The following is a 69,737-nucleotide window of genomic DNA, read 5'->3' as shown; positions in this document are numbered from 1 at the left end:
TGGAGTGTGGCAGGAAGCTGGGTGGAGCCCCAGGGCTCATTCTCCATCTGAGAGCTGGCAATTCAGGGAGCCCTGGCAGAGGAGTGGGTGGGCACTGTGAATGCTGCCTTGGGGGACCCCTCCATGGACTCTTGCATGTGGTGACATCGTCCCTCTCCTGCCTGGGCACATCCTGTCACTGACTCCCTGGGGCCCCACTTCCTGCTTGTGAGCAGAGATGGACACTAGCTGCTCAAGCCAAGGGTGTGACTCAGGCCCAAGCAGAGATGTTCTGAAAAGTTTGTGGGACCAACTGGGCGGGTGGATGAGGGGTCGGTCCTTCCCCCACCTCACTCATCTCCTGCGTGAGTAAGACATAACTCCCTGCATCTCAGGCAGGCTGCCCCTCTTTCTCAGCGCCTTCTAGAATTCCACCTGGAACCCGTGGTGTCTTCCCACAATCTACACTGTGGCACTCAGACAGCATTTCCTTCTAGAATGTTTTCCCCGGTGTCCACCCAGCATTGTGTCCTCGGCCTGAGGACCCACAGAGTTTCATTCCGGCATCTTTGGGTTCCTCCACGCTGGTTTGCTGAAGTCTCACTACTGTCCCCTGAGTGGGATCCCCATCAGTCTCGCCCCTGTGACCATTAAAGTGAGAGTGAACGCCAATTTGCTTCTGCTATTCCTTTTATTTACTAGATATATGGTTCTTTTTGCACTTGAGTAGGTCTGTGGTGACTGAAATAGAGAGAAACTGAAACTGTCCTCGATGTTGTCTCCTTCCCATCCCTGTCTGGTTTGGGATCACATGATGCTCAGGAATCAAGATGTTGTAAATTATGGCCAGGGCTCCTGTGGGGCCTGGGTGGGGGCAAATACCAGCAGGGACCACAGGCAGCGCTGCTGAAGCCCCCGGCTTAGGTCTGTCCAGTCTGGTAAGGAGGGCTTTGCTAAGGAAGCAGCTGCCCAGAGCCAGACTTTGGGGGGCTGGCCTCCTGAGTCCTCCTTTCCTGCCTCTCTCTCCTGGGTGGTGGCAGCAGCAGCAGCAAACCCGGGGGCGGGGGTGTGGCTCTGAGCCGGCATGGGGCCCAGCCAGGTGCGCTTGTCCAGTACTTTCACCAAGTCCATCTCAGTCTCTCCTCCACTGCCCCAACAGACACGTCTCCCCCAACCCCCCAGCCTCGGTTCTGTCCCGTGCCAGGGTGCCGCTCGCTTTCAGACCGCGGAGAAGCGCTGAGCCAAGCCGAGCCCATGGCCAGGGGGCGGCCCAGACGTGGTCTCCGCTGTCTGGCATCTCCTGATCCGGGAGGAATTCGCCTGGAGAACAGGGCTCGGGCAGCTGGTGTGCTGTGTTCTTAGCTGTGACCGAGACGCAGCTGGTTGGCACGGGCTGGGGCCTTCCGATTGGGCCGCTGTGTTTGGAAGCTCCAAATCCTCAGCTCTCCTTGAACAACGAGGAATTCAGGACACTGATCCCACCGCGGATGAAAAGGCCACGGACTCCCAGACACTCCCCCCGCCGCTCCCCGCCAAGGGGTGTTTGGCTGAAACTGTCATTGGACCTGGAGACACAGTGGCTGGGGGGCAGGGGGCACATCTCCAGCCTGTGCGGCCAGTGCTAGCTGAGGGCAGGTTTGGGAGAGAGGCTGAGACAGGAGGGGGCGAGAGTTACCGGCCAGGCAGCCTTTGCTGGATGTTAGTCCTTCATAATCCCATTGAAGCCATCAGCCTCCTTTTGAAGGAGGTCTTCTTAATTTTGATTCTGTTGAGGAAACTGAGGCCGGGAGGGGCTGTGGCTTGCCTGAAGGCCCTGGAGTGGAAGGGAGCCGTCTAGGGTCCAGGCCAGTCTCTTGGCGAAGATTTCCTTTAACCCAGACCTGTTATGAATCCCTTCTCTCCTCCCCACCTCCCCAGGATCTCCAAGGATTGTGACAAATTGAAAATCCTATTAGTGTTAAATTAATGGGCTTTTCTTGTGGGGCAGCGGGCCGGAACGGCGGCAGAGGGCTGAGAGCATTCACTGGCAGAGGGTGTGGGCAGGGAGCAGTGGTGGGCCTCCTGTCCAGAGCCCCCCTCCCGTCTTTTATTAACCAGCTCATCTCTCCGGCTGAGCGGCCTTTTATCTGGGAAGGGGCAAAGGCGCTTTGAACCTTGGAATTAAATTCTGCTGGGGCCTGGGACAAAGGACAGAGCCCAGAGGCCACCGCCCCCTCCTCCGCTGCCCCGACCTGGAAACATCTGAGGGCCTTGGGGCCGGGGGTGGTCGTCTCAGGTCCATGACCCCGAGGGCAGGGGGCATGTGCCCAGCAGGGATGGAGGAGAACTTTGTGCCTTTCCAGGCTGTGAGAAGGCTCGGCGAGCAGGTCCTGGAGCGCTGTGGCTGCCGGGAGCTGGCATCAAGCAGGTTCTGGAGACTTCTCCACCCTCCCCACCCTGCTTCTCCAGGCCTGCAGGACCACCCTAGTCCTCATCCGTGTACTGAGTGCTGACTGTGGCCAGGCACCGTGTAGGGTCTAGGGGTACAGCTGTGAGCAAACAGAGACCATTGTCAGTCTCACGGAGTTGGCATTCTAGTGAGCTGGGATGGAAGCTTGACAAATCAACGAGTCCTATACAACGTATAAGGTTTTGAAAAGTGCCACGAAGAAGAATAAAGCAGGTTAAGGAGAAAGCCGGCCGTGAGGGTGGTCAGGAAAGGCCCCTCTGAGGAGGTGACACTTGCAGAGAGGCCTGAATGAAGTGAGAGGGGGGGCTGAGGGGACGTGGGAGGTGGGCAGCAGGTCCAGGCAGAGGGAACAGCAAGTGCGAAGGCCTGAAGAGCAGAGCGTGGCTGGGGAGTCTGAGGAGGGGCAAGGAGGCCCAGGTGGCTGGAGTGAAGGGAGCTGGGAGAGAGGACGAGGAAGAGGAGAGAGAAGGTCGTGGGGGCCCTGCCTTCCCTTCCAATCTTAGGGGTCAGGGCGGGAAGGAAGCTTCATCTTAATTCATCTTAGTTCCGGAAACAGTGCCAGGACGAGGAACGGAATCACTCACGGTTCCACAGCCAGGTCGTGTGGCAAGATGGTGATCCGAAATGGGTCTCAACATCTAGCCCGGTTCTCCGGCTACCACCCCACAGCCCAAGCGGGATTATAACAGCAAAAAGCAGTAAGTACAGTTTATTGAACACACACTCCATGACAGACTCTGCTAAGCCACTTCAATATACATTGGCTCAGAGGTTGTATATTTCACATTAACTCACCTCGAGGGAATTATTATAGTGGAACCATTACACGGATGCCGAGGCTGAGGATCAGGGAAGTGGAGGGGCTCGTCAAGGCCAGCTGGTGGATGGAGCCCAGCCTGTCTGACTTCAGAGCACCTCCTGTGTCATTCGGGCTCCTGTAACCCCCATGCGAGGTGGTGACTCAGAGCCTGTGTGGAGCATCAGTTAGGCCTGCTGCAGCACAGGCCACGTGGGTCCCCGTGGATGAGTTTATCTGTTCATCTCCCTGACATAGCCGTGAGCTCCTGGAGGGCGGGGAGAGAGTTGCCCTCATTTCTGCCCCCGTTCCCCAGCGCCAACCCCTTTGCTGGATGCTGGAACGATGTGTTGGGGTTCTGATGTGACTGGTGTCTCTCAGGGCCCAGCACACCTCATTCCTAACTCTCTGATCTCCCTTCTAACACTGAGGCCGGCTCACGCTGCTGACCTTGTCTGCTGGAGCCTGAGCAGCAGGGAAGGACGAGAAGCCCAGGGCTGCACTCTCATTTCCGTCTCTGTGACCCCCGGCGCTAAGCCTGGGGCCTGGCTCAGACTCGGTGCCCAGTGTAGGGTCAGATGAACGGATCGTGAGTTGCATGAGTCCCGGTGGAGGGGATTAGGTACAGAGTGAGAAAGGAGAGGTGGACGGGGACACACGCAGAGTGACAGGTAGAGAAGACCCCAGGCTGAAGCTGAGACTCAGGTCAAGATGGAGGGAACGCAGAGGACACCCCAGATGCTGTTGGAGGCGGAAAGGGACAGACGGACACGGAGACTTGCAGAGAGGCGGCAAGACAGAGGGAGGGAGACACAAGGCCATTGCCGGCTGGGGGTCTGGGCGTCCTGGCAGTGGGGGCTTGCAAGCCAGGCTTTTCAGTAAGCCCTGGGCACGGACAGGACAGGGGCAAGGACCGACTGGTGAGGAAGCACACCTGCGGAGCAGTGAGCGGGGCTCGTTTGTGGGGGAGGGGGTGTGCGGGAGGAGGGGAGAGGGTGTGCAGGTGAGGGGGCTGGGAAGACCAGAGAGCCGGGACTTCGGATTCCATGTCCCTACGCCTCACCTCCCTGGGCTGTGAGGGCCCAAGGTCCTCTGGTTACCTGTAGACCCAGTGCCAGGCCGAACGTAGGGTGATGGGGAGAGGGTTGGGGTCACACATGGCCTGGAGACCATTCTGATTCCTGCCTGACCATGTGCCCCGATGGACAGTATGGCCCCTAGAGTCAGAGGGATTGTGTCACCGTTGCCTGATTCCCCGTTCTGCCTCTCCTCTCTACCCTGTTATTGTTGCTCAGGTTCCAAACTCCCCATTTCTCACCTGGGCCCTGACAAACAGCCCCAACTATCCCCTGCACCCAGCCGCCTCCCCCAAGCCAGTCTCGACTCTGCAGCCAGAGGGAGCTTCCAAAAGCACAATCTGACCATGTCACCTCCCTGCCTAAAACCTTCAATGACTCCCTAGTACCCACAGGTCCTGCGTGGCTTGGCTCCGCCCACCTCTCCAGCCCCATCAAATCGATCCTCATCTCAAACCTTTGCTCTGGCCACCCCGAATCACAGTTCAACTTTGTCCTAGCCTGTCATCATCATTCCTTCTACAGATTGTCCTTGTCTCACCTCATCTGCTAGGGAATTTCTAGCTGTACTTCAGGCCTGGGTTCTGGTGTCCATCCCCCCAGGAAGGCTTCTCCTACAACCCCCCATGGCCCGCCTCGAGACCCACCCCTGCTCCTGCAGCCACCTGTCCTCCCCGGAGTGGCATTTGGCAGTCTGCACAGGAGTCATTGGGGTGCCTCTTACAGCAAAGCCCGGGGAGGGCAGGGCCATGTGTCATGTACTTGGATGTCTGCAGAGGCTAGACCGAGGCCTTGTGTGAACCGTGCTCTCAGGAGACGTCTGAATGAATGAAGACGGGGCGGGTGGGCGGGCTGGGGAAGTCGGCAGGGAACGCTGGGTCTGCCTGGGGGCTGCGGGGTCCTAGAGCTCCTGCGCACAGGGAGGGGATGACACAGGAACTCGGCCTTCCCCTGGGGAGGTTATTTTGGTCGTGGCAAATAAACCCCTTTGGAAAATGTGACCAGCTTTTGATCCCCGTGTCTTCACTCTTGACGCCCTCCTTTCAGTGTGTGAGGAAGGCAGTGGCCTCCGTTAATAAAGAATAATTATGGGGCTGGATTAGAGAGATTATCGGGAACAGGTGGAGCCCCTGCCCCACCCGTTCTGCCGGCAGCAGCGGCGGCAAGGATGAGCTCACACTTTCCCCCTCCGCAGGGAGGATGTGCCACCCGGGGCCTCCCAGCCACGGCTGCTAATCCTCTGGGGAGGGGAGAGAATTCTCCTGCCCGTCACTTGCCACCGTCCCAGGTGAGATTCCGGGGAATCAGGGGGAAGGGGTCTCCCCAACACAGCGGGAGGCGGATGCTGCCTTCCTACCAGCGCTCCAGAAATCAGGGAGGCAGAGGGCGAGAGCGGCTGGGAGGGGAAGGCCCCTGCGGGGCAGCACGCTGTGTGGGCTCTCATCCTGGCTCAGTCCCTGGTGTGAGCCTCGGTGACTCCTGCCATTGCTCCTATTTTGGCCTCAGCTTCCTCATCTGTGTGATAAGGCAGGTGGACTCCACCTGCCTTTCCCAAGCTGGCTCTGTAGAACTCCATCCCAGCGTTTAAATGCGTAGGAACCCAGGGAATAAACGTCCGTGACCCCTTCTTGAAAATGAACTTGGAAGGAAGACACTGCGGCAGAAGGACTAAGGACTGTGGGCAATTGAATCCACTTGTCTTTAATCTTAAGACTAAAACCGGGTGGGCGTCATGATTATGAAACAGAATTAAACATGTAGAAATGAATGAAATGGTGTAGAAATTATGTAAATGACAAAATTGAGAGGGAAAGAAGGTACAAAATAACGTAAATACGCAGATCTCCTCATCTTTTATAGTCAGAGGGCAAATGATATAATTTAAATATGAAAAATAAAGTAATGAATGTAATCGTATTATAGATATGAAGGTAAACATTACGAAATATAGAATAATTGGGCCTGGCCTGGTGGTGTAGTGGTTAAGTTCACACACTCTGCTTTGGCAGCCCTGGGTTCACAGGTTCGCTTCCCGGGCACGGAACTATCATTGCTTGTCAAGCCATGCCGTGGTGGAATCTCACATGTAAAATAGAGGGAGATTGGCACAGATGTCAGCTCAGCGACAATCTTCCTCACACACAAAAAAGAGAGATATAAAATAATAAATTTGGGTCATGGAGGCGAAGAAGAAATAAACTAATGCTATCACTCCTGGTAACAGTAGTCACTGTGCACAATTCAATACAACAAAAATTAACAACGAAAGATAACGAATTTTGCCACTCTCTCTTAAACATCTCTTGCATTAAAAAGGGAGTCAAGGGGCCGGCCTGGTGGTGCAGCAGTTAGATTTGCACACTCTGCTTCAGCGGCCTGAGGTTCACTGGTTTGAATCCCAGGTGCAGACCTACGCACTGCTTGTTAGGCCATGCTGTGGCAGGCATCCTACATATAAAATAGAGGAAGATGGGCACAGATGCGAGTTCAGGGCCAGTCTTCCTCAGCAAAAAGAGGAGGATTGGTGGTGGATGTTAGCTCAGGGCTAATCTTCCTCAAAAAAAAAAAAAAAAGAAGAGAGAGTCAAAACAGATTGCAGAAATCCAGAGAACTGAGATCATAATCACAATCCATACCAGAACCGTAGAATACTGCTAAAGCAGAGCTCGGAGAAAAGTTCATAACTCTAAATACTTTTAAATAAATAATAAAGATAGAAAATTCATAAATTAGCTATCCAAGCCAAGAAGTGAGAAACATGGAAATAAAATAAACCTAAAGAAATCACAAGGAAAAGTTTACAAAGAGAAAAGTGGATATTGATGAATTAGAAATCAGAAAAATACTAGAACTAATAAAGATTATTTTTTAAAAACCAAGTAAAATAGATAAGATGTTAGGTAATCTAATTCAGAAAAAAATGGAAAAAGCACACATTCATAAAATAAGTGATTATGGGGAAATAACCCCAGTTTCACAGGGAGTCAAAAGAATATGCAAATATACTTGAGAACTTGGATGAAATGAATAATTTTTAAAGAAAATATAACTTACAAAAATGTCCCTAGAAATGCGTCTCGGTACTAAAACATAAACAGATCAATAACCGTAGAAGAAGTAGAAATAGTTACTTCTAAAAAAATCACTAGGCCCAGATGGTTTCACCAAGGAATTTTACCAAGCATTTAAAGAACTATTTAAGTGATTTAAATTGTTTAAATTGGTCCAGGGCTAGTTTCCTTCATATATAAAGAGCTCTTATAAGTCAATAATAAAGGGCTGACAATTCAATAGAAAAGTAGATGAAGTGTATGAACAGACCACTCACAAAGAAGGAAAACAAATGCCTCTTAGGGGAGACTACAAAAAGATTACCAACTCTATTCAAAACAGGAAAAATGCATATTAAAACTACAGTTTTGTGGGGTTTTTTTTAAAACCGTTTTTCACCCATCAGATAAGAATTATGAAACTGGATAAGCCACTGGGTTAGTGAGTGTATAGAGAAACAGGAATGCTCATAAAACGCTGGTAGCAATGCAAATTGTTACAACCTCCATATATAGCAACTTGGCAATATCTTTGCCTGTGATCCAACAATCTTACTTCCAGGAGCTTTTTTCGGAAATAAACTCACGTGTGTGTGAAATGACATTTTGGTGATGTATTGTTTGTGATAGCAAGAGATGGGAAGCAGGCTGAATCCACCAGGAGGAGAAGGGTTATGTACATTCTGCTCCAGTGGGACATTGTACAGCTGTCAACAAAAAAGGAGGAACTCTTTATGTACCAAGACAGACAATTGCCCAGATATATTGATTGTTAGCTGAAAAAAAAATGTATGATGTGCTGTTACATGCGTAAAAAAGAACACGCACACGTATTTGCTAGTATATGCCAAGAATAAATCTGGATGCACACACTGACAGCTAGTAAGGGGGCTTTCTTTGGAGTGGTGACCTGGATGGCTGGGGACAGCGGCTGAGGGGGACTAAACTTCCAGTGTCTGCCTTTTTATACCTTTTGAATTTTGCACCATGTGCATGTGGTACCTTTTCAAAACTGGAATAATTAAGAAATTTAAAGATGGATAGAAATTAGCTGCATAAGAAGGAAATAGAGAAATAAGCGTATGCAAGACTGCTCAAATTGACCAGGATCAGGGAAATAAAAATTAAAATATTTTTTGTTGTTTTGGCAAAAGGGAAAATGAGTCTTACCCTTCAGAGCAGAGTTTAGACTTTACCCCGGGAACAATAGGCGCCTGGGTGGGCTGTGAGCAGGGGAGCGGCGGTGCAATTACAGGGGCTGAGGCTGGAGGCAGGGATGTCAGCAGGAGGCTGTGTGGTCATCCAGGCAAGACTCAGGCGCTGGAGCGCAGGCAGGGGCTGTGGGGTTGGAGAGGAGGAGGTGGAATTGACGCCACGGGGCTGCGTGGGTAAGCGGGCTGGGGAGGAGGAGCTGGCCAGCGAGAACCAGGCCTCTCCTGTGGGTGCCCTGCTGTAGGCTGAGGTCATCCAGCAGCCCTGAGACCGAGTGTTTATTCAGGGGACAGCCCACCACCTCGCCTGAGGCTGGACAGCCCTTCCAAGCCACTGAAGTGCTTTTGCACCATCTGTTTGTTCAGTCAAGCTCTCCTCGTGATGAAGGTGGCGCTGGGGCAGGTGTCCCACTGTTCAGATGGGCAAATGAGGCTCAGAGTGGGGAAGTGACTGCTAGAAGAGCCCCAGAAGATCTCAGCCCCACTCTCCCAGGACGCCTCTCAGCCTGCTCCAGACCTCACTTTTTGTCCCCTGCGACCATGACACAGCTTGGGACTGGAGACTAGAGCAGGTGTCCCCTGAAGCCCAAAGCAGACACGTGTGTCACTGCGAGTTACCAGGGCCCCTGGGGGTCTCCCAGGATGCTCCCAGAGCTGCCAAAATCCTAGCTGGCTCCTTTACCTGAGCAGTCAGAGGTCGTGATGGGCTCTCTTAGCTCCTAGGGGCCACTCATGTGTGACCCCCTCCAACTCAGCAACGAAGAAATTTGCTCCCTTGTCTGAATGCCCCTTACGCTTCCAGTTGCTCTGCCTTCCGACGGGCAGCCCGAGGAATCTCTGCCTCTAAAGGGCTGGCGTGATTAGATTGGGCCACTTGGATGATCTCCCCTTTGCCATATGATGGGACAGAGTCATGGCTGACGTCTCATCCTACCCTGGGTCCGATCCATACTCAAAGGGGGCAGATTACACAGGGCTGTTGGGGATCATCGTAGGATTCTGCCTACCGCTCAGATGTACACAGCCATCCATGTGTAACTGGAATGAGGACGTATGCCTGTTAAACGTGTACGGAGTTCCAGACACTTCTGTGCGCATAGTCTTACTTGATCCCCTCAAGCCTATGTAGTAGTTACTATGACTGTCGTGATCCTCAGTCTACAGATGAAGAAATGGAGGCTCAGAGAGGTGAAGTAAATTGCTCAGGGTGACCCAGCTACAAAGAGGTGGGGCCTAAACTTGAACCCGGATCTGTCTGATTCTGAAGCGGTGCTCTGGTCCATCTCACACACAGGTGGACAGAGGACCAGGCCCACACACGCAGTGACACGCACACCTGTACATGTGCATTCGTGCTCACCCAGAAGGGTCCATGCACAGATACACAGGCACCCCCCACGCCTGCCTGGTTCCCTGGGGCCCGGAGTTAATGAAGATGCACGGAGAGCCCACGCAGCACAGCCACGGGCAGAGATGAAAGGCGGGGTGTGCCTAACAGCTCTCCAGGGATCCGGTTACCCATGGCTGTGGCTTCTCAACGAGGTGATTAATTGCCCGGCACTGCCTCGGCCCGGTCAGCTCCCAAGGCCTCCTGCCCTCTTATTAAAAACATCCCTTGATGTCATCCCGCCAGGGAGATCAATGGCAGCCGAGGGGAGTGGGGCTGCCAGGGGGTCCCAGTGGCCTCTCCCTGGTGCCACCTGGTTCCCTTGGTGCAGCTCCCTGGGAGCAGGCTGGGGCTGATGCTCCCAAAGAGGCCTCCTGAGGCTGGGTCCTGCCTGGCTGTGGGTCACAGTCCGTGTGTCTAGGCAGCTGGGCCAGTAACCGAGTTCGGAGGAGGCCAGAGGACTTGGGGCTGTGGTCTGGGGCTTTGGGAAGCCAGGAAGAAGGGTCTGGAGTCCTCCTTCTTGCCCCAGCGCTCGTCTGGGTGTCCTGGCATCAGACTCTCTTGGGTTTGGATCTGGACTAGCTGTGCAACACTGACTTCCCAGAGTCTCTGGTCCCTCCTGTATAAAATGGGGGCAGGGACTTCTCTTGCAGGTCTTGAAGGTCATTTCCTTCTCAAAACTCCTTCTCTTCTCGGCTTGGGTGACCAGCACACTCCCATTGCCCTCCCGCCTCTCAGAGGTGCCTCCTCTGTCTTCCTTATTCACTTCTAGGCAGCATAGAGATGAGCATGGGCTCTGGAGCCGGAACACCGGGGTTCGGGACCCCCAGCGCCATCATTTATGGCCAAGGGACCCTGTCAGTTCGGTTGGACAGAGCTCACTGTTGAGAGGGGCTCATGGCAGTTTTCGTGTTTATGAGTTGAAGCTTTTTCCCTTGGCAGTTGTTTTTATTTTTGGAAAATTTCACAACCAGCCATTGGGATAGAAAGGGATCCATTCCCTGGAGTGTTGCAAAACCGATGTCCTTCAAGCATCCTCCATCCGCCTCTTTTTCCCTCTTCTCTGACTCTGATTGCTAATCTTGTGTGCCGGTCCTATACAATTTCAGATCTATGTCCGGGCGCATGGGCACACACACACCAATGTGCTCCTTCCTTTATAGAACATCGGTGCATGTGGCACCCTCTTAGATTGGGGATGGCCTGTGTCTTATTTAGTGGCATGCTGGTAAATGGTTAACACCGGGCTCTCTGGATCAAGAAAGGCCTGATGTAGCATTTGCCAATTTCCATGGTGTAAATGCTTCCGCCATGGTCGATTTCAGGCTCCCAAGGTGAAGTTGCTGAATGTGGAGCTGGGGAGAGATGTGCAGTTGGCTTCTGCGGATGGCTTCAGACCGGCTCCAGAACACCACGCTCTCAATCATCACTGTCTCCCTTTTGCCTGACCCAGGGGCCAGCCCGTAGCTAGTGCTCAAGCTGTGTCTGGCAGAATACACTGTGGGCATGTGTGAGGGGCACCAACTCGTGCTGACTTACCCCAGAGCTGACCCCTACCTTACCCACACTTGTGCACACTCACGGAATCAGACGTACCCTGGCCAGCTCACATTCACTGGTGTGCTCCAGCAAACACACTCTCTCATGCATCTTGCTTGCAACTCTGCGTGCACACAGAAACCACACATACACCTCTACTGTGTGGCACACACAGCTCTCCTCGTGGCATAATTGCAGTTTTTCCTGCACACGCATTCTTTAATGAGTATGTATACACCCATTCTCCCCCTTGACTGACGCTCGTGCACACACAGGCGCACACTTTCAATCACTAACACACACGTGGCGCACACACATGCACACGCACAGGTGTCTCAGTCGCTCGCGTGCACGTCCTGCAGCGCGCATGCGCTGGTGCACTTCTCTGAGCGAGCAGACAGGGGGGCGTGAACGGAGATGCTGCACTCACAGAACAAGCATGGCTGAGAGTCAGCCTTTCTCACCTTCCTGCACACAATCACGGCGCACCCACGGCTCACTCACCACCCCGCCGCCCTCCGTCCCCCCACACCCCCTGCAGGCATCTCACCGCCCGCCACAACCAGGGGAGCTGGCCGGGCTGGGTTGGTGGGTGTGGTGTTTGGGAGTTAGAGAGGAATTCCAGGGGCCCCTGCTGCTCCCCTGGCCAACGTTAAGTGCCTTCAGACTGAAAAGAACCGTCCAGAGAGGCTTTTCCGGCTAGAGATTAATGTCACTGAAAAATGTGGGTCCCGAGCGATTAATGCAGCCTTCTTTGCCACACATTATGTGAGTGCACTAAAGCGAGAGGGGGCTCATTTTTGGCGTGTTTTTAACCTGCTTGGCTCAGAGTGAAAGAAGAAAAGAAGAAGAGCCTGAGGCCCGGGAACCTGAGGGTGGGGCCTCTTGGGCAGAGAGTCCCAGAGGCCAGGTAGGGTAAGGCTGGGTCAAGTAGGTCCAGGGCCTTGAGGGTCCCAGCCAAGTCACCACGAGACTGGGAGGAGCGGTAATGATGGACTCCACTCGCGGTCTCCGAGCTCCAGGCGGCGTGGCTGTGGAGGTGTGCCGAGGCTCCTGCCTGGGTGGCATCCGCTGAGGGAATGACTCCCCCACAAGCAGTCGCCCAGCACAGTCAAACGGACTTGGATTCAAACGCAGGCTCTGCTGAGTGACCTTGGGCACGCCACTCCACTTCTCGGGGCCTCATTTTCTTCATCTGCAAAATGGCAGCGACGCAGCCTCTTCCTTACAGGGTGTGATGAGGCTTAAATGAGACCAGCCACATAGGGAGCATCCGATAGCATAGCGCCCACCCAGGTGGTGGTGGCAGCGACATGTGGCTGACGAACGAGCATGTGTGCATGCGTGTGTGTGAGACAGATTGATGCCTTAAGCAGATGCACCCAGGCCGGTGTCCCGTTATGCGACCTTGAGCAAATGATTTGTCTCCCTGAGCCTCAGTTTCTTCACCTGAAACATGGGATTGAGTAACACCCCTGTGTCCGTGCTATTGTGAGGATTACAGGCGATCATATATCTATATCTGACGTGCCTGGCACGGTGCCCGGCGTGGACCAGGGGCCCTAGAACGTGAGAGCAACTGCAAGCGGACCAGAGGGTGGGCATTCTATCTGCAGCAATGACCTCCCGCCCCTGCCTGGCAGGTGCATTCAGAGTCACACTGGTTGGCATTCACATTCCACCCCATCGAGGTCAGCCCCCGAGAGCTGGGTGGAGAGGGTGCGTGACTCAGGAGGAGCAAATAGGGTGGGGGTGAAGGATGGTTACAGGAACCTCCTTGCCGAAGTCCTGGCAGAGTGGGGAAGAGTAGCCCATTACGATGCCCCGGGGGCCTCTGAGGATGGGCCTAGGGAGACAGCTGGGGTGGGGTGCTGCCAAGACCTGTCATCCATGGTCCCAGGCACCGAGGCAGGTGCTCAGTGTCCTTCCCTCATCAGTTTCACCCTGAAACCCTGGAGGGTTGATCTTATCCGGAAACCAAGGCACAGAGAGGGTAAGCAACCTGGCTCAGGTCACACAGGCAGGAGATGGTTAAGAAACAGGTTCCTTTGGAGCAGATGGCTCCTTGGCTGGGCAGGAATGGCCAGTATTCTGAGGGTAACCAAGAACACACTGAAGAATGTGTTCCTCACATTTTTAAAAACACAAAATGGATTGTGTTATTTCTTGGCTTAAAACTTGTCAGAGGCCTTTGCTGCTCTCAGGACAGGGCCCAAGCATCCAACCTGACAGCCGTGGGGTGCGGGCCCTGACACCCCTTCAGCCCCAGGTGGCGTGACAGTGACTCTTGCTGTCTGAGTTCCAGCCTCGAGGTCGCTTCTCCGTGCCAGGCTCCCCGCCCCTTCCCTGGGCTTCGCCCCACTCGGAGCCCAGCTCCAGGGAGCACCCTCCGCCCCCTTCCCTCGGCAAGACAGGGTGCCCAGGTTTAAGCTCTCACAGCCTTTGCAGCAATTCTCACAACGCCAAGTGATCGTTGCGTTGTTGTCCACGGTTTGTCCTCTCTGCCCGTGGGCGAGCTCTGCGAGGGTGGAGGCTGCGTGCGTGCTCTCGCTACGCATCGGCGGCACCCACGCAGCGCCTGGCGTGATGGTTGAGATGGATGCACTAAGTGGTGGACCGCCAGGCTGGCATCTAGGCACGAGCAGTGTCCCGAGGGGCATTTGGGCCCTGAGTACCTGAGATCTCAGCTCCCCACCAGGTGAGTTCACAGGAAGCACGATAATGCGGTGTGGGGGGTGGGGGGGAGGGTCCTGGGGCATCTCAGGACGCACCCCTCTGCCTGGAGGGAGGGAAGGTAACAGGGTTTCTGTAAGATTTGCCTGACTTATTTTGAACTGTCTAAACCTTTGGCTCGATTTCACAATAAGAATTATAAAATGAGTGCCATGAGGGAACAGAATTCAGGGATAAGGGACTTCTCCGATGGAATTCACCCTCAGGACAGCCCCAAAGTGGGCACTACTGTGGGCCCTACTTTTCACAGGAGGCACTGGGGCTCGGAGAGGCTCTTGACCAAGCGGAGCCCAGAGCCTGGATCTGAGGGCCCCTCCTCCGTGCTGACTGAGCAGGGGGAGGTGGGCGCGGAAACGCTGCTGTGAGTGCCGTCGAGTAGGTTGTGACTCCTAGCGCCCCTGTGGACAGCAGAGCAGAACCCTGCCCAGTCTTTCTGTGCCAGCCTCTCACCTTCTGGCTCTGTGTCGACGATGCTCTGCTGCTGTTCACAGGGTTTTCATGGCCAATTTTTTCAGAGTGGGTGGCCCGGTCCTGCTTCCTAGTCTGTCTTAATGTGGAAGTGCCACTGAAACCTGTGCACCGTGGGCGACCCTGCTGGGATTTGAAATACTGGTGGCACAGCTTTCAGCATCACAGCAACACGCAGCCTCATTCCTCAGGACCAGGGAGGCTGGACTTGATGCAGAAAGGAACTTTGGCTTGCTGTGGTGGTTTTAAGACACGTTCATAAGTTCTGTGATATTTCTCCCTTCAAGAGGTGGTTTACTTCTCCTCTCCTTGAGTGTGGGTGTAGTGATGTGCATCTAATGAACAGAATATGGCAGAAATGTCTGACTTCCAAGACTAGGACACAGAGGGCGTTGCATCTTCCTCCTTGCTCTCTCCTCCATCACTCGCTCTGGAGGAAGCCGGCTGCCGCGTCGTGAGGACACTCAGGTGGTCCTGAGGCGCTGAGGCCTCCTGCCCACCGCCGTGTGAGTGAGCTGTCTTGGAAGCAGGTCTCCCGGCCCCAGTCAAGTCTTCAGATGACTGCAGCCACGCCTGCCGTCTAGACTGCCACCTTGTGAGAGATCCTGAGCCAAAATCACTCAGTTAAGCTGCTTTCGAATTCCTGACCCACAGAAACTATGAGAATAAATGATTATTGCTGTTGTAAGCTGCTAAGTTTTGGGATAATTTGTTATGCAATCGTAGATAACTAATACACTCATTTTAGTGGAAACTGCTCCGATGCCCATCAGCAGTAGATACGGTCCATCCACATGGTGGATACTATAGCACAATGAGGAGGAATGAACTGTCACCACAGGCAGCAACGTGGAGGAGCCTCACAGAAGGTTGAGAGAGGCGGGACCAAAGAGAAACGCACTGTGAGACCCCATCCTATACATATGTACCAAAACGGGCAAAACTAATCTACAGTGATGGAAGTCAAGGTAATGGTTCCCCGCGGGCAGGGGTGGGTGGAGTGACCCGAGGGGCCCGCGGGGTTTCTTGGGTGCTGCTTGGCTTTCTCCATCTGGGATGCACTCAGTTCGTGAAACCCCACTGAGCTGCCCATTTATGACTCACACACATTTTTGTGTATTAGACCTCAATAAAAAGTGAGAGAAAAAAACGCTACCGGTTTGGAATGGATGCGTGCAGGGTGACCCGGACACGATGGGAACCACGTCTGGCTGTGGGATGTGCACAGTTTGGAGGCTCCAGGCCGGGAGGGCCCGCATTCGGGTTGTGGGCTCAGAGAAAGGGGTGGGGGCCGTGGTGGGACTTCCCGCTCCCCAGGGCTTGGCCTGCGGTCTCGGCTCCACGGCCCCTTGTGCAGATGAACGGGAAGGCACAAAGGCTTAGCCCCCAGCCGGGCTTGGGGTCAGCTGAAGGGGCTTTCCGGGGCGGCGCCGAGGGCAGGGGAGCCCTGCCTGGCTTTGTGCCCGAGGGATTTGCCATAATCCCGGCCCTTCCCTGTAGCCTGTCTAAGCGCCCCGTGGGGCCGAGCCTTTTCAAGGTCTGACTGTGGGCTGAAAGGCCCCCAGAGGGGCCCGCATTCCTGCCCGCAGCATCACTGCTCCTAGGAGGGAGCCCCTCAGGACCCCAGCCCTCCCCAGGCGGTGCTCCTCGCCCTTGGGGAAAAAAGACAGCTTTTGGAAGTTGAGGAAAAGTGAAAATGGCCATGGGAGAATCCTGAGTGTCTGGCATGCTTCCTTGAAGGAGACTGCGGTCTCTGCCCCCTGGATCCTGGGCCTTGTTGTGCCATCAAGCAAATGGTGAGAGGATGCTAGAAAGAATGGAGACCTGCCGGGGTGTTTCACGACTCCCAAGGCCCGACATGAGCTTCCTCTGTAACCTAATGGCTCACTCGACAAGCTCCAACCACCTGGGCCTTTCTGTTCCTAAAACTCAGCAAGCTGACCCCTGCCTCAGGGACTTTGCACAGACCTTCCCTCTGCTTGGAATGTTTCTCACCTGGTTCTTGCATGGCTGCTCTTGCTTATAACTCAGATCTCAGCTCAAATGTCACCTCCCCCAGGAGACCTTCCCAGAGGCCCAGAGTTGCACTCTGTCATGTCACCCTGGGTCTTGGTTTCCTGTGTTGCCTCTGCTGGATCTGTCCCCTCCCTCTGGAATGTGAGACCTTAAGAGCAGGGACCTCGTCTGTGGCACTCCTGGTCGTTCCTTCCTCTCGGAACCATACCCAGCGCACAGTGGGTTCTCGGTCACGTGTGCCGAGTGAGCGAATGTGTGAGTGCGAAAGGGCAGGGTCCCTTGAGGCAGAGGGAGGAAGGAAGCCTTGGAGGGAGGTGATGCTGCGCAGTGCGCATGCCGTATCTACGTCTGCCTGAACACTTATGGCTACCCCACAACATCAGTATTACCACCCCATTTTTACAGATCAAGAGACCAAAATGTAGGTGTTTAATAACTTGACCAGGGCCGTGCAGCCTATGAGTGGTAGCTTACCCCACCCAGTGATGACGGTGGTAGAGGATAGGAAGCGGGAAAGAATCTCTTCTGGCCTCGGATTTCACTGTTAGTCATACGCTGAAATTCTTAGCACCTGAAATTTCACTCTTAGATATGCATTCCTTTTGCTTACACACTGCCCTCAAGAACTCCTTTCTTTTCCCCTTTTCTCTTAGTAGTGACAGAATTTTGCATGAATGATTGTCATAGACGCAGAGCATGGTGGCTATGGAAGGAGCGTCAGAGGCTGCCTTCTGATCTGCCCATTTTACAAGTGGAGATACTGAGGCCGGGAAAGCAGGAATAACCGCCTCAAAGTCACCCAATAGGTGCTCCCTAGATGCCTGTTGATTGAATCAATGTGGACACGTATATTCTAGACCGAGGGAGCATGGCTCATTTGCCGAATCTCAGGTCACACTGCTGTGACTGCCGGTGTGTGCACACCGCTTTGCGGTGTCCCAAATCACGTTCGTTTCCAAGATTTCAGGTGGGCACTTTATTATTCCCATTTTAGAAGTGGGGAAAGTGAGGTCCAGAGAGGGGAAGTTAAGAGGCAGTGTCGGGATTTGAATTCAGCTCTTGTGTAATCTCTGGGGCTTTTTCTGGAACTCTGGCGGAGGGTTTGACAGCTCTCCCTCCTCCCCAGTGGTCCCTGGGCTGGTCCCTGGGGAGACTGACCCAGACGCCTGGGCTGGCCCTGAGCTTGTTCAGCCGGGCTGTGTGTGCACTTGAGTGAAGGAGGAGACAGTGCCTCACGCCTGCTGCTCGGGACGAGGTTTCTGGTGGCCGCAGCTCGTGATTTGCGTGGGGCACCGTCTGCCCGAGGAGCATCTGGATCCACGCCCGCCCAGCTGCCACCCGCCTCCCTCCTGTGCCGGGCGGGCAGAGGATCCTGTGCTGGGACTTGCCGGAGCGCCGGCATCAGGCGAGGCTGCAGGTACGTTCCTCGCCCTGGAATCCTGCGGCAGCCGGGGGGCCAGGCACGGACTAATTCTGTACAAATTGGCTGATATTCCAAAGAATGCCATTCTGTAAGAAAGCAAATATTTAAATATCCAAGGCTGGGCCTCGCCACCCCCGCGCCCCGGCCCTGCCACCTGCCAGACGCTGGCAGAGCCTCTGGGAGACGTCTGGAGGCTGCACACCTGGCGGTCCGCACGGAGCCCTGCATCCCCCTAGACTGGGGAGGGGGCCGGCAGATGCGCCTCCTGAAGCAGGACCCCCACCCGAGGGGGCTGCACTGATGCCCCCGCACGGCAGGTGCTGTGCAGAAGGGGAGGGGAGGCTGGGTGAGCCTGCGGCTGGGAATAGGAACCCTAGTCTGGCCACTTTGCCGTGTCGCTTTGAGCCCCAGGTGTCAGCTTTTTGGCCTCAGTTTCCCTGTAGATAATGGAGGGTGTTCGATGGACCAAATAAGCAGCACCCCAACCTGGCTGTGCCTCACCTCAGGCCTACTGAAGCGGACCCTGACAGAGGGGGGCCCAGGAACCTGCATTTTCCCAGGCCCCAGGGGAAGGTGCTGAGGCTGGTCCAGCGCCTCTGCCTGTTCCCGGGTCATCGTGGGCAGAACTCAGGGAAGCTGCTTTCAGCTCTGGGTGGAGGGAAGGGCGTCCTTGCAGAGGGAATAGCATGAGCGAGGCCAGGGAACCCGAGTAGCCGCTGGGAAAGCGGTGGGAACGTGGGCTGTGGGGTGGGGCTGGTGGGACGGAAGGCGGGACAGGTGCGTGTGGAAGCACATGGGGAGGGCCTTGCCCTCTCTCCCTCCAGGCTCATGAAGCCCTCCTGGTGGGCTCGCTCAAGGCCTGAGAGGCTTTCTTCATCTCGCCTCATTCTTGGACCACTCGATCCCTTTCTTCTTTGAAGGGCACCAGCTCCCTCCTTCTGTTTCACAACCCCACTGTCAGTTACACAAGCTTACATTTTGATGGCTTTATGCACCCCTTTTCTAACAGCAACAATGATCTGCCTTCCCTGTGTCGAGCACTGTGTGTCAGGCCCCGTGCTGGCACTTCTCTTGCCTGGTCTCACTTTCTTTCCGCAAGAGCCCCGTGAGATGGGCTCTGTTACTATTGCCACCTGAAAGAAAGGTAAACCGAGGCACAGAGAGCTTATGAGCTTGCCCAGGAGCATGTAGTGAGGTATGTAGAGCTAGGATTCGATTCTGGGTCTCCCGACCCCACGGGCTGGACTCGTCCCCAGCATCTCCACCGCCTTCGATGAGTCCCTCCAGGGAGGGATCCGGGCTGCTCTCTTCTCTGTGCCCTCAGCACCCAGTACAAGGTGGGGTGCATGGTAGACCTGCCCAGTGCCAACCTCATGGGTCTGTCGCGAATGTTAAATAATTGTCCCCATCTACTGATGAGGAAACTGAGGCACAGGAAATCGAATGTCTTGTCTGAGGTCCTAGAGCAAGCAAGAGGCAGAGGCGGTTGTCTTGAGTCCCCCAAAACAGACCCTGCGTCAAGGATTCGAGTGCAAACAGTTTACCTGGGAGGTGACTTCTGGATCTAGAGGCAGATGAGTTGGGAGGTAAGAGAGGAAGGGAAAAAAGCTGATAGGCAATGTCTCAACAGGCAAGTGGGCGCTGTGGGCGATTGGGGCTCAGTCCCATTGGGGACCTCAGGGAGAGTGTAGAACATGCCTCAGACTTGTCTCTCCAAGGGACAAGGGGGCAAGGTGGCTGGGGTGTTTGTCTTCCCACTCTTATCTATCTGGCTGAAGGCTGTTCCAGGCCCTTCTGGCCCAGCGTGTTCCTGTGGCTGGGGAGGCAGAGAGAGTCATAGGTGTTTGTATGAGAAGCTCGTGGGATAGTGAATGCTGAGGGAGCAAAGGCTGGGCACTTGGCTTTTCAGAATCTAAATCCATCTGTCTATTTGTCTGTCCGTGCGTGCACGCATGCATGCATCCATCCATCCTCTCATTCATCCATGTATCCATGCATCCTCCCACCCATCCTCCACCCATCCTCCATCCATCTTCCCACCCACGCATGCACACAAGCATGCATGCATCCATCCATCCTGCCTTCCATCCATCCATCCATCCATCCATCCACCCATCATCCATCCTCCATCCACCCTCCCACCCACTCATGCATCCATCCATCCATCTATCCGCCATCCATCCATTTACCCATCCATCTCTCTGTCATCCATCCATCCATCTATTCATTCATCACTATCTGTCTATCATTCCCTGAGCCCTCCTCGGTGCTGGACACAGTCCCAGATCCTGGGGGTCCACAGATGACTGCCCAGGCTCATGCCAGTCATCCCCTTTCTACAAAGGGGCTGCATTTCTTGCGGTTCCTGCAAGGTGAGCTGACAGAGTGGGAGTGTGCTGGCTGGCTCCTGTGGCCAGCAGCTCCACAGGCTCCCACTCCCAGATGCCTGGGCTCCTGGCTCTCCAGCTCCTTGGAAGTTCCCAGAGATAGCCAGTGCCACCGTCATTCTAGAAAGCCCCTCAGAGGAAAGACAGCCCCCACTCACTGGCTGTTTGTTGCCCTAGAGCACCTGCCCTCGTGTCCTGTTGCTGGTGGGGGGCTCTGTACCTGGCTCCCCCGCCACGCCAGTTGGTGGGGACGTGGGCCTGGTCCAGGCTGAGGACATCCACTGGGTCATTGCTGGGCAGCTTTGAGAAGCTGAGCATTGCCGTGGATGCTAATAGCACAAGTTTCCCTCTCTGTTATCTCATGCCCAGAGAGGCCACTTGCTTGGATAAAGGCTGTCCTGGGCTTGCATCCTGGAGAGGAAGCGAGGACAGAAAGCCATCACTGAGCCCGCACTGGGTGCCAGGCCCTCTGCATGGTGGGTCCCCTGAACCCTCGTGTCAATGCTAAGTGGTGGGCGTGCTCATCCCCATCGTACACTCAAGGAAACTGAGGCTCAGAGAGGGAAACTGCCCTGCCTGAGGCCACACAGCTGGTGAATGTCAGCGCAGGAACAAGCCCAGGTCCCCTTGACTTGAGCCCCAGTTCCTTTCTCCGACTACACACCTGGCACAGCTGTTCCAGGCCCCGGCTTCACTGAGAACCTCCCCTCCTTCATCACCACCGTCCTCATCACCCAGACCCAGATGGGCTAAGCTGCTCTTTCCCTTCCACAGGTCCACGGTTCTAAGGCCCCTTCCATGTGCACACGACAGAGGTTGCAGGGGGCATGGGTAACCTGCCAAAGGCCACAGACTGTCACCTGGTAGATGGAGCACAAGTTTGGAGTAGGGCAGACCTGGGGTCTGATCTTGCCTTTGTTCCTTCCTTGCTGTGTGACCCTGGGTAAGTTACCTCACCTTTCTGAGCTGTTCAGTTTCCTATCAGTAGATGGGGAAAAATACACACCTGTTCTGCAGGGAGGATGGGACAAGTGGGAAATGGGACAAAATGTGCAAAGTGCACATGCTTCGTGCCCAGTCGTAGATGTTCCATGAATTAGTGAAGAGGGATAAAAAGACAAATTCCGTGTGTACATTTTAAGGCCTGGAGGTGCTAATTCTAAGCCAGTGTTATGAATCATTAACGTGGTCTCCTCCCACGCTGAGAGGCCCTGATGAGCCTGGCCTGGTGGCTTCCATAGAATTTGGGGCCCAGATTTCTTTCTCCAAATGAAACCACACGTCAGATTTCACATAGAAAGCAGCTAACAGTGGACTTGCTCCCACAAAAGCTGGGAGGCTGTTCTCTCCCTTGGATCCCCTCTTGCTCTTCCTCGGCAGCCCTTAGGCGTTGGTGAGGACCCCCCGAGGCCCCAAGAAGCACAGTGAGGGCGCTCCTGGGGTCCTAGCCCTTGGAAGGGTCTGTGGAATCGGGGAGGTGGCTCGGCGGACATTATAAGGGCCTCCCGGGTCCGACTGAGTGAGGGAGTGGGTGAGTGTGGTTAGTGCACGTAGGCTGCGGCCTGGTGGCCAGGGGGACAGTCCTGTCACTCCCTGCTCGTTCCTGCTTCCCGCAGTCCTTTCCTCCCCCTCCCGTGGGCTGTCTTTACTCAGCCAGCTTCCCACTGTCCCCCAAGGGCTGGAGAGGCCCTCTTCGGTCAGTTCTGGGTTTTGTAACGATGATTTAGAAACTGCCAGGCGGGGGCTGGGGAGTGACGCATCCATCAGGCCTGAGTCTCTGCAGGCAGGAGGTCCCTTTGCCCACCTCTCACTCTTCCTCCAACTGCAGCCCCCAGGAGCTCCTACCCTGTCTAAATTCTCTACCCCATTACCCCCTGGCAAGGCCCAGAGAGGGAGGAGACCTGCCCAAGGTTGCACAGCACCTCCGTGCCAGGACTGGGCTTGGCAGCAAAGGGCTGGGTACCTGTTGGCTAAGGGAGGCCCGGCTGCTGGCTGGGGCCCCAAATTAACTGGGTCGCAAGTGTTGGGGATCACTGGGGCAAGGCCTAATAATATGGGGCTCCAGGGATCACATTTGGGGGCACCTCTGTTCACTCCACAGTCAGTGAGCCCCTGTGCTCGGGGTTGAGGACTCCAAAACGGGGTGCATCTCTGTCCTTGGGGAGCCTGCTGTCCAGAGGGGCCTCCTTCCAGCTGCTCAGCTGCTGAGCTGTGTGACCCTGGGAACGCCACTGGGCCTCCGTGCCTCGGCTTTCTCTCCTGTCCCACGTGGTTATGGTATGTCGTCTCCTGGGGTCACTGTGAAGGTCCTGGCACGCTCCGCGCCCAGGTAAGCTCTCCACAGAGGCTGGCTGCTATGATCATTGCTGTGACTGCGAGTGTCACCTGCCTTGGGCCAGACACTTTGCATATTACCTGAGTGTTTCACCATGACTCTGAGAGGCAGGGTTACAGAAGGGGAAACTGAGGCTGGGAGGTGCCGTGCTTGAGGTCACACATCCAGGAAGTGATTGGGCTGGGTCTGAAGCCAGTTCTGTCTGCCACACCCCACTGGCTTCTCGGTGCCACCTCCCACCTCAGCAGAGTCAAGGGAGGGCAGCTCTACCCTCGCTGGGCAGCCCTGGGCCCACTGGGCGCGCCTCTCCCCTCGGGGCCCGCCAGGCTTCCCAGCCCCCGTGATGGATGGGTCTGGGATGTTTTCTCCCAGGGCGGCCGCCAAGGCCAAGGCCCTGCCAGGGTCTTCTCTGGCTTTTGTCCCCCCTCCCCCAACTTTCCCCAGGGGGCCACGCTGCCACTGCCTGGGCCTGCCTGCCCCTCCTCCCTCATAGCTTACATTCCTCCAGAAGCTTCTCCCCCAGGCTGGTGGGCAGGCCAGCACCTCCCTGTGCACAGCCCTCCCCTCCCACTCTGCTCCCAGGTCTTGGCAGTGGGTCCCAGGGCTCCACGGGCTTCTTCAGTCCCATCCAGCATCTGCCTGGCTCTCCTGGTCCATCCCAGGCGCCTCCCCGGCTTCCTGCTCCCGAGCTGCCCATGCACGTCTCCGTCTGGACAGGGTAGTGCTTCACCCAGAGGGCTGGAGGCCCAGCGCTCGAGTCAAGGGCATAAGAAGAGGAAATGCACGTGGGCAAGCAGAAAGCCCTTCGGACCATGCCAGGGAGGCATTTGCCCACCTGGTCTCTGTGGAAGGCAGTTCCCGGGGATCATCGGTCCCCACCCAGCCGGGCCACTATTCAACCGACAAAACTTGCCAGGCCTCAGTTTCCTCATCTGAAAACGGGGACCACAAACATCTACCCACAGAGTCATGAGGCTTCAATGAGATTCGAATGAACCTTACATGGTGTCTTCACAGAGAAGGGGTTCAAAAAATTATATTATCTCAATTACTAAGGAAAGAGCCGGAGTTTACCAAGAGGAAAGGGATGCTGGAAAGGGCATTCCACGCAGAGGGAACGGCTCGTGCAAAGGCAGAGAGCCGAGACACGGCACGAACAGCAAACTCAGCGGCCAGCTGGAGGAAGCTTGCATCCGCTCGCAAGAGCTGGTCGTTAAATTCTCAGGAATTTGCAAACTGGGATGCTCAGCACGGTTAGCATTAACGATTAAATTCTATAAACTCACAATTAAACCAACCACGTTACAAAGAAAAGTAACGCTCAGAGCTCATTGCTTCCTAATCATTTTACCACGATCTCTTCTCTTAGGCTGCTTTCTTCTCTCTGCGTGGTGGAAACACTCTATAACGGTGCACTCCTCCCCTTCCACCCCAGCTTCGTGTCCAGGGCGCCGTGCTGGTAGCTGGCACGTGGTTGTGGTGAGAGTATTTGTACCATGGAAGTCGGCCAGGCTGCACACCGGGGCGTCCCACGCAGAGCCTGCTGTCAGAGCTTCACCAGCACGCCGCTGGCTAACATTGGGCAAGAGCTCCCTGTGGTCAGGCACGCTGTGGTCAGGCATTATGTCACGCATGATGTCGCCTCATCCTCATGACAGCTTGCTGAGGTCGGCACTGTTATTATTCCTATTTTACCGTAGTGGAAACTGAGGCACAGAGAGTTAAGTCATTTGCTCAGGCATCTAACAAGCGGCGGAACCAGAAGGGTGAGGCCTGATGGGAGATGTTCTAAGTCGTTTCCCCCGTGCTCTTCTCCCCACAAAGGAGGCTGGCCCTGACGCTTGAAGAGATGGAGGCACAAGGAGCCCCAGAAGAGGCCTCAAGCTCTTCCTCCGACCCAGCTCTGCCTCTGGCCCCGCAGCTGGGAGACTAGGAGACCAAGGGCCCTGAGAGCTTGGGGGTGGCTCCGCCTGGCCCTCCCCACAGGCCTGCCCTCTGAGTGTCACCCACCTGCTTGCAGTGGCCCTGCTCGCCTCTTAGCATTCATGGCTCAGATGGTGCCAGTCTGGGCTCCAGTGCCAGCCCGGGAGCCACCTCTGAGGCCTGCCTGCCAGGCTGCGTTTCGCAACCATCCTGGGCTGCAGCTTGGCTGGGTGGCGGCCGGTTTGTAAATACACATGTTTTTGGCACCTTCTCGGCATTAGGCTGTGTAATTTCTTTGTACCACATGCGGCCGACAAGACCCTAATGGGCCCTGCTGACCTGGTGCCCAGCCCAGTGCCTCCTGGGGAGAGGCCCGAGCCCCTTTGGGGCCAGTGCCCCTTTTCCTGAGGTTCCGGGGCACGGGGACCCAGAGGGCTCCGATCCTTAGGGATCCCCTATTGTGTGTAGGAGACTTTCTACTCTGAGACATGGTATAAGGTAGTGGGCCAAAAGCTGTGTGGCCTTAGCAAGTGATTTCACCTCTCTGAGCTTCAGTTTCCTCTCTGTTGTTTCGGGGAGGATGGAATAAGGATCATTTGTGCAACATTCAGAAAGGAGAATGGATGCACGTAGAGGGCGCTCTCCTCGTTTTGCAGATGAGGAAACTGAGGCACAGAGAGAGGAAGCCACAGCCTGAGGTCATGTGGCCCCCAGCCAGGGCTCTTTCCATGCTAGATTATGGACCCCTTCACAGCAGCGGGGCTGAAAGTTGTTCAGAGGAGAAATACAGGGAGGGGATATTCATGGATTACAATCAACCAGCACCTAATGAACCCCTTCTCTAAGCTCTTTAAACAGCTTCCTGTCCATGGCGCAGCCAGCTCAGAGCAGGGGCTCAGAGAAGTTAAGAGACATGGCCCTGGTCACATAGCAAGGAAAAGCTAGTCCTGTAGGTGAAGGGTGGTACAGCCCCGGACCAGGGAGAGACCCAGTGTCTGGCCTTGCTAAAGGGTTTGGGGCAGGCGACATCTGCTCTCAGGGCGTTGGTGACCCCTGGAGCTGGCAGTGAGCCAGGCAGAGATTAGAAAGACGGTCTGCTGGAGGGGATGGGGGGAGAGGGCACGAACGAGTTGGGGGCCTGGTGAGGTGTGTGCGTGCGTGTGTCCCCTGACCCCGCCAGGCACACCGACACGATCTCACTTCTGTGCGGCTCCGGTAAGGCCTTCCTGCGCACAGATGCACATGCTTGTGGCTACATGCTGCTTGCATGCATACACGTACATTTACACACAGCCATCGAGCACAGACACGTGCGTCAGTTCCACACGGACCCCTGAACACACGTGCTCGTATGAACGATCATACATGTACCAGGGCATACACCCACCCCCCCTGACCCCAGCAAGACCCACCACCGTGTGACAGTTGACTTGCCTCCTTCTATACCCCCCATTCCCCAAAAGATTTCCAGGGAAACAAAGTAAAAGAGAGAAAAGAGGCATCAGAGAGGGTTTAGGAAGAAAATAGTCTCCTGGGATGTCTTTGTATTGCAAACAGATGCTCGATTTAGCCTTTGAGGTTCCTAGTGGCCAAGATAAAAACGGATGGTGGGCTTTTGATCCCACTTCCATTGTAGGATTGCTACAAGGACCAAGCAAGATCTTGGATATGAAAATACTGCAAATCACGAGACCTCTGTTAAGATGGGCCGAGACTGACAATCATTAACATCTGATTTCACAGCCGGGATCCAACCATAGGCCTTAACCCCAGATGCCAAACCTGCCATATGCCATATGGCACAGAAGACCTCGCTGGCCTGTCTCCCACCAATCCTCACCCCATGATGGCTGCACAGGTGGCACCAGGCTTCTGTTCAAGCTGCTCCCTCAGCCTGGCACACCTGACTCACTGCTACACAGGAGTCTTATCTCCTCCAGGAACGCTTCCCTGGACCCCAGGCCGGGGCTGGACCCTCCTCTGGGTTTCTGTGATTCCATCACACACCCCACTGGATTAAAACCTCCATTCACATGTATCCTCCCTCGCCAGACCCCTTGAGGGCAGGGGTAGAGGCCCTGTTGGTTTTGGCATCCCCAGTGCCTGGCACAGAATTGGTGCCTAGAAGGGGTTTGCTGAATGAATACATGTCAGTAACAAGCCCACACCCTGTTCGCCGATCTCCACCTGTCCCCGTCAGGGCAGAGCACCTGGGGTTCTGGGCGTGGCCTCCCCACGAGCCCCAGCTCTGTGGGGCCTGCCCTGGCCCGCCAGGAGGGTGGGTCCTGACCCCAGATGTCTCCTGCCTCCCCGAGCTGCCTGGGCAGGGAGAGGGCTGGAGCCGACAAGCCCTGCTGTTCGCTCATTCGCTTGCTCCTTCGTTCGGCTGCTGAATCCTTCACCTGCATTTTGCTGTTTGCTCTTGTTACGGTCTCACAGCAGCCTCCTGGGGAGGGAGCTACTCTGTCCCCATTGTACAGATGCGTAAACTGAGGCTCAAAGGGCACGTGCTCCCCCACAGTCTGTGAGAGGGGGCCGGAGGGCCTGGAGGGACGGTCTGTCCTCTGAGCGCTCAGCCTGAGGCGCTGGGCAGGATGGGCGGGCGACAGCCATTGAGGAGGAGGGGACGCTGGTGGGTGTGGAGGTCCCAAGGCGTCTGTGAGGGCACACTTCTCTCACACACCCTCGACATATGTGGTCACACTCACACCCACTTGCACGCCCACCTGTCCCTGGCCCACTGGCACCCCTCATGCTTGGGGCGCCCTAGAGTCTCCCACACGACGGTCTCACACCCCTCACGCATTCTCACACTCATTGTCCCTGCACTCACACCTTCCACGCCGTTGGGCGTTCATTTCCGTCCCCTCCACTCCTTTGCTCGAGGCCCAGGGCACACCCAGATACACTCCCACCCACAAACTGGCACACCGGTCCCCACCTGCGCCTGGGTTTTCTCCCACACACATGCACATACACGCTCGTGTGCACACTCCGAGTGACATGGGGAAACTCTTGTGCAAAAACACTCCCGACGCTCACACACACGGCCAGGGTCCCCTCTAGGGTCACATGCCTGGGAGCCCTCTCACCGACGGCCATCAGCCCAGCCCCAGAGGCGGCCTGAAGGCCTGGGCTCCTCAGGCCCCGCTGGCTCCTGGCAGGTGGGGCGGTGTCTCCAGCTGCTCGGGCTCACCCCGGGGTGGGGACACAACTCTGGCCTGGGGCGCAGGCTGGGCAGCAGCTGTGCAGGCGGAGCCAGGATGCCCACACCTGTGCTGATCAGCCTGGGGCTGGTGCCAGCCCAGTGGCCGCTCCCTCTACCCTCCAGCCCATCAGAGGACAGCCCATGCCAAGCTGGGACACCAGCTTCACATTCCTGGCGTGTCGGGGAAGCCCAGGAAGGGGCAAGGTGGGCAGGCCTGGGCCAGCCTGTCTCTCTAATTTCATATCCCAGCTTCCTGGCTGTGTGATCTCAGACGGCATGTTCTTAACCTCAGCTTTCCCCGCTGTGAAATGGGTCTGATGACAACCTTCCCCGCGTGCGCGGTGAGAGAACGAATTAAGACATCATGAAATCCAGGGCGCGGCTTTCCTGCTGAGCTCCCACCACCTCCTTTCCTCCCCCAGCTGGAGGCCTGCTCCCTCACCTGTTCTTTGTAAAAACAGCTTTATTGAGCTATAATCACGTCCCATACAATTCAGTTATTTAAAATATACAATTGAATGGCTTTTAGTATATTCACCGATGACACAACCATCACCACTGTCAGTTTGGGAACATTTTCATCACCACAGAGAAACCCCGTGTCCTTTCACTCCCCGGCTCTAAGCAGCTGCAAATTTACTTTTGTCTCTACCGATTTGCCTATTCTGGACCTTTCGTACAAACGGAGTTATAGAACACGTGGTCTGAGGTGACTGGCTGCTTTCACCGAGCATCACGTTCTCTAGGTGTGTCCCTGGTGTAGTGTATGCCAGCGCCACCTCCCCGTCATGGCCCTTGCACAGAGACACCACATTTGGTATATCCGTTCCTCTGTTGATGGACGTTTGTTTGTTTCCATGTTCTGGCTGCTGCGAATGCTCCTGCCAGAACTTTCTACTTAATTCTGCCTGACTTGATCATCTTAGCCTCTGGCCTCTCCACCAAGTCGGGAGGCAGGAAGGCCAGTGTCGGAGGCCAGTTGAAAAGCAGGGGCTCAACATCTGAGTGGGATTCTGGAGGCTGGTGGGAAGAGGAAGCCGGCCCTCAGGGGTGGGGCCCACCCCGTCTTCCCCTCTGTTACCATTTGCCTGCTTCCCTCCCCTCCGTCTTGTCCCCTCTTCCCCCACCCACTTGACCGTGGCCTCACAGACAACATTACGCCAAGAACTTTGCACCCAGAATGGCAGTGGACTCTAAAACAAACAAACCCAAAAACCGGACAGTGAGGCGGCTACTACGTGCACGCCCAGTTTACAGACTGGGAAACTGAGGCTCAGGGAGTTGAAGTAACTTTGCCACGTCATGCAACTGCTGGGGCAGGAGTTGACTCCAGACTCGTCTGGTCTTTGGAGACCCAGACATGACCCCCTCCTTCCTGCCCCTCCTGCCACCTTGGGTCTCTGTTCTGCCCCAGTGCCACATTGCTGATTCAATTCAATTCGATCCAATTTCTCTGTGTCCAGGTGCGGGCCAGGCCAGAGCTGAGGAGGGTAAGGGGAGAGGCAGTGGCAGGACCTTGCTGAGATTTATTATGTGCCAACCCTGGCGTGTGCCCCAGGATCCAGATCTGAACAAGACACTGTCCCTGGGAGCTGGAAGTCAAGATGGGGGAGGGACTGGCACGGAAGGCCTGGTGACCAGGGCAGGGGCAGAGTGGGGAGTGGAGTGAGTTGGGGTGAGGGGGTGCAAGGTAGGCTTCCTGGGATGGCAGGACCTCAGCTGGATCTGGAGGGCTCCTGAGGGGTGGTGTTCCCGGCAGAGGGAACAGCATGAGCAGAGGCATGGAAAAGAGACAGAGGGAGAAAGAGCACAGTGGCTCTGCCACCCAGAGTGGATGTGTGTGTGGGAACCCAGAGTGTAACGGGAGATGTTGATAGATGAGATTTAGCGATGGAGAGAGTCTGGACCCCGAAGGCTTAGAATGCCAGGCAAAGCGGTTCAGACCTTCTATGGGCAATGAAGAGACACGAGGAGGGGCCGGCCCGGTGGTGCAGCGGTTAAGTTCGCACGTTCTGCTTCTCGGCAGCCCGGAGTTCGCTGGTCTGGATCCTGGGTGCGGACGTGGCACCTCTTGGCATGCCATGCTGTGGTAGGCGTCCTATATATAAAGTAGAGGAAGATGGGCACGGATGTTAACTCAAGGCCAGTCTTCCTCAGCAAAAAGAGGAGGGTTGGTGGCAGATGTTAGCTCAGGCTAATCTTCCTCAAAAAAAAAAAAAGAGACATGAGGAGTCTAGAAGGAGAGTGACATGCATTTGGTGAGCTGCTCTGGAGTGGAGGCGGGAGGCCTGAGGCAGGGACCAGGTGAGCAGTGGGGGGATCCTGACGGGGGCGGAATAGGTCAGAGGTGGCAGTTGCAGGAGGAGCGGTTAATACGGGACTGGAGTGGGGGCAGGAAGGGGGTTGAGGATTTGAAAAAATCCAGGAGGTGAATCCACAGAATTGGATGTGTAGGAGCCCAGAATCCTTGAGCTCGGGAAGATCCTGGGGTTTGCAGACTGGCTTTAGCCCGAGAACCCTCTGTTCAGGTGAGATCTTGTGCAGAAACCCAACTTCTCAGGTGACCACGTGGGTGAATCTACAGACATTCCGCTGAGCACAGACGGCAGAGCCCGGACTGTGGGATTTGGAGAGACAGAGCTCGTCTGCGGACAGAAAGCAGATCAGTGGTTGCCTGGACGGGGGCTCGGCGGGTATGAGGAACCTTCTGGAAGGATGAACATGTTCCGTCTCACCATCATGGCGGTTACCTGCGTAGAGATACTTGTTAAAAGTCATCACACTGCACATTTAAGACCCGCGCATTTCACCAGGTATCGATAATAGCTCGAAGAGAAGGAAAAGATTCAGTAGCTGGGAACTGGTGGAAGAGAAACAGCTCCGGGCGGAGGCAAGGGTGGGGTGGCCTCTGCTCCCCTCGGCAGCCCCCCAAGCCCAGGACACCCCCACTCTGATGGAAAGGCCTGGAGCTTCCCGCCGTCCACCTTTCCCTGTGGCTCCCAGCGCGTCGCGCCGCCAGCACCCGCCTGGCCCGCTCCGGCTGCTGCCTGGCCTGGGGAGGCCCTCCTGCAAATCCCGAATTAATGAGTCCCAGGAATCTGCCGCCGTGAACAGCCTCTTCTCTGGGGTTTTTGTGAGAACCACGGGGATTAGGGCCTGGCAGGCGGGGCACCTCCTCCTGTGGGGCTCAGTTTTCACCCCTGGAGAAATCTGAACTGGCCCGGGACTCCCACTCCCCGTCCCCTTTGCAACAATCCCTTGTTCTTACAAGAGGCATTATCTCCCCAGCCCCCAGCCCCCCTCCGGGCCGCTCCCTGCCCTGGGTGCCAGGGGTGGGGCCGTGGGGAGAGGTGGAAGTGGCCCGGCCAGCACCTCCCTGAGCACATGTGTACACACGCGTGCACGCGCTCACACTCGCTCTTACATGTGCACACACACTTGGCGTTCTTGGAGTTGGCCGACGTGAAGAGAACGGGTGAGCAATTCGTAGCTCTGTCTCCCTCATACTTAATTCTGAGGGGTCCGCGGTACAAAGGGCAGGTTGAGTGATACCAGCATGGGCAGACAGATGGCTGGCTGTCAACCATTTTGGACATGCCTTGCAGGGGTGGGGGTCAGACTGACCCGACTTTGAATCCAGACTCTACCACTCGCTGGCCCCGTGACCTTGGGCAGTTCCCTTTTCTGTAAAATGGGAATAACGAGTGTTTTCCCACAAAGGAAGGGAGGCTTACAGGCGAAGCAGACAGAGCTCTCGGGGTGGATGTTCAGTAAAGGGGGTGGTTCACTGTTATGAATTGAATGATTGCCCTGGACACAGGCCTGCCTCTCTGCACGCCCACTGATGCCCACATCTCAAGCAGACCCCCACCTGGACGTCTGCACATGCGCATGGTGGTGGTGCCCCAGCCCCCAACATCCCCGTCACTGTGCCTGGCCTTGCACCACTGGGCACGGGGGCCATTCCCTGGTCGCTTGAAGGCTTGTGGTGCCTCCCTGGCCCCCTCCAGGCCTTTGCTGGTGTGGCCACCTGTGCGGCGGGTCCCTGACAGCCTGGGGAGAGTGTGAGCGTGGGGTTGCAGGTCGTAGTTAGGAGGGCGAGGCAGACGGGGATCAGGAGCAGGACCACTGAGAGGGGAGGAGGGCAGGACCTCAGAAAACCTCAGCCAGTGCCGCAATTTTGCCATGGGCTGTTCCCAGCTGGGGCCGCAGGGATGACAGGAGAGGACCCCTGGGATGAGCTGGCTCTGAGCTCAGCGTCCGAAGCCACTCAGACGGCCGGGGTGGCTGGGGTTGGCAGATTTGGGAGAAGAACCCGAGCGGGGCCTTGCGGGGACTCCTTGGATTCAGAAAGTTCAGAAGGGCTGACACAGGGACTGTCCTCCTGAAAGCTCACGGCAGACCCTCCACGGCTGCTGGTGCCGGAGGGGCCTGTCCCACGGCTCGGGAAGCCCCTGGGCATTCTCACATCCCCCCACAGCGTCTTGAGTCCAGCCACAGAAGGAGGGCTGGGGCTCTCCTCCTTCCCCGTCCCCTTCCATATCACAGAGACCTCATGCCTGGAGCCCGGAGCCCAGCTCCCCCTGCTTCTGTGCTCAGAATGAGCCGGCCACCGTGCAGTTTCAGGCTGAGCCAGGAGAACTGGGGTTTGGTCCTGGGTCTTCTTCCTCCTTGCTGTGTGACCCCAGGTAAATCAAACCTCTCTGGGCCTCAGCAAACTGTCGCTCAATAAGTGGGCAGCAGTCAATTGCTGGGGTCCCCTTCGATTTGGCTGTATGAGTAGTGGCTCTGAGATTCGAGCTCTTTATTGTCCACCTGGGTTCCTTGCTCCCGGGCACAGAGACCAGGAGAGAGGCCACTCGCTGGGCAGATGCTGGGCCGAAGGAGCAGTGGGCTGGGTTCAGGCTCTGCTTCATTGGGCCTCAGTTTCCTGCCTGTGGGTAGAGGGGGCTAGGCTCTCGGCCAGGATGCCAGGGCCCTCAGGGGTCGGGGTGCTCAGGAAGGGAGGGGAGGGAGGGCCCTGGCTGGGCGGGGCAGGGCAGGAGTGGCCCTCTCCCGGGGCTCACAAAGGGGCCGTGTGTCCTCCGTGGGCAGCGCGGGGCGGGCCGGGCATCTGCGGGAGGGGTGGGGATTTGGCTTCAGAGCGAGGCTTTATAAAGTTTCCTTTTTAATTACGATGGTCCTGCTCCTACAAGGGCAGCTTTTGTTGGGGCAGCTTAGGAGAGCAGGGAGGCCGGGCTGGCCGGTCTGGGGCTGGAGGGGCTCCGCTCAGACCCCCCTCTCAGATCCCTGGGAAGGGAGGTGGGGGCCTGAGGGAGGGGACAGCTTTGGAGGGGACAGCTGAGTGTGAGCCAAACAGACACTTCTCCCTGCTCCATTTCCCAACAAGCTCCCTATCCGGGCATGCAACACTGCGGGTACCTGAGCACCCCGTTCCCTCGGGTGGCCCTGGACACTTCAAGTTCTAATCAGCTCCTCTGAGACTGGCTCCGTACTCTGGGCTCTCCATCTCGGAGAACTCATTCATTCAACAAATATTTATTGACCACCTACCGTGCGGCCGATCCTGCTCTCCATGCTTGGGGTCCATCAATGAACAAACAGATGGAATTTTCTGTCCCTGTGGAGCCGACCGGCCAGCGCTTATGTCTTCCTGCACCGGTCCTCGCCGGCTGCGGGAGGGCGGGACGTTGCCAGGACCCTGCCTGGCGCTCATGACAGAGCCTGGCACGCAGGCAGCTTTTAGGAAATATTGCCTTCCTGAAGAAGGAGAGAACGATCTGGAAGGCAGGTGGAGCCTGAGGGTGACGAGAGCGCTTGGGCCTAGAGACAGGTGTGGAAGGAGATGCTAACCCCAGGGGCCGGGAAGAGGTGGCTGACTCGATCTCTAGTGTCTTCTGTGATGCTGGTCACTTGTTCCAAAATGCATCTGTGAGTTCGTGTTTTGAAAAAGCAAATAGGAAAATCTCCAAATAAAAAAGAGGTTAAATAAGGCACTACTTTGACAACAACAACAAAAAACCTCCGAGTGTAAGATTTTTAAAAATTGCATTCAGGGACCGGCCTAGTGGCACAGTGGTTAAGTTCGCATGTTCCACTTCAGCAGCCCGGGGTTTGCCGGTTTGGATCCCGGGTGCGGACATGGCACCACGTGGCCATGCTGTAGGAGTCTCACATATAAAGCAGAGGAAGATGGGCATGGATGTCAGCTGAGGGCCAGTCTTCCTCAGCAAAAAGAGGAGGACTGGCAGCAGGTGTTAGCTGATCACTAATCTTCCTCAAAAAAAAAAAAGTAAAAAGAAAAATTGCATTCATCTTTTTTCCCCTAAAAATAAATCAAGCAAATTTTGGACTCAGAGAGCCACCTCAACTGTCTCCCGGATGTCCAGGCCTCCCCGAGTCTGTTTTCCCACCTCTCCCCTGGCGGGGTCGCTGGGAGGGTTGAGGGGGCAGTGACTGTGAAGCTGGGGCATGTGATTACTGCCCTCGAGCCTGGGGTAGTGGGCGCACGGCCAGAGGAGGAAGGAGTCCTTCACAGCCACCTCCCACCACAGATACCTGTGTCCCTGAAGCTCCAGGATCCCCACCCTGGAATGCAGACGTGTCCCCGAGGCTGGTGGTCTTCATTTCATGGCCTCCTCTTGATCCCCCAGGCTGCAGGTGAGGCTCCAACTACTTCCTGTGGCCCTGGGCTGGGTTGGGACCCTGGGCTGTCTAGGCCCTTGGGCCTTGGCCTCCCCAGCCCCTTCTAGCTGGGTCCTCTGAACTGCAGGGCCAGGCACTGCTGAGTCTCAGGGGAATGGGGCCTGTTGGGTGAGGCCCAGCTGGGTGCTTGCAACAGAAAACTCAGTTCCACTCCTAGATCCCTGGTTTTAGGGGGGCAGTTCCTCTGGTCTCCCTTATAACCCCCACCTCTCTGGTCCAGGGTGGGGGCATCTCTGCTCAAATCCTCAGAGAGTATTCCTTGGACTATCCTAAACAAAAGAGCACAACCCCTCCTCCCCCTGGCTCCCCAGGACCCACTGGCAGATGTCGCACGGGCTGCAAACACAGGCTCTGGAACCGACGGTCTGGGCCAGGGTCTGCCGACCACGGACTGTGGACTCCTGGGAGGCAGGGACTTGTCTGTTCACCACTCGATCACAGGCCCTGGACGGGTCCGAACACTTTCCCCATTTTACAGATGGAGAAAGTGGGGTTCAGAGAGAGCAATGGACTCTCCCAAGACTGCACAGCAGATCCGTGGGAACAAAAGAATTCTCAGATCACTCTTCCCTCTGGACCCCTCCCGTTTCCTCCTGTTTCTTCTGTTACTGATGTAGTCAAAGCCCCCCTCCCCTCCCCTCCCCAGCCCTGGGCACTGCTCCCATTGCTCCCGTCCCCACAGCCTCCAGAAAAGGCTGCGTCCTCCAGAGGGAGGCTGTGATTTAAGGCTTGGCCCAAGCGCTGACGTGTGAGGGGGGAGCAGGTGGAGGCAGGGAGAAGGGGAAGTGCTTCTTGCCCTGCCGGGCGCCCCATCTGGACAGGGAGGCTGCAACCTGATCTGTGGGCCGGAGAGCTGGGCTATTTCGGGGGTGGCACCGGAGGCCCAGGCACCCTGATGGGGAAGGCGTGTCTCCTGCCCCTGCTGCAGGCTGGGGATGTAGGCCCTGGCCCATGGGCCCTCCCAGAGGGTTGGGGCGAGGGCAGGGCACAGGGAACCACGTCCTGGGACTCCAAGGCTTGGCAGGCTTGGGGGCCCAGAGAAAGCCTTCCTTTCTCAAGGGACTGGAGGCTCCAGGGCCACAGGCATGGACAGAGGAACCACACATCTGGGTGCTTGCCCCAAATCTGCCACCATCTCGCTGTGCGACCTTGGGCAAGTCACTCTCCCTCTCTGGGCCTCGGTTTCCTCATTTGTATCATTTGGAGACCTCAGGTCCTATCCAGCTCTGGGCTTCCATCATCTCGGCAACAAAGGAAGAAAACCTCATGCTCTAAGGCTCTAGGGACAAAGGAGTTGCTTCAAATATTCTAAAATTAATGGAAGAACTCTAACTTTCCAGGACTCTAAGAACAGAAACAATGATTCAAGCATCCTTGGTTTTAGGAAGGGATGATCAGGTGGCTAAGATTCAAGAAAGGGAGCTCCCCCGCTGCCCGGCAATAGGAGCGTTGGGTTATCACCATCGCTAAGGTGGTCCCGAGGGCATGTTGGCCCCCAGAACACAGCCCACAGGAGTGGAGTGAAGAGGGTCAGCAGAGGCCATTGGCCCCTGGAAGTCAAGACTGGTGCAGGTGGGCCTTGAGGGCCAGCCCCTCCGGTCCTGAGCCAAGGCCAGGAGAGCGGCCGATGCCCCACTGCCCCGGCCCTCCTGCAGGACCCACCAGCTGCTGTCGGCTGTGGCTTCTGGGCTGTGCCCACCAGAGGTGCACGGGGAGAGGTCAGCGTGGACATGGGGGCCCCTGGGGACGGCTGGGCGCCCGCCCCTCCCTGCAGCCTCCTGGGCGGGTGCTGGCCGCCTTTCTGGCGTGACCTGGGCCCTGGGAAAAGATTCCCTGGGCACATGCTCGCTCGGAGCCCTGGTGAGCCAGGGCTTCTGGGAAGAAGGCGAGACTGGATCCAGCCTGGGCAAGGCTGGGGGTGGGGGCAGGTGGGAGAAGCTCCCAGGCTGTCCCCCCACCCACATCGCAGACCCCAGACACGTGGCATTACCCTTCTGGAGCCCCTGCTTCTTCATTGTAAAGAGGGGACGACACTCCTGTGCCAAGTGAGATAAACTGTGCCCAGTGCTTCGCAGACCCAGCATTCCTGAGAGTCTGCAGGGCAGAGCTGGGGCAGCTGACGGGAGGGGTGCGCGTTCTACGGGAGGAAGGGGCTTCCCCCGGGGGACACCTTAGAACCGAGACCCCCAGTGCCTCCGGTCATAGGGCCAGGGCTCAGCTCTCCTGCCTGGTGGCCCGCGACTCGGTCCAGAGCCCCCACAGCTGCCTTTCCCTCTGCCCCAGAGTTTTTAAAAATGAAAAATCTCGACTTGCCAGTCAGTGAAAAGCTGGCTCTGGGGCCGGGTGTGAGAAGGAGACGGAAGATACAATTCTGGGTGCAGAGGTGTGGGGACGGCAGTGTCAGGGGAAGAACTTGACTTTCCTCAAGCGGTACTGAGGCCCTGGGAAGTGGGAGGTGACGCAGAGGCTGGTGAGCCCCCAGGATGTCCTGGGCCACAGTATTTCAGGGCTGTGCGTGTGCGTGTGTGCGCGTGCAGGAGTGTTCAACCGACTGCATATTGATCCTAGCACAGCCTACGGCTATGGTTTCTTTACATCTAGCCTACTTTGCTTCCCAAAGGGCTTGATGGCAGTTGTAAGAAATGCTTATAACTCAAAAGAACAATGTAAAAAAGTCCAAAGTGTCTCTGGTGTGTGTGAATTTTTGAAACATCCGGATTGGGCCTCCTGGCACTGTGGGGAATGCGTGTACCGTGAACAAGTCACACCACCTTTCTGAGTCTCAGTTCCCACATCTGGAAGTTAGGAGAGTAGTTCCTGCCTCGTGGCTGTGACGTGGGGATTAAAGGACAGAGTGTTTGCGACGGCCCTGGCCCGGCTGTCCCGGCTGAGGGCAAGGGCCCACGGAGGGCCTTCTTGCAGCTCCTGCTTGATTCATGTTGGAAATGAGCCATCCAGGCAGGCTTCCCGGAGGAAGGGTGGCCTTTGAAGCTGTTCTGAGTCGGAGTCCAGGCGGGAGCCCGTGGAAACAGGACCAGGAGGTGGAGCGGGGGGTGGGGGGCTCCCGGGGGGATGGGCATCTGGGGAGCTCCAGGTGGAGCCATGAGGATGCGGGGGTGGGGGGGGCGAGGGGGGACAATGATGTGGGAGCTGGGAGGATGCTCTTGCTGGGCTGTCCAAAACTGGGGAGTGGGGTGGAGGGGAAAGGGGAAGAGAAGGGGAGCATGCCGTCTCAGAGCACCCACATTCTCTCAAATCCCAAAACCCTGTGGGAAGACACATGCATGACCCTCACTTTCACAGAGGAGAAAACTGAGGCCCATGGAGGACTCGCAGGCAGCTGTGCGTCCTGGTCACTCCCAGCGAGGGGGAGGACGCATGTGAGGCCCTTGGCCTTGTACAGTTTTAGCTTTTAGTGTGTTGGGCTTTATCATAAGCAAAAATTGAAGGAAAAGAAAACCTCAATCAAATAAAGATAAAAAACAATAATTTTTAAAAAGAGGGACATGCAGACCAGAGAGCCTGAGGTGGCACAGCCAGGACCAGGGAGGGATGGAGCTGGTGCTGGAATCCCACAGCTTCCCTCTCTGCGCCGGGGCTCCCTCTCCCCGGCTGGGCCAGCACACTCAGCTCCTTCTCAGGGCACCACCCGCCCAGCGGCCCCTCCCTGGTGCTCGCAGAGTTTATTGGGTCCTTGAGGGGCTCTCGGAGACCTGGCACCTGCCGCCTTTTCTGTTCTAGTAAAAGGCGGATGCTCTGGGGGATGGGCGGGGGGTGGCGTGTGGGGGGCTCTGGCTCGTGGCCACTCTGGGCGACACATTCCTGGCTCCTGACTCACAGGGAAACGTCTTCGTGTCTCCTCAGCACTTTTGGACCCTGCAGCTGTGGTCGCATTCCGCCTCGCCCTCCTCCCCTCCAGCCAGAGCTGCAGCGAATGGCACAGACCCATCCCGGGCCGTGGAGGCTGAGGCGGCCGAGGAGTGGGTGCGGGTCCTCCAGCCGTGCCATGGCAGAGCAAAGGAGAGAAGAGACCTTCTCCCACAGCATGTGCTTTGCTCCGCCGCTCGGCTTGGGGCAGTGATTCCCAGGCCAGGGAGGGGCAATTTTGCCTCCCAGGGGACATCTGTCAAGGCCTGGAGACGTTTTTGGTCGTCACAGCTGGTGGCGTGTGTCTGTGCGCTGTGCTATTGGCACCCAGAGGGTAGAGGCCAGGGATGTCGCTAAATGTCCTACAATGGGCAGGGCAGCCCCCACAGCAGAGAATAATCTGGCCCGAAATGTCAGCAACCCCAAAGCTGAGGAGCCCAGGCCGAGGGCTGGAATGGGGTTTGGCGTTTGGTGCCCCCATGCTGCGTTTTCTCCCTAAGCCTCTCGCTGTGGTAGGCTCTGGACAGGACACTGGAGACCCCGGAAAGGTCCACTGTCAAGTCCTGGTGCTCAGGGAACCCCCAGTCCAGTGTGGGAGACAGACAAGGACACAGCTCCATCCCGACCCCCAGAGCCAGGGAGTTGAGAGAGGAGCAAGCAGGAGCTTGGAGGGTGGATCCGCGATGTGGAGGAAGGTGCCGGAGCCCCGGCTCGGAGCAGCGGGGAAAACTTGGGCAGGCTGCGTCCCCTCATGGGCCTGAGTTTCCTCCTTTGCCGGCTGGGGCTGAAATCTCAGTCTCAGGGCCCTGCGAGCTCTCACAAGCTGGGACCCTACACTCGATTCCTGCGCAGCGTGGAGGGGCTGGTGCACCAGTGCAGGTGAGCAAACCGCAGCCCATCTGGCTTGTCGCCTGTTTTTGTAAAAACGTGTCGCTGGCACATACGCTGTCCGTTCGTTTACATATTGTCTGTGGCTGCATGGAAGAGGAGAGTAGTTGCCACCCTGTCTGGCCCTCAACTCCTACAATATTTTCTCTCTGGCCTTTTACAGGAAAAGTTTGCACTGATGGATGGATTTCAGGCCTAAGCTGTGGGCCAGTTGGGGACGGATGACGGACATGCGTTTGGGTGGGGGTGTGGGATGGGAAGGGTGCATCTTAAAGGAAGTTCTTTCGAGAGCATCAGTCTGGATCTCAAACTCAGATTCCCCTCCACGACCTGTTTCCCTGTGTGTAAGTGGAGACCTCGGTCCCTGCCTTGTGGGGCTTCGCTGAGGCCCAGCGTGACGCTGAGCGAGGAGAGAAGGTCTCGTGCCCGGCCGGGCAGCCTGAGCCGGGTTATTTATGGGTTTCCGCCGGGAGGGGGCCGCGGGCCGCGCGCCGTGTCTGACCTGAATTCTTACACTTACAGGAAATTGGAGCCCTTGGAAGCAGGTGCGCTGGTGATCCCAGCACCCGGGTGGCCGCGAGGTGATGTGGCGCAGGCAGCGGGGGTGGGGAGGGGGCTGGACGGGGCCGAGGGCCGGAGGAGGGGCCAGTCCAGAGGGGCCAGGGCTCCCACCCCGCCCGCCGGCAGTCATGGAGAGGAGAGCGGAGTGACCACTGGCGTGCCCGGGGTTCTCGCTGGGTGCTTTGCTTGTGTTTGCTCAGTTAACCCTCACACCGTGCCTCTGAGGTAGGACTATTAACCCTATTTTACAGAGAAGGAAATTGAGGCTCTGGGAGGTTCCTCACTTGCCTGTGATCATAAAGCAGGCGTTAGAGTCAGGATTTGAACCCAGGAAGGACTGTCTAATTCCGCTTCTCGTGTCCTCTTAGCAACGCCAGCCGCCTTTGGGCAATAGGGAGATCTCCAAGGAAATTCCAGAATGTTCCACGGCTTTTGGCGGCTTCCTGCTGCGGTGGTGGTGGGCATGTGGCGCTGTGGGGCAGTCGGCAGTCAGCGTGTGTGGATGGTCCAGTTTTGGGGATGGAGCGGGAGAGGGAGGGACTGGAGTCTTGAGGAGGTGTGCGGCTCTGCGAGTGCTGGGGGTCAGGGAGGGTCCGTGGTCAGAGGGGCGGGAGCCAGGAGGGGTGGAGGCACGGGGTCTGCCGGGGCCAGGGGACCTGGGGGTGCGCTGGGCCGCCCGCCTGGCCTAAGGGAGACGTGTGAGAGGCTGTGTGTCGGGCGTGTGTGACAACAGTCTTTGACTCATAAGACCCGTGGGGATGTGCACGCGTGTGCAACACTGTGAGGGTGACAGAGGGTGGGTGTGACTGACTGAACATCCAGGTGTTTGCAGCGCCGGGTTCAGGCTTGGGGAGGCCGAAAAAGTATTCAATTCCGGGGACCTTCTTTGTGAAAAAGAATGCAAAATTACGAACACTCATGAGCCTTTAAAAGGAGAAAAGAAACCACAACCAATTGCACAATTTTGAAAAACTGACAAATACCGCAGACGTTACCAAATTCAGAAAAATCATAATATTTTTATTCATTAACTTCCCGGCACCCTTCTATGCTGCCGATTTTCTACTGTTTTCGGCTTTGACCATCACGTGACGTGTTGTGAGGCCCTCACGGGGCCTTGGGAGGGGCCCCCAGCTCAAACCTCAGGATGTGTGAGTTTGTGTGGGCGACTGGGGGGTGCGTACGTGTGTAAGGATGTGACCAAGAGTGGGGCTGTGTTTCACAAAAGAGTGAGAAATAGAGATTGAGGCTTTCTTAGCCAACTGGCTCAATGAATGTTTGTTGACTGAATAAAGCTGAGTAATGTAAATGTGTGTGGGGGACACATGCATATTTAAGCATGTGTGTGCATGTATGAACACATGTGTGTGTGGCAGTGTCTGTGAGGAAAGAGCGTGTGTGCAAGTGAGTCTGTGTAAGGTTCCTTGGGTGTCTTTCTTTGGCGTTCCACTTTGGGGGAACCCCTCCCTGCCTGTACCTCCACCCCCACCCCCGCCCCACCCCAGAGGCAGATGGGCACAGACACGCCGTGGCATTCGGTCCAGGCCTTGCGGGGACAGGCTTGGTGTGCGGAATTCACAGCTCCTTCCCCGGCCCCGCCTCCCTTCCTCCTCCCCATGAAACGTTGGTAATTCAACCCGCAGAGGAGCTCAGCATCCTGGCGGAGAGGCTGGCACGGGCCCTGTGGGAGCATGTGCCTGTGCATGTGTGTGGATGTGCATGCGTGTGCATGTGTGCGCATGTGCATGCGCGTGCATGCGTGTGCATGCGTGAGAGACAGAGAGAATCCCACAGCGTCCGAGCTCCCCGAAGAGCGCGCTGTTCATCTCCTTCTTTGTTCAAATGGAGAAACTGAGGCTCAGGGGTAGGGAGGGGATGTGTCTGAACAAATTAGTGGGACCAGGTTGGGACCGGAATTCAGGGCTCCCAGGCTGAGGTCCCAATTCAACTGACAATTGCTGAGCATCTGCCTTGGGCCAGGTGAAGGGGTGGAGGGTGGCTGGATGGAAAGAACTGCCCCTGGCCTAGAGATGATTCCAGAAAAGCAGAGGAGCATGTGAGGGCGTCCTGGGAAAGGCCAGGGCTTTGTGTGTGAGTGGGGGCAGCCATGAGAAGCCGCTGGAGCTCCATCATGGGGATGCAGGGTGCCCCGCTCGGGAGCTCGGTCTAGTCTTGAGAGGCACCAGGCGGAGTTGGAGGGGTGGGGCAGGCACAGACTTGTGTGTCTGAGGGAGAACCTGGCTCCTGTCGGGGGGGTGTTGATCACCAAGCAGGCTAGCGGCCCATCTGGGCAAGATTGGTGGGTCTGATGGGGTGACGACACAGGGTTGCCGCGTGGAGGCGGCCCCAGCCCTGGCCTTTCTCGCCACTCACGCCCCTTCCCCACCGGCTTTCCCCTAACAGACAGACAGGTCTTAACCCAGCCGTAACCAAGAGAGGCCCTGCCTGTGAGCTTAGGGGAAGAGAGTGGATGCTTGGCTGGCCCTGACCTCAGGTGGCTTCCTTCCTGTCTAGTGAGGAGATGGGCACATCAGTGCAAACCCGAAAAGGAGGCAGGGCTGGGTTGAGGTCAAGGACGAAGACTCTGGAGAGCCAGCTGCCTGGGTTCAGATGCTGATCCCAGTGACTATGTTACTTAACCTCTCTGGGCTCCCAATCCCTCCTCAATGAGGGTGACAGCAGGAATGATCTTGGAGAGTTATTGTGAAGACTAAATGATTTCAAGCGCGGGTGCATGTGGTATCTATTCTTCCAATTATAGGAATTGCAACCCGAGATGGAGAGATTTCTTCTCATTCCAGCAACCTAGGAAGACTTCCTGCACAAGGCGACAGGCTGGTACAATGGCGAGAAGGCTGGCTTTGGGGTGAGACCAGGGTTGGGGTCTCAGCTTGGTCTTGTCCTGTGTGCCCTGGGTGAGTCATGGCCCCTCTCTGGCCTCGGTTTCTTCCCTGTGGGGAAGTGAATGCCGTCAGAAGAGTCGGTGCGTCCTGAGCACCCACTCTCCGTCAACCACAGGCCAGTGTCAGGCCTTGTTGAACCCTCATGACCGGGCCTGAGGGAGGTGGGCTGTGTCAGATAAGAAACAGAAGCTCGGGAGGGGAGGTGCCCGCCTGGACTCACACAGCCGGCTGACTCAGGTGATCCTAACCCTGAGGCTGGCTCCTGGCACACACTTGTGCGTAAATAGCTGTTATTATCAAGGGAGAGTGAGCTAACGGAGCTGAGTCATAAAGAGGGACAGGATTCCACGGGGCGCAGAGGGGAAAGGGGACCCCGTGGAGGGCAGGGCTGAGCAGGGGATGGGAAAGGTCTTCTCCCCCAGCGCAGGGCTTTGTACCTACTAGCCCTTGGAGGCCGCTGACTCCCGGTCCCAGGGAACAGAACTGCGTGCAGCCAGGGACTTCGGGAGGCCTGGAACTCAAGTTCTCCCCTCCAGAAGGAGAAGCCCAGGGCCTGTGAGAGTGCTGCCCCTCCCCAGAAGCTCTCTGCTCCCTCCCCGTCCCGCTCTGCCTCTGGGACCTGATGGCTCTCTTTGCATTGCCTGGCTCCTTGCTCTCTGGCTTCTGGTTGGGTCCAGCCAATGGGAGGGTAGGAGCTGAAGGGGGTCCCAATGGGTCTCTGCTGGGTCGCCCTGGGGAGCCTCATCCCTCCACAGCTCTCCGTGGGGCTCCCTGTCTGGGTTCCAGTAACTGCTCCCCGCTTTGCCCCTCAGGCAGAGGGGTGCTAACAGCTCCCTGCCGTTGCCAGGCCCCTGTGTGGCACCATCCGTGTTGGTTTCCCATTATTCCTCCTGCTCCTCTGAAAATGCCTTTGCTGCTACGCTTTTCGCCGAGTCTTTCCTGCTGGGACCCGGATGTGTCCACTCTACCTTGTCCCCAGCTGCCCTTCTCTTCACTCTCTGCTCTGGCGTGGGTCCTGCCCTCCTCTTAGCTGGGCTGAGGAATGTCGCTTTCAAGTTCTCAGTGGGGCCCAGAGTCCGCGGGAGGAGAGCCCCCAAGTCATTTCAACAAACACCAAACTCAATAGCCACAACTTTAAATAAATAAGGTCTGGCGGGTGGGTGGCTGGTCACCCCGGGAGCCTCGGGCAAGGCCTTGCTCCTCTCCCGCCAGTCTGGTCTGGTCACACCATCAGCCTGCCAACGTTCTGGTGTCCACAACCCTCTGGGGTCTTCTGGGCTCACCCAGTGCCTCAGCCCCACCGAGAAGCTAAATGACCCCCTCAGGGCAGGACGGGCTCCGATCCTCTGAAGCTTCTCCCGAGGGCACATCGAAGATGCTTCTTTCCTGCAGCCGGGAAGTTCTTTCCACATCTGGCCACCTCCTCTCCTGCTTTGCGTCCATTTCTCCTAGTTCAAGGACTTCCTCTTAGCCAACCCCAGCCTCCGCCACCACTTCCGAGGTACGGGAACACACTGGCTACTGTGGAAAGACTGCAGGGGGCAAGGGCGGGGGACAGGGGACCAGCCAGGAAGCTACCAAAATAGACCAGCCAGGAGAGGACAGTGGCCTGGACCAGGGGGGGTAGCCACACAGGTGGAGAGAGCCAGCTGGATTCCAGAAATTCTCCCATTTCAGCAACCAGACATCTTGAAGGAAACACGGTCAAACTAAGGCTCTTGAATTTGGGTTCTGACAATTTGTATCCTGTCCCCATGGAGCAACCCATCCACTGTGCCCTTTGGGTGGGTGGGCGAGCGAAAGCAGGAGAGAGTTATTGGGCGTCTAGTCATTTGGTGCATATTTATTGATTTTTAAAAACTGTGCAGGCACGGGCTCTGTGGCCCTGGCCCCTGGTGCTGCCAGTTCCCTCGAGTGACCATGGGAGGCTTTTTTCCCTCTATCCCGTTTTTCCTAATAAAAATGCCCAGGCATATTTGCCTTCTGCCCTGCAGGATCCCGAGCTCGGACGCCGCCTGGCACGGAGCCGGTCATAACTGGACACCTGCGCTGCCCCAGCGCACGCACCTGGCTGAAGCTCCCTTCCGTCCTGGGAGCTTGCTGGTGTCTTAGAGCCGTGTTTCCTGGGAAGACACAGAGGACAGAGGTGTGAGGACTTGAGCTCAGGGTCACAACGCTGGGAGGTGGCGGAGCTGGGATTTGAACCCGGGCTCGCCTGACTCCCGGCCCTGCATCTGTCCCTGCACGCTCCCTCCTGCCCTTCCTCCTTCCTCTCCCCGCCTGGTCCCTTCCCTCCAAGCAGGGCTGAGCCAGATACGAGACTGGGTTCCAAAGACCTTCTTCCTTCTTGGTCCAGAGATAAATATTTGTTTCTCCCAGTGTAAATACCCCTCCGTGTTTAATGAGGCGATCCCGGGCCATTTCCTGGCACGGCTCAGTGCCTGGAAGTCTCTTTCACTCTGGGAGAAACAGGCCTAGGAGGAGAGTTGCTATGAGGGACTCAGGGCCCCTTAGCGATTCCTCTCATTTACAGATGAGGAAAGTGCAGCTCAGAGAGGGCAACTGACTCACCCTAGGTCACACAGCCAGAATTCAAACCCGACTCTTGTCTCCAGGTTCTGTCACCTTTGTTCCACGCTGCTCCTGGACACTTCCTGGCCCCCTGGCTGGCCGTGCCCTGAGCCATGACCAACAGGCGGGGGAGCACTGACTGCCCTCCCCCTCCCTTGGCATCTCTGGTCAACGTGGCACTCACGGCCGGCCCCCTGGGCATGGACGCCCTCCTGCCATCCCCACTTAAAGTGATACTTTAATAAATTATGCTTTTATGTTATTACACGTGGAGCTATAAAAGCAGAGCGTGTGCAGCAGGGCTGAGGTAAGGCGCCCGCGACTTTGCAATTTCCTGGTCTGGCCTGGCTCTGCTCCGCGCTGTGAATTTTTCATTAATGTGCACAGGTGACACCACAGGGGCAGACACAGGCCAGGTATGCGCCCACGGCAGCGCCTCCCCCTTGCTGGGTTGGGCTAGCGACGGTGGAGGGTTCACACGATGGGGATGAGACCCAACATCACTCTGGGGCTCCAGATAAGGTCTAGATTCAGATAGCGAGCGACAAGAAGCATGCTGTGTCTGCGAGACGGGAAGGGAGTTTGCAACCCAAGCACCCGGCCTGTGCCAGCCCTGGGCCCAGTGTTTGACACACATTACCTCATTTCACCCTCAAAAAGCTGTGAGCTCAGCACTGTGAGCCCCATCGGACAGAGGAGGAAAGTAGAGCTCTGCTAAAAAGCAACCGTGTGGGGCCTGCACCCGGTCAGTCTCATCCCAGAGCCCAGTTCACAGCTGCTATGCTTTCCTCATTTATTTCTCTCTCTCCCTCCTCTTCCCCTCCAAACCTATGGTCCCTGTTCTTGCTCCTGTGGTTAGCAACAGAGGCAGCAGGCACCTTGAACAGAGGATAAAACCGCACTTAGGATCTGCGGGGAAGGAAGCCTACGAGACTCCACACCCTCACCCATGCTGTTCCTCCCTGGCGTGCCTTTCCTTCCTCCTGCTTCACGACCCCCAGCCCGCCTCTCCCTACCCTGCTCCTCTGTCTGGTGCCCACTGAGCGATGATCGCTCACTGAAGTGTGAGTCCCGAGTTCCAGGACCACGGAGGTATGTCAGCCTCCAGTCTGTGAAGTGGGGCAAAGGCGTCACTGGGGCAGAGTGGAAACGGGTCCAAAGCAACCCTTTGAGGCTTGTGTGGATCTCGAATGATTCTAGAAGTTTCCAGAATAACAGAGGCAATGGGAAAGCAGGCGCCCTGGACCGGTAACTGGACAATTTGTGTGTGTTATCCTGCAAAGTGGGCACGGAAATCTGCGTGGGGGTCAAATGAGAACAGCCTTGCCTCCCGGTGCACCGGCCCGGCGGGGGCGGCGGGGTGGGGGGGGGGCATATTTTCCCAGCTCTTTTGGGAAATCGTCCCAGGAGCAAAGAGAAAACTAAACTTGAAATAAACACTCGGGGTCCAAATACCCTGCAATTCTGGGTGAATAAATTGTGTCTCCAGGCGGCAGCCTTCCAGGCTGGGCCTGAGCTCAAACAAGAAGCAGCCGGGGTGGCTCGGGCCCTCTCGCAGAATCAGTGAGATTAGCTGAGGGCCGGAGCCCAGCAGATGTCCCCACTCCGGACTTGGTGACTCACTCGCTTGCCTCCCTGGTTGAGAAAGGGATGCAGCCGGCCTGAGCCGTCCTGGCTGGTGGGGAAGGAGACGCAGGGCGGAGGTCAGGGTAAACACCCGCGGTCAAGGCGGGAGGTCGGGATGAGGGTGGAGACAAGAAGGAGGACAGAACATTTCTGCTCAGCAGAACGAAGAGCTCTCGAAGGCCCGAGCTCCCCAGGGCGGGAGGGGCTGCCTGGAGAGGTGGTGAGGGCCCAGGCCCAGAGGTGTGCGAGCAGGGTCCTGAGCACCCTCTGAGGGCCAGAGGGTTCCAGCCAGCACCGGGAGAGTCCCAGGCAGGTGCCAGCTCAGGTCCCTCCAGCAAGCGGTTCTACTAGACAGATGGGCGAACTTTTCCTGCAAAAGGCCTGGTAGGAGAGAGTTCAGGCTTTGCATATGATCTTGTTTGCAACTATTCAACTCTGCGGCTGTAGCATGAAAGCAGCCATGGACAGCACATAAAGAACGAGTTTGCTGTGTTCCAATAAAACTTTATTGACAAGGACAGGTGGTGGGTCAGATTTGGCCCATGGACCACAGTCTGCCAACCCTACGGAGCCTACGGTTCTGGGGCCTGTGGGTGGGGGTGGGGGGTGGTCTCTCTAGGAAGCTTGTGGATTGGAGACCACTGACCTGCTGTCATGCCCTTGACCCTGCTGGAGGTGCCCCTCCACCTGGATGGGTGTGTGCTCTCATTTCTTGCTCTCTCCCTTCCTTCCCACCCATTCACTTACTCACTGGGCTCTTCGCCCAACTCCTTCATTGTTTCAGTAAATCTCCAGTTCACGTTCCAGCTCGTAACTTGTTTGCTCACTAACACAGTGAGCGAACATTTCACCTTAGAATTCATCCGGTCACTGACTCGTTCCTCATTCATTTACTCCTCTGCTAGGAGCTCAGGGCTCTAAAAGTTACAATATGGAAATGCTAAAGGAACTGAGATTGTTTCCTCTGCAGAGAATCTGGAAAAACCCAGGGGCTCGGTTGTTGTCTTTTAGCCTCTGTCAGGTCTACACGAATAAGATTCTGAGCAGTGGTTCCTTTCCTACTTCAGTCCTGCCTTGTTCCCGCACTTGCAGCCTCCTCTATTTGAGGTTTGGCACTGGGGATTGCACAGCAGAGACATCGTCCTGGTCCTCCCGGAGCCCGCGTTCCAGCTAGACAGACTGGAAATGGATGGGTTGTTCCACGTGTGGAGAATAGCACGGCAAAGACCAAGGGGTGGGACAGCGTGCAGCATGTTCCAGAAACGGAAGTTCAGTCCGACTGGGGCATTGTGTGTGTGTCTGTGTGTCTGTGTGTGTGCATGCCCCTCTCTGGGCCACTGTTTCCTTATTCCTTGTACCGTTCTGACCTCAGAAGGCTGTCACGCAGATCTCAGAGCTCTTGGCTCACTGGTTGGGCTCAGCACTTGCTGGTCATTATCAAGGGCTAATAAATATTAGTCACTGATAATTCTTATTCATAATAGTAATTATTAGTAGGTGAATTAAAAAATAAACCGATGGATGAAGATCGTGCTGTGGCCTGGCAGGATGGACTGCGAGGAGAGGATGGAGTCAGGGACCAGTCAGGTCTGTTGTGAGCTCGGCCAAAATATAACAGGAGGAAAATGGCAGCATTAGCAGCTGACACTTACCAGCCACTTATAAGCTGTGCTATTTGGGGCAATTTCCTCACCTCTTTGAGCTTGAACGTTTTCTTCTGTCAAATGTGGATGATAGGAGGGCACACATCTCAGGTTGCCACGTGGGTTAAATGAGAATAATGCACTTTAAGGGCTTGTCCTCAATAATGGTAAATGACGTCTTTATTATTGCAACCCGGGACTCAGCAGTGTCCTAGGGGCCGTGTGAGTTTGGATCTTCACAACCATTGCTTTGATTTCCACTTGGGAGCAGAGGAGACTAGGACTCAGAGAGGTGGAGTGCTGTGCCCCAAGTCACACAGCTGGCTGAGGCCCGGGCAGAATGAGGGGCAAGTGGGGCTAGAGAGCCATAAGGGCGAACCACTGACCCCTCCTGCCTGTGTTTTCAGTCTCAGGCCTCATTCCTGGCAAGTTTCAAGTCCCTCCGCCACTCCCAGGGAGTGTCTGTTCCCACGCCCTCTGGCCTGCCTCTCCTGCCCTACTCAGCTCTTGGTGTCCTGAGTCTGGAAAGTTCCCCAGCCTGGGAGAGATAAGGGGTGCCTTGCCCAGGCCCCTGGGCAGTGCCTGCCCGCGGCCCCTTTGATCACAGACAGGATGGTTCTGCCAGCCCAGCTGCTGGAGAAGCAGCCGGTGATAGAGGCAGGCCCAGGAAGGGGCAGAGCGTGGTATCAGCCACCTGGAGGGGGCACCTCCTGCCATCACCATAGCAACGGGAGCCCATCCCTGCAAACAGGAAGCTGCTCCTCCACTGATGCTGGGATAGGCGGGTGTGGGGGAGACCCTGCCCCTCTAATCTTCCAGAGGAAGTGGTCCAGAGGGTGGGACCTGGCTTGGGCCGCCAACCTCCTGTCTCCCCGATGAGCTGAGCGTGGGAGTGGGGCACAGCAAGGAAGACCCCTAAACCACGCAGCTTCCCGGGTTCTGACGGAGGGGAGAGGATGGGAAGAACTTCCCCAGACGGCCCAGGCTCAAAACCCCGGGAGCTGTGCAGACTCCTTTCCTAGGAGGCATCCAAGCCAGACACTTCTGAGCTCTGGTCCCCTGCTGTCCAGGAGGCTGGCGATGTCAGGTCCAGGCCCTTGCTCTGATCGGGTGCTCAGGGCTTCACAACACCCCTTCGAGCCCCTAGGCTGCTGAGGGGCCAAGAGAGCCCATCATCCTGGGGTCCTTGCTCTTGCTGGGTAACCTGAGCGAGTCCTCATCTGCTCATCTGTAAAACGGGAATCCAGACCCTTCCTCACTGGGCTGGTGTGAGCGGGCAATGAGACCATGTAGGGAATGTGTCCAGGTCCAACGTATGTGAAAACAGGAACGCAAAAAGATCTCTGCGCCCCTACGTTCATAGCAGCGTCATTCACAACAGCCAAGATGCGGAAGCAACCCAAGTGCCCACCAACGGATGAATGGATAAAGAAGATGTGGTATATATACACACAATGGAATACTACTCAGCCATTAAAAAGACAAAACCATGCTATTTGCGACAACGTGGGTGGACCCTGAGGGCATTTTTTCTGCTAAGCAAGGTAAGTCAGACAGAGAAAGACAAATACTGTATGATCTCACTCATGTCTGGGAGATAAACAAGCACATAGACAAGGAGAACAGATCGGTGGTTACCAGAGGAGAAGGGGATGGGGGGAGGGCAAAAGCGGTAAAGGGGCACATGTGTATGGTGACAGGTGAAAACTAGACTATTGGTGGTGAACGCGATGCAGTCTACATAGAAACTGATACTTAATAATGTACACCTAAACTACACAATGTTATAAACCTATGACCCCAACAAAATAATTTTTTTTAAAAAGAGTAATGCAGTTTACGGTTTAGCACTCGCCCCTCCGGAGCCCTAACCCTGAAGAAACACCGACACCCCCTCGGCCAGCAGCCATGCAGCACTGGGGATGAGGGGCTGGCAGGCTTGAGGGGTGCCCACTGCCGGATGCCAGGCCCTGGGCCTGCTGCCTCCCCTGTTCTCGCTCCCTTCATCCTTCCAACAGCCCTGAAATGCAGGAACATGATCCCCATTTTATCAACAGGGAAACTGAGGCTGGGGCATCACTCTCCGAGCTTGCATTGTGACTTGGGCTTTCTGACATGCTCTGTGAGGCCTGGAGGTTCAGCCCAGCTCCCGTGAAACAACGTGGGGACTCAGAGAGAAATCATCCACTTGGTGGCCCTGTTGGTCCTGGGCAGCCAGGGCAGGTGGGCAGTGACCCATGAAGACCTCTGGTGTCATCCTAGACCTTGGGTCCTGCCCTGTTCCAGCTTTCTCTATTGGCTATGCAAGCTCGAGTGAGTGGGACCAAACCACAGGGCCACACCATCATCCTCTGAGCCCTTCCTTCCTTCAGTCCACAACACAGAGCTTCTAGAATGTGCCAGGTTCTCTGCTGGGGTGATAGGGGTCCAGAGAGGAACAAGATACAGTTGTTCTTTGGAGGAGAGCAAAATCCCATGTGTGTGTGCACGCGCATGCAGACAGGATGATGTAAAAGATGGGTGACAGGGAAGACGACAGCACTGATGACCCTGATGGTGGGTGGTGCTGGAGCAATGATGGGGGAGACGGTGGTGTCTGTGAGGGTGGTGGTCTTGGAGACCTGTACAAGGCAGCACCAGCCCTCACTCTTCCCCTCCTGCTCTGTCTGGCCACTCCCTCACCTGAGGGCAGCACCTGGCTGGCTCTCGCCCGTGGCAGCTCCCTCAAGGCACCACGCTCTCCCTGTGGGGTCGGGGCCCCTGCACAGCCCTTCATGGGCCTCCGTGAGCCCAGGATCTCAGGATGGCAGGCCAGAGAGGGTGGGTGACTTGGTCAAGGTCACAAGCAAGGTAGTGAGTGACCCAGCACTTCTGGCACCCGGTCCAGACCTGTGAATGCCCAGTCCATCCCTTTCTTGCGTTCCACAAGCGTTTCCTGGGCTGGTGCTCCGTGCTGGGTCCTGTGCCGGCATCTGAGTGGGTACAGGTGCATGGTCCCCCTTTCTACCCTCAGAGATCTCCATCCAGTTGGGGAGGCAGACACCTAAACAGACAGGGACAACAGAGAGATGAGGACAGCAGAGGGGGGTGGGATCCCCTGCCGGGAGGTGTTGGGGACATCTGCTTGAAGCCTTGAAGGATGTGGAGGAGTTCACTGGTTGGGGAGGGGAAGGGAGGGGAGGGCACTTTAGGCAGAAGGCACTGCAGGCGAGAAGGCCTGGAGGTTTGAGAATTTTCCATGTTTTCAGAGAACGGAGGCTGGAGTTGAGGGGGCAGGACCGAGGTTCTCTGTTTCAGAACAAGCAAGTGAGGGGCTGCCCGTCCTGAATGGGGTCCCTTCTGCTCCCTAATTTGCCCCAAGCTCCTCCTAGGAGTCACAGTATCACCTCTCCCCCCAAATAACTAGAATTGTTTGAAAATGCCCAGCAGGAATTCAGCTCAGCAGGTTATACTGGTCAGGGGAAGGAGGCACAGCTGAGCGGAACGAGGGCAGGGCCGAGGGGGTTGGGGGGAGGACTCAGTGGGACTTCCTGGGAGAAGGTGAAAGGTCCCGACCTCAGGCCAGGCCCAGCGCCCCTGTGAGCACTGATCCGGGAGCAGATTACAAGGGAGACTGGAGCCAAATCAGCTTTGAAAAAGAGCCGGTGAGTTTCCCTCCCTGCTCAGCGAGTCACCCGGGGAGGGGTGCGGGGCCAGGATGGAGCACTGGTAAGGGGCTCTGTGCGGGTGTGCATGTGTGCAAGGGTGTGTTTATGTGTATACGGGTATTTGAGGATGCGTTTGTGTGTGAGGGTTTCTGTGTGTGTGTTAGTATACACAAGTTGGGTGCTTTTGTGTCTTGGCTCTTGGCCTCTCTGTTGAGCCATGTTTACGGCGTGGATGTGTGTGTTTGGCCTTTAACACACACACGGTGTGTGTGTGTGTGTGTGTGTGTGTGTGTGTGGTCTGATCTGCCCACCTCTGTCTGCACAAACACATGTCTCTGGATCTATTTCATGTCTATTCCTTTCCTCCTCTTTTCTCTTCCTCTGCCCACCCTGCTTTCAGATCCTCAGCCCCCGCCCCCCGCTGTGTGAGCATTTCTTCCACCCTCCCTCCCTTCCTTCCTCCCTCCCTCCCTTCTTTCCTTCCTCCCTCCCTCCCTTCCTTCCTCCCTCCCTCCCTTCTTTCCTTCCTCCCTCCCTCCCTTCCTTCCTCCCTCCCTCCCTTCTTTCCTGCCTCCCTCCCTCCCTTCCTTCCTCCCTTCCTCCCTCCCTTCTTTCCTTCCTCCCTCCCTCCCTTCCTTCCTTCTTTCCCTCGTTCATCAGTGCGCATTGAGGATCTAAAGTGCAGGCTCTGTTCTAGGTTCCGGGTGTGAATGGGGATGAAGAGGAGAGAAGAGCTTCCTGACCTCCAGGGCAGCACATTCCCGGGGGGGTGAAAGAGACAGTAAACAAGTAAGCAAATTAGTAACCTGCTAGATGGTGCCAGGCGCTCCGGGAAATCTAAATGGGGGCAGGGGGAGGCACTGCGAGCTGGGAGGGCTGCTTCCCTCGGCCGGTCAGGGAGGGCCTCGCTGATAGGATATTTGAGCAGACCTGAGGGATGAGAGGCAGAGGAGGATGTCCCAGGCTGAGGACACAGCAAGTGCAAAGGCCCTGAGGTGAGAGCGTGCTTGAGGTGTTCTGGGGACAGCACAGAGGCCAGTATGGCTGGAGTGGAGTGCATGGGGGGAGAGAGGGAGGACAGGAGGCAGCGGAGCTGCGGGGGCCGCAGGATCACGTGGTGTGGGGCTTTGGCTTTTGCTGTGAACAATAGGGGAGCCATTGCAGGACCTGGAGCAGATCACTTGGGAGTAGCGGGGAGGTAGGGAGGCCAGTGAGGGGGATGTCACAAGTCCATTGAGAGGTGACTGTGGTTTGGCAAGGGGGGCAGGGGAGGGGGAAGCGCGTTTCAGAGACATTGATTTTGGCATGATTACTGGACCTCCGGGAACTTGATAACCCAGCCTGGAGTGGGGGACACCAGTGTGGGCGCCATTAGCATCCAGAGAGCCTGAGAGCCCGGCTCACGGGGGGGGCTGCGCCCTGCCTTTGCTCAGTGTGTCCGTGTGTGCACACCCTGATGTGGCCGAAGGATGGAAGCCAAGGCTCCCAGTCACAGGCCTCGCCCGGGGAGGCATGAGGGGTGAGGAGGAAGCAGGCAGTCTGGAGCCGGGGGGCAGTTCTGGGGGTCGATTATGGGCCCATGGGTATCGATGTTGGACACACCTACCTTTGCATCTTGCTGTGACCTCGGACACCCTGTGTCAGCTGCAAGGCTCTGAGCTGTGCCGTCTCCTCTGCAAAGCGGAGATGAGAACAGTGCCTCCTGTGAAGGGCAGCTATGAGGACTGAATGAGACGGTGCACGTACAGAACGAGTCCCCGTTATTATTCTTCTGATCAGCCCCAAGATATGGCTGGAGCCCTTTTGGAGGATTCACTTCCTTCTTCTGGGTGAGTTTTAGGAAAGCGGTATTTCCTAGGTGCCTGGCTCCTCTCCAATTGATAAATGAGGAATCTGAGGCTCAGAGAGGTTAAGTGACTTGCTGGAGGCCACAGTGGAACGGTAAAGCTGACTTTAGAACTGACTCCTCGCTGTTCTACCCCCACGGCTTCGGGCTGCCACTGCGCAGGAAGCTTCAGGCAGGTGGACGGGGTTGAGGTCTGAAGACTGACCCAGGCGCCCAGGAAGCTCTGCCCACGGCTGTGAAGTCTAGGCAGGCGCAGCCTCCTGAGAGCTCCCCGCTCCCCTTCGGCGGAGCCCTGGGTGCGCATTTCATCCAGTTTCATGAGAAGAAATGTTGGCTTCCGGAGAGAAGGTGTGGGGAGACAGTCCCGTGGATCACACGGCCCGAGGCCCACATCCCCTGAGATGGCCTTGGTCTGGACGGGGATGCTGGAGGGGGTCAAAGCTGGACTCCCACCCCACAGAGGGTGTGGTGGCCCCTTGCTCTGTGGTGTATGTGCATCACCTGCATATGTTGTGCACGCGTGTGTGTGTCGTTGGGTGGCAGGGGCAGGTCAGACCGGTGCAGACGAAAGCCTGAGTTGGCAGAGGTGGCTGGGCCATGGCTGGAGGAGCCACGCCAGGCTGGGCTCTCCCTGGGGTCCTTGAACCCTGTGGGAGTGGCTGTGGGAAGGCTCTGTGGTGCGTGGAGAGCAGAGAGGGAGGCGCATGCTGGTGAGTCATCAGCTTCTCCTCCTTTTGATCTCCTCGCTTCCCAGAGAGACTCCCTCCTCCACACCTGGGGGCTGAGTGGAGGCCCGGGAGGGGGTCTTCCAGCTGGCCTGGGCAGCCGGGTTGGGTAACCTTGGGACGCAGGAAGCTTTTTTCTCCTGAGTGGCCTTGCTGGCCCCCCTGTCCCTGTCCACGTCACTGAGGGCCCGCTCCCCCGTACCACAGGTGCAGTGAGGACTCCCAGCCCTGTTGGGTAGGGTCCAGGGCACACCAGGGGCCCTGGGACAGCACTCGCCTCCCTGTCCCTGGTTCTACCTTCATTCTCCCGGGTCAGCGCTCCTATTTCTCTGTCTTTCTCCTTCTGCCTCGACCCACAGGCTTCCTCCTCCTTCCTCCCTGCCTGACACGCCCAGACTCCACGGTGGGTGTTTCGAGGACCTGGGTGCCCCAACAGTTTCAACTCTTTCTCTGGTTCCAAGGGGTGAAGAGGCCCGGCTTGCAGCTGGTCACCAGTGGGCAGGTGCAGAGGCAAAAGAAGAGCTGAGCCAGCTGGAGCTGGGTTTGAGTCCTGGCCCCGTCGCCTCCCAGCTGTGGCCACAGGAGCGAGCTGCTGCGTGGAAGGTCCTGGAGGAGCACTCAAGCCCTGACTCCCTCCCCCGAAGGCCCGTGAGGGGTGGGCAGCCCTCGGGACATCCAGGTGGCAGCACGTGAGCGAGGCCTGGGGCAGACCCAGGTCAGGGAGGGGACAAGTGCCTTCCTCAGGGCCCAAGTGACAAGTCCACCTCCTCTCTCAGTGGGCAGAAGGGCTGAGCAGCTGCCCGGGCCAGGCCAGAAGAGGGGCAGCCGGAGCCCAGAGTCCCCTGAGTGGGGCAGGGGGGCTGAGAATGGGGCCCGGAGGCCTCAGCTGCAGCCCAGAGGGTGGGGCAGGGACAGGACAGGTTCCCAGGGGCAGTGGGAGTGGCAGGGGCAGGAGTCGGGGATGGGGTGTAGCTGTGTGCAGGGACCCCTGTCCATCCCCCCAGTCCAGGAGCCTGATGGGTTTGGGGGCACCACCTAACAGTGGTCCTTGTGACCATTGCTTTCACCCCTGCTTGTCCTTGACCTTCCTGCTGGAGGCTTAGTGCTTCTGTATTTAAATTCATCCGTTTTCTCCTTTCTGGCTTCGGGGCTTTGAAGCTTGCTCACGGAAGTCTTCTCTCCCCAAGACCATGGAAATCTTCCCTCCGAGTGGTTACGGGCCTCCTCTCTAGGCTCCGCTCCTCTCCGTTCTGTCCATTGACCGTTTTTGTTTGTTCCTGGCCCAATACCTGCGGTCATTATATGTGTACTTATTGTTCTTCACAGCCCTAGACCAGAAGCTCCGTGGGGACAGGGACTCTTGTCTGCTCTGTGCCATGCTATCACCCCAGCGCTTAGCAGGTGCCTGGCGCGTGGGAGGTACGCACTGCCTCCATGTCGAATGGGGCACAAGGATGTGGGCCCAGAACTCCCAGACCCGAGACCGAGGGGTGCGTAGCAGAGAAAAGGTCCACCTCATCTGTCCCACCCCTGCTCCCTCCCCGGATGATTCCCTCCCGTCCAGGAGCCTCTGCTCCACGTGGACGGCCCCCTGCTGCCTGGAATCCCTTCTCTGCGCAGCCCACACACTCCCCGAGCTCTCCACTGCTCTCTCCTTCCTGATGAGGGGCGGCTGGAAGAATGCTGACAGAATCCATCCAAGGAAATCTTGTCGGACGCCTGCGGCGCTTCGAGCTGGATGTAAGGACGGGGGTGACAGGAGGTCGACATGCGCCACTCTGCCCCCATCACTCCATGCAGCCCACTGAGGGCCTCGGCAGGGGCGGGTGCCTGCTGGCCAGGATGCTGGCTGGACACGCGCCTGAAAAGACACAGTTGTATTCCTCACGACTCACGTGTAGTTGGCCCCGAAACGATTGCTCATGAGCTCAGTCGTATCTAAGTAGTCATTAATTTCCATTAGAGTTGCTGGAGAGAGCGGCAGGGCTTCTATTAAGGGATAAGTTTCCAGCCTCAAGCTGCTAATCAATAGAACGAGTGCGTCATTACACACCGCAGAGCTCCGTGAGCTCGTTCGTCACGCCAATAAAACGACGCGGCCCTGACGCAGCGTCGGAGTCAGGGGCTGGCCCTCTGGTCTGCGGCTGTGCAAGCTGGGGCCGATAGCAGGAAGCCCGGAGCACGTTTGCTGAGCGTGCAGAGCAGTGGGGTTGAGGGTCGTGGGGGTGCTGCTGGGAGGCGGCCCACGGGACTCGGGGACTGATCGGATGTGGGTTTGAGGGGGAGAAAGGCGTCAAGGACGACTCACAAATGTCTGGCCTGCACATCTGGGGACAGATGGACAACGATGGCTGTCACAAATCGAAGCCAGAGGACAGGGCTGGCCACACCGCAGAGAGCCAGAGATCAGATCTGCTGGATGGCTTTGTGCAAATGCTGTCACCTCTCTGAGCCTCCGTGTTCTCATCTGTCAGAAAGGATTCAGAATCTCTGCCTCGACAGCACCTCTGCGAGTGAGAGCATGCATTGAAAAGTTCATAACACCGTCAACTTAAGATGCATGCTTTTAATAAATTCTGACTTAAATTGAATTAGCATGGCCCGACTCTTAGGCACTGGGCACAGAGTGGGCAAGGACTCATGTGGCTGTGCAAATTCTGCTTGTATAAGAAACACCTACGAAGTGCCCTTGGTGATGCAGTCACGTCTCAAGAGGGCTTAGACCCTCCCTGCTGGGGTCAGAGCTCCCCCACTGGACTGGGGACACCAGATGCTTTTATACCAGCCCCACTGTGGTTCCTTCTAACCAGCCTGGGGAGGAGTGGCCCTCACAAAGGGTGGCCACAGACAGTCCACGTTCACATCAATGTAAGGAATGGAAAACTGGCCCAGGCCTCAGGACCTACTGGTTCATTCAATTACTCACTCACTTATTCGTTCACTCATTCTTCTAGTCACTCATTCATTCATTCACTCCTCCATTTATTCACTCTAGTTAGGCAGGACGTGAAAAACAAGAACAGAGACAAATAAAACTAGAATAAATTGCCTATGTGTTAAGAAGAAAACCAACAAGGGGCTGAGATAGCAAATGACAGGGTCCCCACTTTGGGTGAGGTCGTCAGGAAAGTCGGAGGTGGTGACAACCCAGCTGAGACCTGGACCATGAACAGGAGGGCTCCGCAGGAAGCGGGGAGGGCAGGAACTCTGGGAAGGGGGAAGAGCACTGGCCAAGGCCCTGAGGTGGGAAAAGCTCAGTGTACCTGAGAACTGAAGTGACAGGGGCTAGAGTGGTGAGATGGCGCTGCGGAGGGGGCCTGAGCCCGATCTGCAGGAGGGGAGACTGGAGGACGGGGCAGGCTTGAGGTGAATGGGACGGGTCACCCCCTCTGCACACCTGCGGAGGCCCCAGAGCCAGCCCCTTCCTTGGGTCCTGGGTAGAGAGGACAGGGCCACCTGGGAATCCGGAAGCCTCTGCCCCAGCCCCCAGGCCTCCAGATGGGACCCTCCAGCTGGCCTGGGCACGGGACCCTGCAGGGCTTGGGTGAAGCGAGACCTACCAGCGGCAGCTCCAGTCTGCCCTTCCCGAATGCCCTTCCAAAACAGCTGGGTGACACCAGAACCTCGAAATCCTATTGGGGCAGCTGGAGGCAAACACAGCAGTGGCGGATCATACCACGCAGAGAGGGCTCATGTGCGAGGGGCCAGAGGTCCCGCATGCCCTGCCAAAGGCGCAGTCAGGAAAATTAAGACAGAAGTCCCACCTCAGCCCCACAACCCAAATATTTCATAAGAACCCTCCCTTCCCCTTCTCTTTTTGTCAAGTGAAGGATCCACGTGGCCTTTCTACTTGTCACCTGGCCAAGAATAATTTGTGGCAGGAAAGTTTGAGCATTTGTAAAAATAAAATAAAAATGTAAAAAAAAGAGAGAGAGAGCGTGCGCACTTGAGTGTATGTTTGTGTGAAACTAAACAGAGGGAAAGTTATTTAGGTGGTAAAACGTCTCCGAGTTTCCCTCCGGCCCCCTGCGCCCTGACACCCGGCCCCCTCCCCAAGTGTTGAAATTGAGATTGCTCGGGTATTTGTTTTGCTAATCTCCCGCCAGGGCCAAGGGGCTGCAGGCTGGGTTTCTTCTTGTTGGCGTGGGGGGGGGCTCGGCTGCCAAACGAGTTCCACCATCACCCAGCCCAGGGCCAGGCTCTGTGCACCTGTTCCCTGCCTGTCTGGACACTGGTGGGGCTGCAGGAGGGTGTCTGCCCTCCTGAGAGAGTGCAGCTTTGCCTGCCTGAGACCCCCAGCAACTCGAGGCTATCAAAGATGAGGAGTCACTCCCCATAACCTCCTGGAGTCATGGAGGTCTGGCCTGCACCCCTGGGTGCTGCCGAGGCCTCACGGGAGTGCCAGACTCCAGGTGGGGTCTGGTGCAGTGGTTAGGAGAAGCAGCTAGAGGGGTCACCCAGGTTCGAGTCCTAGCTCAGCCATTTGCCGATTGCATGAATGACTTCACCTCCCTGTGCCTCAGTTTCTCATCTGTCAAATGGGGACAATGATAATGGCTACCTCGTAATATGGATGGGAGAATTGAAGGAGCTAACACAGGGAAGGGTTAGAATTCTGCCCGGCACACAGTAGCTGCTTGGTAAAGTGAGTGCTTCCTCCTGAGGGGCCTCAAGGAGCACTGGGGGCAGAGAGGACGGCATTTTGTTTCTCGGGGGCTTGTTCCTCTCTCTGTAAAATGGGCACAATGGCTCTGCCCACCTCATAGGGTTGTTGATGAGGATGAAGTGAGCTAAATGAGCAAAATCCTTAGGACAGGGTCGGGTACATGGCTAGTGCTCCTTAAGCATCTGCAGCACTGTTGTGTCCTTACTCTGCTCTGTCTGTCATAAAGTTTCCTTTTGCTTCAACAAGGAAGGAAGGGACAAGCGCTCAGCAGACACTTGCCCCCGGCCGTGCCCTGCACCGGGCACTGCTCCACCAGCGACCTTGCTGCATGCCCATGATACTTTTCCACACAGATCTTATTGGCCCCCTTTTGCAGGTGAAGAGACTGAGGCTTGAGTGACTCAGCAGGCTAATGGCAGAGCCGGGAGTGGAGCCCAGGCTTTTCCGATGCTAGCTAGGAGCTTTCTTTTAAGGCTGAGCCCTGCATGGGTTGGACCAGACCAGGAGGAGGGGACAGATGAGGACAGTGACAATGGTAACACGTTTGAGTGCTTGTGTGGTGGTTGCTGTGTGAAGCACATTATATACATTATCGCATTGGGCTCTCCCTATGATCCTGTGAGGTAGGTTTATTGGCCCCACTAGACAGATAAGGAAACTGAGGCACAAGAAGGTAGGGAAGTAGTGTCCATGGACCCTGAGCCTCCTGGCAGCATCTGCCTTTGACTGCTCTGCACCACCAGCAAAGAAGGCAGCGCTTGGCGCCTGGCACTGGGTAGATGCCCCAAACACAGCTGTTCTGTTCCCTTTTGTGCATCTTGTCCCCACCCGTTTTCCCAGAGGGGTCAGACCATGAGAGCTGAGAGGGCAAACTCAAAGCCCAGCTCACTGATTGTACAGATGGGGAAACTGAGTCCAAGATGGGGGAAGGGACTTACCTAAGGGCAGGCAGACAAAACAAAATCTGATGGTGAGCAGAGGCCAGATGGCTCCCTGGGGTCACAGTTGGGGAGGGCAGGGAGCGAGGAGGGGCAGCCCAGCCAGGGCAGAGTCTGGGAAGAGGACGGGCACCCTGAGCTCCCCCACCTGCAGTCACAGCTTGGCTGCCCGCCCCCCAGATCTCAGCCTTTCCCGCCCCTCAGCCCCATTCATGCCTCCCCACACCCCCCATCCCTCCCACGTGGGGAACCCGGGGTGAGCCCCTTCCTCTCGAGGGGGTGTCGGGAAAGTGAGGGACAGTGGCACCCACTCCCCCTGCAGGTGTGAGGACAGACGAGGTAATGCATGCGAAAGACCAAAACTCGACAGAAACAGGAGTTGTTGCTATTTTGATTATTACTCCATCAGATAACTGGTTGGACTGCATTTTTCTCCAGTTGCCCCCGGGGCCCTGTAGAAACAGCTTCACACTGTACTGGAAATTGCTGAGGATGCAATCAGGAAACCTGGGTTCTACCCCGGCTCCCCGTGACTTGAGCGGCGCTTTGGACAAGGTCCTGTCCCTGTCCCTCTCTTGGTCTCTGTCCCCTATCTGGGCGACACAGAGTGGCTCAGAGGTTCTGTCTTGGTCTCTGGAGCTTTGTAGATGGCAGCTCCTGGCCTTGTGGGGTGTGGGGAGGCCCCCCTGAAGCAACGGGGAAGGGGACCAGGCTGGGATGGGTCCCTGGCAGCCCCCCCGGGCGCCTGAGCCAGTTGGCTTCCTGGGTCTGACCGTGGACGTGAGTCCCTCCCTCCCCTCCACAACATTTTGGGGAAGCAGAGTTGGCCCTTCCCAGGGCCCCGTGATGGTGATAAGCGTCAGCGTGGGAGGAGCCCAGTCAGCGGGACTGAGGCTGAACTGGTCCTCGAGGCTGCAGGCGGAGGAGGCTGGGTGAAGGCGGCAAGTGCCTTTCCAGGCCAGGGATCCGAGCTGAAGGTGGACGCCTGCAGGGGCCGGAGACGGAGTGTGCACACCGCCACCTAGGCCCCGAGGAGGGCAGCGCAGCCCCAGCTGGGCTCCAGGGCAGCTGCCGCCCTCCACACCTGGAGCACCTACTGTGCGCCCTGCCTGTGCTGGGCCTGAGGACAGAGTGTGAGGTTAACATGACCCGCCACCCCTCTCTTCAGGGTGTTCACAGCATGGACTACGGCCGACCCCCTGGAGTAGGACTGCCTTGCTTCCTGGCCTCTGCTTTCTCACTTACCGGCTGGCTGTGCGACCTCGGGCAAGAGACTTAACCTCTCTGAGCCCATCTTGCACGGTTGCTGAGAGCCTGAAGTGGGATATTGCCTGTTCCCAGCACAGGATCTGGTGCACAGTGAGTTTTCAGTGGCCGGTTGTCCCCTTTCTCTTTCCTCTACAGTGAAAGTCATAGGATGCTAGGAGAGCACTGGAAGAGAAGCAGCTTACTACTTGGGGGAGTCAGGGAAGGCTCACATTGAAGAGAGGGTACTGGAGGAGGGTTTTGAGGAATGAACAAGAGTTCCCTAGGCATGCCAGAGCTCTGTGAAGGCAGGAACCATATATGCCCTAGATTATCCATTTTCCCAATGCTGGTATATAGTAGGAGCTCAATAAACGTTTGCTGGATGGATGGATGGCATTCCAGGATGCGCAGAGGTGTGGAGGCATGCCTGCTCTGTGGGACAAGCCACTTGGTCTACGGAAGGCCATTATATGTGTGAGTTCACCTGACTATGGCCCCTGGGGGGCCTTTCCTTTACTGTCCCTACATCCCAGCCACCGCCTGGCCCAGGGGACCAGGTCCTGGGTTCGATGCTCAAACGGATGGAAGGCTGCCCTTTTGGACTGTCAAAATCCTTGTTTGCGGTCAGATGTGTGCACGTGTGTGTGCGTGCGTGTGTGCACGTGTGTGTTGTGGGGGCTGCCTTCCCACTATCCTCCCTGCTCTTCCCAAGGACCCAAGGACAAAGTCCACGCACTTTATCCAGCCTGACGAGGCCCTTCTCGACTGGCCTCTGTCCATTTCTCGAGCCCTGTAAATCTTTGTCAGATGATGCTACATGTTATGAGAGGGATAAAGCAGGGCGAAGGCAGGTGGGGGAGTCTGAAGGGGGTTGCTGTTTTAGCTGGGGCCTCCCTGAGAAGGTGGCACCAGAGCAGAGTGTCAACTCCTCCTTCAGGCTCTGGGAGCAAAGCCTGCCTGACGCTCCAGGCTGGGCTGGGCATCCCCCTGGTGCCCCATGGCGTTTGGGTGCCCCCACTTCTTTGCTGCAGGCTGCCTGGTGCCACCGCTTTTAGCCACGTGGCCTTGGACAATTTGATTGGCCTTCCTCTGCCTCAGTTTCCTCATCTGTTAAATGGGGATACCATAGCACCTTCTTCCCGGGTGGCTGTGGGTATTCCCTCTGTTAGCATCTGCAGGGAGCTCACCTTGCATGTCCTCGCTGCTCCAGAAACAGGGCTGTATCACGGCATCACTGCATTGATCCCATTTTTGTTTCTTGGTCTCTCTAGACGCACTGGCCTTTGAGTCTTGTCCAATCCTCTGAAGATGGAAATGGGAGGAACTTCCCCGGGAGCTTGGACAAGAATCGGGAGTGAGGATGGTGCCTGCAGTCTTTCCAGCTGCTGGATGGTAATGGTGATGGATGGAGCCCTTGGGGGACGGGCCAGGACGGCGCGGAGTCTTTACAGGTATCCTCATCTCGTGAAGCCCAAACTCCCTGAAGCAGCCCCACCCGGCGGACGAGGAAACCCTAACACAGGAGCCGGCAACCTGGTTCTGACGCCCCGGGGCTGAGCTGGGATTCGAACAGGTCAGCCTGACTCCATGCAGAACTGGAGAAACACCTTCCAGCCACGTCGGGTTAGTCATTAAGCGTTCCCTCCGCCAAGGGGGCCGAAGGTTTACTCAGTGGTGGGGGTGGGGCAGATCTGAGGGAGGCCGGGTGCGGGCAGCGTGGGCGTTCTCAAGAGAGGGAAACACACCGAGTGTGCAGCTCACGCACCTATATTCAACTCTACACCTTTAGCATCGAGAGGGAGTGAGAGAGATGCATGGAGGGCAGGTCCACAGGGAGGACCTCTCGGCCCGTGGGTCTGCAATCAGCTTTGGGTGGAGCTGGGCCTGTGACATCAGTGGGGCCGCAGGCCGCCTTTGACCCACGTGGCCCTCCTGAGCCCCCCTGCGGGGCTGCGGTGCTCTGCGGTGTAAAGACCCTGACTTTTCATGCTGCCTGGCCTCCAAACAAGCCAACTGCTTCATCTGCTTGCCAAAAAAGAACGAACCACATGGAGAGGAGAACCCGCTGGCTGGAGACGAGGTGCGGCCTCCCGCAGATGGACAACCTGAGACGCTCGCTGCGCGGGTGCCAACCTGGGCATGGAAAGCCTCCCGGTGCGAGATGCAGGGGAAAGAGCACCAGCCTGGCTTGGGCCTCCAGGGATCTTGATCGAGTCCCTTCCTTTTCCTGGGCTTTGTGATGCCGCTCTGTGAATGGAGTGGTGGCAAGAGAGGACGATCTCCCTTCCAGCCCTAACATTGAACACACCAGTCATGCAGTCGGTCAACAGACATTGACTGAGCACCTGCATTGCTCTAAGTGTGGGATTTACATGAAGAAGAAGACGAGATCTGCTTTCAAGGAGCTTGTGCTTTTGATGGAGCGGCAGCGAACATGCCAACAATAAAGAAGGTACTTTCAGATGGTGATAAGTGACAGCACTACAGGGTCACGTGAGAGAGAGCAAGGGGGCTGTGTTAGGTCAGGGAAGGGCTCCCTGAGGAGGTGATATCTGAGGCTGCGATCTATCATGTGAGGATCTAGGAGAAGAGCATGCAAAATGGCAAGTGCAAAGGCCCTGAGGTGAGATTGAAGTTGGCGTGACTAAGGAGCAGAAAGAAGGCCAGAGTGGCAGGGGTGGTGAGCAAGGGGAAGCATGGTACGGGATGAGGTGTGGGTTGCGCAGGGCTGGTGGCCCTTGGCCAGGCATGCCACCTCCCCAGTGAGTGTTTTTGTTTGTCACAAGGATCAGGGGACATGCCAGTGGCATTTAGTGCTGGGAGGGATAATAAATATCCTATCATACACAGGCATCCACACAGTACTGATATTTCTGCCATCAAGACACATCAGATCCACTTTACGCCCATCAGGAAACAAGTGCAGGTGAGGACGTGGAGAAATTGGACCCTCATGCACTGTTGGTGGGGTGTAAAATGCTGCAGCTGCTGTGGGAGACAGGATGGTGCTTCCTCAAAAAGTTAAACATAGAATTCCCACGTGACCCAGCAATTCCGTTTCTGGTTGCATATCCAAAAGAGTCGAAAGCGGAGCTCGAAGAGATACTTGCACACCCGTGTTCATGGCATCATTATTCACGATAACCGAAAGGTGAAAGCAACCCGGTTGTCCATCGATGGACGAATGGATAGACAAAATGTGGTCTGTCCATACGATGGAATATTATTCAGCCTTAAAAAGGCAGGAAGTTGTAACACATGCTACGATATGTGAACCGTGAGGACATTATGCTGAGTGAAACAACCCACCACAGAAAGACAAACGCTGTGTGATTGCACTTATTCAGGTACCTGAGTCGTTAAGCTCATGGAGACAGAGAAGAGGGGTGGTTGCCAGGGCCTGGGATAGGGGAACGGGGAGCTGTTGCTCAGTGGGGATAGAGTTTCAGTTGTGGAAAATGAAAAAGTTCTGGAGATCGGATGCACAACAATCTGGCTGTACTTAACGTGACTGAACTGTACACTTGAAAGTGGTTAAGACGAGGGGCCGGCCCAGTGGCGCAGAGGTTAAGTACGCACGTTCCTCTTCAGCGGCCCAGGGTTCACTGGTTTGGATCCCGGGTGCCGACATAGCACCGCTTGGCCAGCCATGCTGTGGTAGGCGTCCCACATATAAAGCAGAGGAAGATGGTCATGGATGATAGCTCAGGGCCAGTCTTCCTCAGCAAAAAGAGGAGGATTGGCAGTAGTTAGCTCAGGGCTAATCTTCCTCAAAAAAAAAAAAAAGGTTAAGATGGTAAATTTTATGTTATGTGTGTTTTACCACAATTTTTTAAAAAGAAACATTATATCGTCTTTCCTCCTTAGTCAACAGTTTGGATATTTTTCTAAGTGTAATGGGAAGCCATTGGAAGGGACTGATATAATTACATAGATATAGTTTGTTTGTTTGTTTGCTGAATTGCTCTGAGTGCTGTGCGGAGAAAGTATGCTGGGCAGCAGGCATGGATGCAGGCAGACCAGTGAGGAGGCTGGACAGTCATCCTGGAGAGAGAGGGTGGCTTGGACCATGCCAGTGGCCAGGGATGTGGTGAGAAGTGGGTGGATCCAAGAGGGAGAGCGGAGGAAAGTCGATAGGACCAGCTGGCCAATTGGATGGGAAGGCAAGAGGAAGTGTCACTCGTGACTTTCGTCTCCCTGGCAGGCATTTCTGAGCTCGTATGTGCTCAGCACGTGCTGGAGAGGTGACAGAGGGGCTGGGGGCCCAGTCCAGTGGGGATTTAAAGTCTGACTACATCACCTCCATGTTGGATCAGTCAACTCAAGGCTGGAAAGGATTTCGAGACGTCATCTTGTCCATCCTCCTGCCTCCAGGCAAACAAGACTCACCCCTCTCCCTAAACCCCAACTCCAAGAGAGGGCACACTGGGGGACCCCAATCCCCAGGTGCCATGCGGGCGAGCAGTGTACTGCGCCCGGTGAGAGGCGTTATCATTTCCAAGGCCGGGTCATAGCCTCAGACCATTTGATGATCTTAGCGTCTCTAAGGGGCTGGCAGGGAAGCTTTCTCCCCTCCCAAACAGTGGAGGAAACTGAGTCTCAGAGAAGCACTCTGCCGCTCTCACTCACGACGACGTGTGCAACTCTCTCGATGGCGTGTCCATTCTTGGCTTTAAAGACGAGAGGAGGAGCGGAAGCAGGGAGTCATGGGAGGCGCCCAGCAGAGGGAAGCCAGGCTGGGGGTCCTTCATGACGTGGGGCTGAGGCTGGGTGGTCACTGTACAATACAGGGGACACTGGCAGGCTTGAAGTGTCAGGACAGCATTCCCTGTTTCTCTCCAAGCATGGGGCAGGCATTTTCTGAGCCCCGTCTGCAGCCTCGTCCCGAGGGGGTCCTGGAGGCCACCCTGGAGTCGCGGCCCTGGGCTGTTGCCCTCTACCGACATCCTGGAAGCCGCCAGCTCTCTCGCGTGCGAACTGCTGGAGTCAGGCGGCTCGGGCAGACACGGCTGCGATTCTCTCTGCGCACCCGCAGGAGTGGCCCCCTGGTGCATTTGGAGCACGCAGATGTGGGAATTGGAGGCACTTCTCGATGCCTGAATCCCCTCTCTGCCCTGTCAGCCGGGTCCAGGAATGTGTCTGGCTGCAGACAATTGGCGTCACAGCTGCAAAACAGAGACTTCCAGGGCTGGGAGTAGCCGAGAGCCGAGAGGCCCTCCCATCTCTCCTCTTCCTTCAGGGGAGACCTCGCCCCTCCTCCAAAGACCCAGCCAAGGGGAATGATATCTTTTCTCCAAAGAGCTCCTCTCCTCTCCCTCAGGCTCTCATTCCTGTGGGGAGTAGCTTCCAGCCAAAGACCTCTGCCCGAGGACCGTGGGCATCCCTACGTCTGCCTGCCCGTCACAGACACCCCCTTCTGACAGCAGCACCCTTGGGAACCTCCCCTCCCCCCGTTGAGATCATCGGTTTGGGGGCTTCCCGCAAGTGCAGGGCTGGCCGCTAAGAGCGCCACACTCCCCTGGTCTCAGCGTTGGTTTTAGGGTGAGCCTGTGACTGGAACACGGCCATCCAGAGCAAATTCTGGGATTTTCGCTGCACCATGGGGAGAGGCTCTTTTTCAGCGGAGGTTGCTGTTAGGATGGAAGCCCAAAGCTGCCATCGGCGGAGGAGAGCCAGCCTGAGAATGAGTCCACCGAGAGGACAGTGGAGGGTTGGGGAGACGGGTCCTGACAATGGCGGCTGAGGACCTGGATCCAGCTGTGTCTGAAGCTACAGACCCGTGGACATTTTAGTCCTGTGAGCTAAGGAATGCCCCTTCCTGTTTAATATGCCGGTTTAAGTGGGGTTTCTGTCACTCAGCGAAAGTGCGCCAAGCCCACCTTTGGTCCTTCCTTCTGCTGCATGACTCTGCGCTCTGGCCCTGCTCCCGCTGGGCTGGGGCCTCAGCTGCGCCCTCACGGGTGTTTCTCCGTCACCCTGCGTCTCCTGGCCCATCGCTGTTGCACGTCTGTGCCTACCCTTCCACTTGCCCTGTTCCTCACTGTTTTCTTCTCCGTTTAATGTTATTCAGAATTCTTTCTGTTACAAGTGAAAGAAGCCCCCAACACATCAGCTTGAGAGAAAAAGGGAACCTGATGGCCCCAGAAGTGGCTGGGGGGGCCTCGGGGGGCTGGAGCCAGGGCTCAGGGCCACCAGGATGCCCTGTGTGTCACTCGCCTCTGCTGTCCCTACATCCCTTTGGGGTCGGCCTCCTTCTCTCCCTTCTATGAATAAGGAACTTGGTCACCATCAGCCCAGCTTGGCAACTCCAGGCTAAAACGAGAGAGCTACCTTCTCTCGGATCCATGTCAGCCCTGAGGAAGGACTTTGGCTTTGTGTGGGTCCCATCCCCACTCTTGGTCCAGTTGCTGCCACCAGGGACATGAGATCCCACCATTGACCAACTCTGGGTCATGTGGGTGGCGCATTGAGGTTTTGTGATGTGGGAGTCATGTGGGGCAGAAAGAGCAATTTCCCAGAGAAGGTAGGGTGGCTAATACTGGGCAAAGAATGGGATGTGGAGGCTGCTGGACAGAAAAGAGCAAGAGATATCCACCTTGGCCAACACTGCCATCACCACCATTGCCATCTGCCAATGTTGACTGAATCCCTAGTGTGGGTCAGATCCCATGAGAAACCCATCATCCATCCATCCACCCACCCACCCACCCACCCACCCATCCACCCATCCTTCCATCCACCCATCCATCCATCCATCCATCCACCCATCCACCCATCCATCCATCCAGCCATCCATCCACCCATCCATCCATCCACCCAGCCACCCATCCATCCATCCATCCATCCATCCACCCAGCCACCCATCCACCCACCCATCCATCCATCCATCCATCCATCCATCCACCCATCCACCCATCCATCCATCCATCACCAGCTCTGCACAGCCCCTGAGCTAGAGACACAATGATGAGACAAATGCCTCATGTCTCACTCACAGATGGGGACACAAGTCCTAGTGCTGCCTTGAGGGGAAGAGTATTTCCCTGGGATAAGGGCACTGATAAGGGAATATGTGGTACTCAGAGCAGAGCCGGCTAATGTAGTTTTGGCAGGATGGTCAGGGAGGGCTTCCAGGAGGAAGTGACAGCTAAGCGGAGACCTAAAGGAAAAGTAGGAAGTAGCCAGGTGAAGAATAAGAGGAGGTTCTAGGACAGGTGATGCTGAGAGGAGTAGAGTTTCTGCCCCCATGGAGTTCGAGTGATGTGGGAAGACAGGACATGAACCCATTTATCCGTCTGCTCCTTCCTTCACTCAGCAGGTGCCAACTGAGTGCCGGGGGGGCCTCAGTACCGAGATGGCCATGGGAGCTGCGGGTGAGACAGCCACGGCCTTCCCCCAGGAGCTCCCATTCGAGTAGGGGAGGCGGCTGTGGGATGTGGGAAGTGGCAGAGCAGGGAGCAGCTGGCTGGGCCTGGAGGAGAGCGAGGGCCCCGAGAGGGGCTGCAGTCTGCGCTGTCTTAACGGGACGAGCTCACTAGGTGGAAATGAAACCACGATCCCCTGTTCTCAGGGCCGGTCCCTCACTGTCTCCATCAAGCCAGTTGGTGGGTGTCCCCCCCGCCTCTTGCCGGCCTCTCAGCCCTGGAGAAGCCTCGCACCTGGGTCCCTTGGTCGGAGTGGGCCTTGTTCTCTGTCTTGCGCTCACGGCAGTGTAGGAGGGAAGCTACGTGAATGCTGATGGCAGGGAGGGTGGGAGACGGGGTGTGGTCTGATGTGGGGTCTGAGATGGGATTCAGATCCTACTTCAGCCACACACTCACCAAGTGACCTTGGGCAAGCCCCGCCCCTCCCCGGCCTCAGCCGCTGCTGGGTGGGAGCAGCACACAGGTCTTGGTAAGGCGCCATTCCCCTTCTGACAGGTCA

General features: G+C 56.6%; 3 long non-coding RNA genes across 4 annotated transcripts; 2 read left to right on the top strand and 1 right to left on the bottom strand.

Annotated features, from left to right (window-relative positions):
• The first annotated feature begins 42,734 nt into the window (after positions 1-42,734).
• On the top strand, positions 42,735-45,050 carry LOC103544430 (uncharacterized). The gene is made up of 3 exons (XR_543150.2): positions 42,735-42,867; positions 44,297-44,405; positions 44,899-45,050. It is a non-coding gene; the product is annotated as an uncharacterized lncRNA (long non-coding RNA).
• Positions 45,051-47,589: 2,539 nt separating this feature from the next.
• Positions 47,590-56,509, bottom strand: LOC139080128 (uncharacterized). The gene is made up of 2 exons (XR_011534347.1): positions 53,998-56,509; positions 47,590-51,787 (listed from the first exon to the last, which is right to left on the bottom strand). It is a non-coding gene; the product is annotated as an uncharacterized lncRNA (long non-coding RNA).
• LOC139080126 (uncharacterized) lies at positions 51,728-68,485 on the top strand. Of its 2 annotated transcripts, XR_011534329.1 has the most exons (4): positions 51,728-52,388; positions 53,089-53,180; positions 63,086-64,266; positions 64,665-68,485. It is a non-coding gene; the product is annotated as an uncharacterized lncRNA (long non-coding RNA). The 2 variants fall into 2 exon arrangements; XR_011534323.1 differs by lacking the exons at positions 63,086-64,266; positions 64,665-68,485 and having other exon boundaries at positions 53,089-57,553.
• The last annotated feature ends 1,252 nt before the right edge of the window (positions 68,486-69,737 follow it).

This window comes from Equus przewalskii, chromosome 2 (genome assembly GCF_037783145.1).
Source record: "Equus przewalskii isolate Varuska chromosome 2, EquPr2, whole genome shotgun sequence".
Classification (NCBI taxonomy): domain Eukaryota; kingdom Metazoa; phylum Chordata; class Mammalia; order Perissodactyla; family Equidae; genus Equus; species Equus przewalskii.
The sequence above is the reverse complement of the archived record's forward strand: the minus strand, read 5'-3'. Positions and strand labels throughout refer to the sequence as shown.